This window comes from Cebus imitator, unplaced genomic scaffold (assembly GCF_001604975.1).
Source record: "Cebus imitator isolate Cc_AM_T3 unplaced genomic scaffold, Cebus_imitator-1.0 Scaffold105, whole genome shotgun sequence".
Classification (NCBI taxonomy): Eukaryota; Metazoa; Chordata; class Mammalia; order Primates; family Cebidae; genus Cebus; species Cebus imitator.
This window is the reverse complement of record NW_016107420.1, coordinates 3,574,551-3,646,639: the sequence shown is the minus strand read 5'-3', so window position 1 is coordinate 3,646,639 and position 72,089 is coordinate 3,574,551.

Genomic DNA, 72,089 nt, shown 5'->3' with positions numbered 1-72,089 from the left:
TCTTGAATGCATATTTTCTGAAACATTACTATGTGCTCTGGATTACTTCAGAGCTTGGCCTATATCTCAAGGTGGAAATTTAGATGTCCTTTTACATTTTCTCCTTATTTATGTCATCATATTAATGCACAAGCTTTCCAGTAGTTTTAAATGCCTCTGTATTGCTGCATTGTTATTTTGTATTGAGTCAAATTAATCACACTTGAACAACTTTTAAAAACTTTGCTTCAAGAGGTGTCGAACTATTAAATATTTTCTATTATAAGGACTGAGAATTGTTCACTGAAGAGAATAAAGTACCACTTTTGCATATATTACACAAACATTTTATGCTTCGTAAAACCACAATAAATTTTCTTGCTGATTACTTGTGTAATCTAAGAATCTCCTGCTGTTTTATAGAGAGTCTTATTAATTTCATTCAAGTAGTAAAATTAGCACCTGTAGAGAACTCCTTATGATTTCTTAACTTTTATCATATTAGTGATAACCTACTTCATTTATCATGGAACAGCTGCTTTTCTTTGTCTTCTTACCTATGTAGCTTTGATGTTCTTTGCATCTAAAATGTTTTTGAAAAAGAAAATAGTATTGGATACAGAATAATATATCAAGAAACCTTAGCCCACAATTCAATCAGATTTAAGTAAATAGAGCTCTGATATTAGCTATGTATTTTAGCCATAAAAGAAGGAATTTTACCTTCACTTAAATGAATAGAATGCTTGGATGCAACTTAATGAAATTAAGGAATGATTTACTAAAGCATGTGCTATTGGCCTGAAAAAAATCAACAAAAGTTCTTTTAGCTACCATGTGAAAAAAACCAAAGCAGTAAAACACATTATTTAGTGTCTCCTTTAGAAGCATTACACTTTCAATAAATTTATATTTGTTCAGCTGTGTACATTTTGAAATGAGTTAAAATATTCTTTGAGTCACCTTTGTTCCTCATTTTGTGCTGCCTTCCAACTAAGGAACAGCCGCAGAGGCAGTGGGATGAATTCAGTGCTGTAAGCCTGAGTCTACGGGGGGTATTGAAGGAAGGTTCTGGCATCACTGAATTTGGGTAAAGATGGTTTCCAGGGTAAAGAGAAAAACACACTCCTAATAAATACCTAAAACCAGACCTTATGCCGGGAATTTTTTGTAAAATTTTTCATTCATCTTTATCCTGAATATCATGGAGTTTAAGGGAACATTCCTTAGTTTGTTTAACTTGTATTTTTCAAAGACTAGATTTAAACCTAATTTACCCTAAGCTTATGTTTTTTCTCATGCAACTGCATATTGTTTCTAGAGAAGGAAATTGCCTCAGGGAAAGCTGATAGGAAATTTCATTTTATATAGTCTTCCAAATGAAGATTTGGCTTCTTTTCTTTTCTTTTTTTCATCTTCACTTCTACTCTTCCTTCCCTTCTTATTTTTATTTTTTATTTGATTTCAGTCAAACTGCCTCATTTCTTTATCTTGGAATGGTAAATAGTATGTAGATAGAATATATCCAAAAGTTTTGTTAAAAAGAAAATAATTATTCTGACCGTTGTTAAAATGGTGAGAAAGACTTTATTCAAGACTCTCGTGATAGGTGTCAACTACACTGTAATAGGTGAGAAAGAGCTCAAGTCCAAAAACAACAAGGATGAGTCGTGATTTACAACCAAGGAGGAGAGAGAGAGAGAGAGAGAGAGAGAGTGTGTGTGTGTGTGTGTGTGTGTATGTGAAAGAGAGAGAAAGAGACAGAGCCAGAGAAAGACAGAGACAGAGAGAGTGGTGAGGTTGGAGGGATTGGTGAATGGAAAACTGTTAAGAGGAGACTTCAGCCTGGTATGGTGGCTCACACCTGTAATCCCCACATTTTGGGAGGCTGAGGTTTGCAGATCACCTGAGGCCAGGAGTTCGAGACCAGCCTGGAAAACATGGCAAAACCCTGTCTTTACTAAAAATACAAAAATTAGCTGAGCATAATAGTGCATGCCTATAATCCCAGCTACTTGGAGGCTGAGGCAGGAGACTTCAAGGTTGAGAGGATTTTTGCTAAACCTGTTTAACAGGATTCTTGCTGAAGACAGGCCAGAGTGAACAGATATCAAAAGTGGGGAATGGGAAATTTAATCAGATATGAAGGGTGATCAAGTATCAAGGGTGAGGAACTCTGTCCAAACTGACTTAACAGGATTCTTGCTACAACTTGTTATGCAGGTGTAGCAAGGACAGAAGCCCAAGTCAAGACCTAGTTGAAAACAGGGCTCAGAGGAGCCTGACTAAAGTTTGATTAAGAAGACAGTCTTTGTCAGTTGCTCCTTTTGTTCATGAAAAGAAGAGACATTGATTTTCTTTATTTGACTGCCTTTTGCTCATTAAAGACCAGCTGAGCCATCAAGTGAGTCTAAGTAGAAGGGCAGCCAGATGGGAAGAATTCTAGATATTGGTCTTAAAGAATCCTAAGTGGCCCACACAACAGTCGCTCCAAACAAAAGTTTGCCTATTACTCAGCTTCAGCTTGCAAGGCTTCTTTAGATCACGTGGGGAAAGTCAGCTATAGATAATAGCATTCCAATAAGGATCTGGACATTCAGGTTTTAGTTCTCGACCACACCAAGACAGGAAAGTAGGGGAAAATTAAAAGTGTTAATTTCGAGAGTTTTAGCGAGATATTGGAGAAAGCTAGAATAGTTTAGAATTTGGTAAGAAATCATAAAACACGTAAGATGTCAGGATCAAGTCCAACTTACAGGTAGGTGACAAAACCTCCAAAACAATAAATAGCACTGGAATCCAATAACTAAGGTTATGCTATAGTTTTCTACTGAAACCTAAAATTTCTCCCTCCAGTTACCCCCCCAATTGATAATATGTTTTAAAACATAAGTATGATCTTATTAGAGTTGGCCTGATTATTTTAAGTGATGCAAAAATGATAATTGACCATATAAGCCATTAAGTTTGCTTTGCTTGAATATGTTTTAGTTTGCTCTTGTGAAAGCCTCTTGAGAGACTAGGAAACCAAGCCAAGATCTCGCCATCAGACTTCACCCGCAATCCTTATAGATTTGAGTGAATTCTTCTCTTCATGAGTGCCTCAAACTATCCTAAGTTTCTCAGGCTTGCTGGGAAGACCATCCTTATTCACATGTAAGGCTAGTAAGCTTGTATCCTAAGTAACAGACCAGTTTTTCCAAGAGGGCTTTGTAAGCATTGTCTTCATAAAGTTGACCTTAGTTCCACAAAACGGCCTGATTATATCTGATTCTATGCACATCATTCTCAAATATGACATTCCAGTCTAAGCCTTGGTTATGTAACTAATGTTTCCAAATATGTACTGTTACTAGCTAGGAAGATTCTTACTAAATTTAGGCAAATAATTATGTTCCCATAAAATAGGAATACTTAATAAGGGTTTCTGAATTCTGGAGGGATCAAACAGGGAGAAAAGATAAATGTTTTATTTATGCTTACGAAAGTATACTTTAATAAATTTAGATAAATTATAGATAACTTAAAAATAGAAAGAGGTCCCTTCAACATAGAACACAGAACATTAAAGAACCAGAAATACTCCAAATACAAGTCATAAAAAGTAATAATCACTCTTCATAAGTTTATTCACTTCTGTGTAATAAATTATTATGCCGCTTGATTTTGAGTTTGCAGTTTTATGAACCTGTCATCTACTCCACTATAGTGGATATAGTCTCAAAGTTACATAAGCAATTCCATCAAAATTCCATACCTCAGATACTTGCCATAGTACTTTTCATGGATCTTTGAAACAGTTCCTTATACTGAAGGTGAAGCACTCTGGCCTACAGTTAATTGAAAATGCTTTCAGAGATAAATTAGAGTAAAACAAAAATTACCTGTGAATGACAAAAACTTAAAATGGCTGTGATTAAAGATACGATAAAAGTTCATTTGCCAAGAATGTAATTTCTGGGGCATAAAATATTTTATAACTAGATTATGACTGAAAACATTAACACAGGAGATGATAACACTTAATCATGGACAGCAAGAGTATTGTCAAATTTCAAAGAAGTTTATAAAAATTTACAAAATACCTATATGGGTGATTTTTAACTATATTTGTAAACTATGAAAGATTAAAGTATCTCTTATTTGACACTTTTATGTGATCGAAGATACCAAACAAACCTAATAACTTTTTCACATTTCTCTTTTAAAAAAGTGGAAAAAAATTCCTTGAAAATTTCCATGAGCACTATGGAAAGTCTTAAAGTAAGTTCAATGTTAAGATTTCATTTATGCTTTGACTTTAGGAAGACAAAATTGTCAAAATTGTCAAAAATTTTGAATATTTGACTAAAGAAAATCCTGAGTTACTGTGAAACAATACTCTATACCTTTGTACCTATTTAGCCAAAGTGGCAATAAAATAATTCAAAAGTAACTATATGAGGTCTCATAAATATAAAAAAACTTTAGCTCTTTTGAAAACTAAAAGATTAATTTCTCTTGAATAATCAAATTCATAAAAGTTAACATAAATGTAGGAAAATATTCTGATAAGACACATTATCTTTTTTTGTTTTAGGCGTGTTACTTAAAAGGTAAAGAAAGACTTTTAATGTCTCTTCAGAGCAAACAAATAATCCAAGAAAAATTTGTCATTGTAACCAAGATAAAACCAAGCTCTAGTTTTATATGTGTGTATTTTTATGTTAAAGTTGATTTAAAAAATTATAAATAAATTCATTCGATGCTGGCCATCTTTGGACACACAAGGTAAAATACCTTTTCCAAGATATCTTTTTCACAAAGCTTTAAAAACTTTTATTTACTTTTTCTTTATTTTCCTCTTTCTTTTCTGGAGAAATCAGTCATTTGACTTTAGGACAAAATCATTTTCATTTAACAAAAACAAATCCTTATGTTTTTCATACAAAATGGTTTACCTTATATCCCTATTACCTTTAGTATTTTCATTTACATATATTAATTACAATTTTTAATCATTAGTAAACTTTCTTCTATAGAAAAAAACAGAAAGAAGACAATTGTGAATTGTCTGGTATATATTAGAATTCTACGGCAGGCTAGCTAGGAAATTTAATGAATATAACATCTAACAATTTTGATTGTTTTATGTGTCCTCTTAGTGCAACTTTTCAATGTAGCAAAAATAACCTACTAATTAACATACTCAAATATATTTAGCCTCTCTGTACTATTTAAAAATAAGAATGCAAAAGCATACAAAGTAAAACTCATTCTTTGTAATCAGTAGTTCATCTTAGAAATGATTTAAATATTTAATGAATATCTATTATTTAAGTTAGCTTAACTGTAAAGTTGTAAGTTACCAAAATATTTGGGAGGCTATTTTCATATTGAGGCATTATAACATTTTTAACTGCACCTTAATTTGTACATTTGTTCTTAAGTTGAATTTATAATTTTTATAATCTTAAACATCCCATAGATATCTACCCAATACACATGAGCTTAGAAAGCATTTAGGTCAGTTTCTATATTTTTTGAAATTTTCTGAATATTAAGTTTATATAAAGGCTTACTTACTGCTAAGGCAATTTGAATAGTGCTTCTGAATAGGATTTTACAAGTTAATTTGGTAATATTATATGGAAGTAGAAAAATTCACTGTATGTACATAAACATACAAATAGATGGAAACAAAGACCTTATAGCTTCCATTCTAAAATCTTAGCCATGAGTCAGGTAAACAAAATAACACAAACTTACTGGTTTATATAAAACAGTTGTCTCTTATTTTGGCTCAATTTTACATTTTTATATGAACAGTGTTTCTGACATGGAACAAGTTTATGTTACCTGTTCAATATGAGGACTAATGCATTTTGCCAATATTTGTGGAGGAGCCTTTTAAGATTTTCTTTTAACCTGATATGTAGTTGTTTTCAGAGCCTCTGGATCCTTTGAGAGGTCCCAGTGGGAGATCAAGGGTCCTAAACTTTCAGTTACTATATGGAGTTGAAAGGCGTGAGTGAAAGGAAAAAGTCTGGCCGGGGTGAACAGAGGGTTTGAAGACATAGGAGTTTGAAGGTCAACTTATCAAAGGATTCAAGGAAACTGGAGAGAAAATTGAAGGTGGCAAAATGAGGAAGGAGGAGTGTGAGCTATGAGGAGAGAGAAGTTTTAGAAGAGCCTATTTTGGGGAGCCTCTGAAGTTTAAAATTGCTATTGCCTAAATGTATTTGTCTCGCCCAAATTTGTATTCTGATATTCTAATTACCAAGGTGATGATATTAAGGGACAGAACTTTGGGGTGATCAGCAGATCATGAGTGTGGTGCCCCCCTAAATGGGATAGGTGCTTATAAAAGAGATATGAGGTAGCTTTTTTGCCACTTCTTTCATGTGAGAATACAGTTCAAAAGTACTATCTGTGAGGAATTGTCCCTCACCTGGCATTGAATCTGCCTATAACTTGATTTGGACTTTCCAATCTCCAGAACTGTGAGAAATACATTTCCTTTGTTTACAAGATATTCAATCTGTATTACTGGTAAAGCAAACTGAACAGGCTAAGATATATTTTCCTTAATATAATTATTCCAACAATAGAAGAACCCGGCAGAACTGGTAGAGCATATATTTAGTGGGGGTTCAGCAACCCTAAGAATCAAAGTCCATCCTTACTGTACTTCAATGGATTATCACCTGGAACACTGGCTCAAGAGTCAAATCACCAATAAATCCCTTATCAATCAGGAGCGAAGACAAAGATTTCAAAAGTCAACACTTGGGATCCGGGCTGAGAAGTTCAGAAATCCAATGATTAATCTGATCTTATTCAAATTATGGCTTCATAACTGTTAAGGAAAATTTATTCTCATATTTATTAAAAGAGTAAGGAAGACTTTATTATTGGTATTTAACTTTTAAAATATTCATTATATTTTCATATCTTGAAAGTTAAACGTGTTCACTGCAAACAAATATGTACATATAAAGCACATAAAGGTAGCAATCACCCATTATTCAATTACCATTATGTGGTCACTACTGACATTTTGATCTCTTCATTTCCTCTTAAAAAATAGCATAATACCATAGACATTTTTCATATATTAATAACTTAAAGATCTTTTATGACAGTCCATGATTCCCACAAATGTATCTATAATGTTAAACATTTAAGTTCTCTCTGGTGAAACACAACAAAATTTGCCAATATATATGAACTGCTCTAAAATTACTAGTATGTTTATCTATTTATTTTAAAAAATAACTTCAACTTATATTTTAGATTCAGGGGGTACATGTGCAAGTCCGTCAAATGGGAACACTGCATGATGGTTAGATTTGGGGTATGGATGATCCCATCATCCAGACAATGAGCATAGCACCCAATAGACAGCCCCTCACCCCTTTCTTCCCTCCTGCTTCCAGCAGTCCTTAGTGTCTATTGCTCTCATGTTTATGTCCACGTGGACTCAGGGTTTAGCTTCTACTTATAAGTGAGAACATACTGTACTTGGTTTTCTGTTTCTGCATTAAGTCACTTAGGATAACAGCCTCAAACTGCATTCATGTTACTGTAAAGGGTGTAATATCCTTACTTCTTATGGCTACATAGTATTCCATGGTGTACCACATTTTATTTATCCAGTTAACCATTGATGAGCACCTAGGTTGACTCCATGTCTTTGCTATTGTTAATAGTACTGCAGTTAATATATGAGTGCATGTGTCTTTTTGGTAGAATTAGTGGTTTTATTTGAGATGTATAAACAATAATGGGATGTTTATATATCTAAAATAAAATAATGGGATTGTTTGACCAAATTGTAGTTCTGTGTTAAGTTCTTTGAGAAATCTCCAAACTGCTTTCCACAGTGGCTAAACTAATTTACATTTCCACCAACATTGTATAAGCACCTCCTTTCTCCACAGCTTTGCTGGCATATTATTTTTTTATCATTTGTTAATACCTCTTCTGACTGTTAAGAGATGGTATCTTGTTGTGGGTTTGATGTGCATTTCTTTGATGACTGCTGCTGATGCTGAGTACTTTTTTATATCTATGTTGGCTACCTGTACATCTTCTTTTGAGATGTGTTTGTTCATGGTTTTTGTCCATTTTTAAAATGGGGTTGTTTGTTTTATGCTTGTTGATTTAAGTTTCTTGCAGAGTCTGTATATTAAACCTTTGTCAGATGCATAGTTTATGAATATATTCTCCCATTCTGTAGGTTGTTGGTATACTCCATTGATAGTTTTCGTGCAAAACTTTTTCATTCAATTAGATCCCACTTGTCGATTTTTGTTTTTTTTTTTGTAATTGCTTTTGAAGACTTAACCATAAATTATTTTCCAAGTCTGATGTTAAGAAGGGTATTTTTTAGGTTTTCTTCTAGGATTTTTATAGCTTGAAGTCTTACACTTAAATATTTAATCCATCTTGAGTTACTTTTGGTTTATGGTGAAAGGCAGGGTCCAGTTTCGTTCTTTTGCACATGGCTTGCCATTTATCACAGCACCACTTATTGAACAGGGAGTCCTTTCCTCATTTCTTATGTTTGTTGACTTTGGAGATTGTTGTAGGTGTGTAGTCGTATTTATGGGATTTCTGTTTGGTTCCATTTGGTCTATGTGCCTGTTTTTGTACTAGTACCATGCTGTTTTGGTTACTGTAGACTTATAGTATAGCTTGAAATAGATGAATGTGATGTCTCTGGCTTGTTCTTTTCGCTTAGGACTGCTTTGGCTATTTGGGCTCTTTTTGGTTACATATGATTTATAGAATATATTTTTCTATTTCTGTGATAAATGACAGCAGTAGTTTTATAGGAATAGCATTCTGGATTGCTTTGAGAGAAATGATCATTTTAATGATCCACAAGCATGAAATGTTTTCCTCTCTCTACAAATTCTTATAGAGATTTTTCACCTCCTTGATTAGATATATTTCTAGGTATTTTTTGTAGCTATTATAAATTTTACTGCATTTCTGATTTGCCTTTCACCTTGAAAGCTACTGGTGTATAGAAATGCTACTGATTTTTGTACATTAATTTTGTATTCTGAAACTTTACTAAATTGTTTATTGGTTGTAAAAAATTTTTGTCAGAATCCTTAGGGTTTTTTAGGTATAGAATCATACCCTTAGTGAAGTGAGATAATCTGACTTCCTATTTTCCCATGTAATGCCTTTTATTTCTTTCTCTTGTTTGATTACTCTGGCTAAGACTCTCAGTTTTATGATGAATATGAGTTGCCAGAGTTGGCATGCTCATCTTCTTCCAGTTCTTAAGGGAAATCCTTCCAGCTTTTTCCTGTTCGGTATGATGTTTGCTGTGGATTTGTCATAGATAGTTCTTATTATTTTGAGGTATGTTCCTTCAGGGCATAGTTTGTTGAGGAGGAAGACTCTTTAGCCCTATTGCAATAGCCATCAAAGCTTTTGCAATTGGGTAGTGAAATCACTGTCAACTCTGAGTACAGCAAAGACGGTGGAAATAGAGTCAACCAGCAGAATTAAAGGAATCAATATAAAAATTACTACGAGGAAACTGCAGGGTGGAGGAATTGTTTCTAAGCAAACTTTACATATTTCTTGCTGAAGATAGGCTGGGGGATAAGCTATCAAAGTTAAGGGATTATAAATTTCCTTATATGTGAAGAATGATCAGATATCAAGGGTGGGGAATTTTTGTTAAACTGACTTAGTAGAATTTTTGCTACAACTGGTCTATGCATGCTTTGCAAGGATGGGGGCCAAGGCTGAGATCAAGTCAGGAGAACGGCTTAGAGAAATCTGACTAAAATTTGTTCAAAGAAGGGGTTATTTTTTCAGCTTTAAAACTGTGACAGATACCATAAAGCATGAACTCAAGTCAGTAAAGCTGAGACTATGTCTTACCCTTACTTCTTATTTATCTTCTTGAACTTGGGCAAGGTGTACAACTCTTCACACACCCTTTACTTGAAAGATTGGGATAATAAGAGTTTCTGCTTAAGAACACGGTTGCTAGGATAAACGAGTTAATATACTTAAAATTTTCATTATAGAGTCCAGCACTCCAACACTTAATAAATCCTATATAATAAATAATGTTGCATATAACAATTTCTTATTACCTTTTCTACTACAGAGTAAATAGGCCTCTATCACCTCTCTTAGCCTTGTTCAGCTTTTAATAGTACTACAGACATCCTGGATCCCCCTCCTTGCATAATAATCTCAGGAACTTGACCTCCCTACTTATTTCCCCCCATTTTAATTTGTTCCCTCACCAGACATAATATGCATTGTATTTACTCTATTTACATTATTGTTCTGGCACTGCAGTTCATTCTCATTTGGGAACCTTCTATGTCACATGTCATATATATCCTTTTGAATGCTCTTCCTTCTTTTTCTCTATTTTCTGATCTCTTCGCCTGTGCTAAAAACTTCTCTTCTGGTTTCATTTGCTTGTAAGACCTTAAAATATACATATTCAGGAGACAATTGATTATATATTTTTGAAACTTTGAAACTGGAGCTTCACTGAAAATATAGTTTTCTGAGATGGAAGTATATAAGTGGCAACTGAAGCTATGGGGCTGCATAGAGTAAACACAGTGGAGAAATAGGAATGCTAGAGTGAATAAAGTAATCAAAATCATAAAGCCTAAAAATTGGAGTGGTACAGGAAATTGATGGCAGTTTTTTTCATATATGTACTTTTCCCAGAGGCCCTTGGGCCAACCAGTCATGACTGGTTTTGAAATGTAAGGACATAAGATGTGGGAAGGGCCAAGTGTGGAATAATATGGTTTAGCTCTATGACCCCACTCAAATCTCACCTTGAATTGTAATAATCCCCAGATGTTGTAGGAGATACCTGGTGGGCAGCAATTGAATCATGGGGGCAGGTTTTTCCTGTGCTATTCTCATAAGAGTGAGTAAGTCTCATGAGATCTGATGGTTTTATAAAGGGGAGTTCCCCTGCAGGTTCTCTTTGTTGCCTGCCACCATGTAAGATGTCCCTTTGCTCTTTCTTCATCTCTGCCTCCCCAGCCATGTGGAACTTCGAGTCCACTTTTCTTTATCAATTTTCTAGTCTTGGGTGTGTTTTTATTAGCAGCCCAGTGGGAGGTAATTGAATCATTAGGCAGGTTTTTCCCATGCCAACCTGGTGAAAGTTAATAAGTCTTATAAGACCTGATGGCTTTATAGAGTTCCCCTGCACACGCTCTCTCTTGCCTGTTGCCATGTAAGAAGTACTTATGCTCTTCCTTCATCTTTTCTGCCATTACTGTGAGGGCCCTCAGTTATGTGGAACTGAGTCCATTAAACCTCTTTCCTTTATAAATTACCCAGTCTCAGGTAAATTTTTTTAGCAGCCTGAAAATGAATTAATACATGTAATGAAATGATAACTACAGTCAGGCAAATTATTCTCTCCATCACCTTTTATAATTACATTTTTTCCTAAAACAAGAGTGGCTAAAAATGTACTCTCTTAGTTAATTTTCAGTATTCAATAAAATATTGTTAACTATAACCCTCATGACCTGCATTAGAGCTCTAGACCTATTCATTCTACATAGCTGCAAGTTCATAACCTTTGATCCACTTCCTTCTATTTCTTTTCCCTGATTTCTCCAGTAACCACTGTTCTATTCTCTGTTTGCTACGTAGAAGTGAAATCATGAAATATTTTTCTTTCTGTGTCTGGCTTATTTCTCTTAGCCTAATGTCCTCTGGGTTACCAACATGAATGTTGTAACAACATCTATGCTGTCACAAATAAAAGTATCTTCTTCATTTACAAGGCTGAATAATGCTGTAAAAAAAAATATATATATATATAATATTGCAATATATATAATCCATTTCATATTAATATATTAAGTTTTAATCCCTTTATCTGTCAATGGACACTTAGGCTGTTTTCATATCTTGAATATTACGAGTAATGCTAAAATGAACATGGGAGTAAAGATTGTTTTACTAGGTGCTATTTTTATTTCTTTTATATCTAGAAGAAGGATTGTTGAGTCACACAGTAGCTCTATTTTTAATTTTTAGAGAAGCCTCCATAATGTTTTCCAGAATTGTAACAATTTACATTACCATCAAGAGTATACAAGGGTTCCCTTTACTCCACAGCTTCACCAACACTAGTTATCTCGTCTTTTTGATAATTGTCATCTTAACAGGTGGGAGGTAATATCCCACTGTGGTTTTGATTTGCATTCCACTGCCAATCGGTGATGTTGAACACCATCTTATATATCTGTTGGCATTTGTATGTCTTTTTTGGAAATATGTTTATTCAGGTTCTTTCCTCATTTCTTAATTGGGTTGTTTGTGTTCTTTTTTCTGCTGAGTTGTGTGAATTCCTTTTATATTTTGGATGTTAACACCTGAACAAATATATGGCTTGCAATTCTTTTTCTCCTAATCATTAGATTTTCTTCACTCTTCACTGTGTTATTTTGTGCGTATGTGTGTGTGTGTCTGTGTGTGTGTGTCTGTGTGTCTGTGTGTGTGTGTGTGTGTGTGTGTGTCTGTGTGTGTGTGCGCACAAGAGCTTTTTAGTTTTTTGTAGTCCCACTTCCTTATTTTTGCTTTAGTTTTCTGAGCTTTTGGTTTGCAGATACATACTCTCAAATGCCGCTGAAAAGTCAACCAATATGAAAGTGAAATAAAATTATTATATTTACTAACAAAATGTCTATAGAAATCTTTAAATCTATTATTGTCTGTCTCTATGGTGTAAGTTTCTACTGAGAATGTGGAAGGTGTTGAAATGTAAGGTGTAGTTGAAGGAACTGGCCTAAGACAGAAGGAGTGGTATCTCTTTTACTAAACCTGAAAAAAGAAAAAAGTGTAATAAAACAGATGAGTCTACACTATAATTGGTTTCTTGGCTTCTGTTTACACTGATGAATAAAAGGGAGCTGAAAAAAACATATGAGAATAGTGGAGAAGGCTTAAACTTTGAATTGACAAAGAAAGATTATGCTTAGGGTAAAAATAGAATTGATAACAGTGATTAAGACTTGAGGTTAATAGTAGTGACAAAGAATGAATGGTAAATCTAACCTTGGTCATGAGCATTCTCTGACAGTAGTCATAAGTCCAATTGTTGGCCAAGAGGAGGTGAACAATTTCCTCCCTCCCAGCATTAATTGTGTTAGGTTTCTGTGGCAAAGGTTAATTTAAAAAAATTGTGGTGTATTTGAGAAAAGGATCAATTTAAAATTATTAATCTTCCTATTTTTTCTTCTAATCATTTACATTAAAATAGTACTGTTAACTCATATTTCAATTCATATACCATTTCAACTATATATTGCAGTGATAATTTTTCTCAGGATAAACTGTGTTCTAAGTACTATTTCTTATAATAAAATAACCCTAAACTTAATGACATAAAAACATTTAAAATGTACATGAATTCTGTAGGCTAAAAGTTCAACCAGGAGCTATAAAAGAAAAAAAAATGTTCTGGACACTTGTTAAAAATGGCAAGGAATCTGTAGTCCCAGCTACTCCAGAGGCTGAGACAGGAGGATCACTTGAGGCCAGAGCTTGAAGTCAGCCTTGGCAACATAACAAGACCCTGTTTCTAGAAAAATTAAAAAAAAGGTAAAGAAGACTTTATTCAAGGCTCTTGAAATATGTATCAAGACTATTTCAATAAAGGAGAGTGATTATCTTCAATTTCACTGAAAGAAAAGGCTGGAGAATTTTTAAATCTCGGAATAAGCTAATGAAAAAATATTAGCAAAGACGTTATTAGCAACATTAGCAAAGAGATTGGGCAAAGTGATTAGGTCATCTATCTTTGCTTAAAGTTAGACTCCTAACCTCCCACAGAGATTCAAAATTAGGGACAATATCCCCTTACATGATTACACATTTCAAAGGGATGGTTTCCAAGACTTTAAGGAAGACATTCATTGTAAAACTGGTGAGAGATGGGAAGAAGGTTTACATCTCATAGAGGCAGAGAAAAAGTTTATAATTGCACGTTTTCTCAAATAAATGCTCTATAAAAGAAAGGTCTTGGATCTGCAGTCAGGAAGGAACCTGTCTAAGATTAGTCAAATTGAGGGGAATTTTAAAGCCTTCTTGTTCAGTACGGGGATGAGCTTAGTTGTTTTCCACAGAGTATGGGTTTCATCTGGAAATACACGAAGGTTAGAGGTGACTCGATGGCTGGTAAAAGGGATGACTTCTCATATAAGTAGGGATTGATGCTAAATGTCAGCTGGAACCTCCACTGGGATGTCAGCTGAAACCTACTCTCCGTGAGGGCTAATTTTAGTTTGCTTGCAACATAGCAACTGTATTCCAAATGGGAGCATCCTCAGAAACAAGATAGATGTGTGTGGCATTATATAATTCCACAAGAGTTATAGTCACCTTCACTATGTTTCCAGATTCAGGGAGATGATTATGTGAGTTGGAAGGCATTGTTGTGGTTACCTATGAAAAGCACACTCTCCCATAGTCAGAAATACATTGACCAAGTATAATATTTAATAGGAAAAATTAGATTCATATATCTAACAAGATGGGGTCATTGTATGCTTCATTATCATTTATTTAGAATCATAACAGAATGCTTATAGAATAAATTAGTGGGAAAAGTTATTTAGAATTTACATTATTTTCAGTATGAATTTTGGAGTAAAATTCACTTATGATTTAGTTGAATTTACAGAGGGAATAGCTTTACTCTTATTACTGTCTTGCAATTTTTAATTACAATTACAGCTTGAACTGTTGTGAAATTCTAAAAAAATTCTTAGAGAGTATTTTTCTGAAAGAGTCATAGGACAAGGGTGTTTTCCCATCCTTAATTGCAAGAAATTAAAAAGGGTCATCATCCTTGTTTAACCAAAATTATTTTGAGCTTTACCTAGGGAAAAAGTGGTATTATTTATTTATGGCCACACTATCATTCATATATATGTATTTATATAATCTCCAAACCAGACTGAGGAATCAGAATTAGTGGATAGAATACTTACCATCCTATAAACTAATATATTAAATTCACTTTTTTTCTTTGAATATTTATTGAATGTTTACTTTGTGTCAGGCATTGGATTAGGCACTGTGATAATTACTTGATGAGCCAGATATGGTACCTACTTGGAAAGCCCATAGCATCTATAAGTAAGCATGCAATAATTTTCACACATTAAGAATAAATATTGAAGCCAGACTGACCAACATAGTGAAACCCCGTCTCTACTAAAAATACAAAAAATTAGCCTGGCGTGGTGGCACATGCTTGTAATCTTAGCTACTCAGAAAGCTGAGGTAGGAGAATCACTTGAACTTGGGAGGCAGAGGTCACAGTAAGCCGAGATCGCACCACTGCACTCCAACCTGGGTGACAGAGTGAGACTCCGTCTCAAATACATAAATAACTCTGAGCTGTTTTTGAATAGTGCAAAAAAACTCATGATGTATTTTCCAAATTAGTTTTATATTTCCTTTGAGAAATAAACATATAAATAAGTGGAACTTAATTATTTGATTTGCAGAAATAATATGAATATAGTTTTTAGATATAAGCATTCATTGATACTTGCTTTGGGAAAAGCAGAAGACTGCATGCTATATACATATGAGTAGCCCTCAGTGGGCAGAAACCCCACTTCTCTTATAAACTTCTGATAAACTGGGGTTTGCTAGTTTGAAGGTTACATTAGTATACACCCAACATATATAATAATAATTCACATTTTATATATTTTGATACCTCTTTACATGTTTTTAAAATATTCTAATGTATAAGCGATGACAATTTTTATTTATTTTCAGAAATGTTGGCTCACTTATTCTTAGAAATTGATGTATGAGTTTAAATACAATTTTATTTTATTTTTTAAAATTATTTTTTTATGGACTTAAGGGTAGAAGTGCAGTTTTGGCACATGGACATATTTCATAGTGGTGAAGTTTGGGCTTTTAGTGTACCCATCACCTGAATAGTGTGCATTGAACCCAATAGGTAGGATGCTATCCCTGGCCTCCCTCCAGTGTATTTTATTCCACTGTGTATACCTATATGTACCCATTGTTTTGTTCTCACTTCTAATGGGGAACACATATTTTAACTTTTTGTTTCTTAGTCATTTAACTAAAGATACCAACTTCCAGTTCCATCCCTCTTGCTGCAAAAGACATAATTGTATTCTTTTTTATGACTGTAATATATCATATACAAAGTTGATATTATGATCAGTTTTTGAGTCAGGTTAGATTTAGTCACAGATGTTCCAATCTCCAATGCAATTATAACGTAAAGTGTGAATCACTGCACAACATGAGTGACCTGAAACCTTCATTACAATCTTCCTAGATTTTGTAGTGTCATGGTGGAATGGACGCTTATAATTGCTTTTGATAAAAGTCAATGGTTAACCAATGCATATGTCAGAAGTTGTAATAGGAAGAACAATCAATAGAAATGGAAAAATTTGGTAGATTATTATTATCTTTATTGTTGTTGTTCATTCTGTTGCATTTGAAGTTTTGCTGAGCCTACATAACCTAACAACCCACGTGTTTTGTTACTGTTGGCAAAAAGCGGAGTTCACATATAGTCTCGTAAAAACTCAAATTGAGAAAACAATAAAAGCTTTACCTATGATTCAAAAATACTTGAGTAGAAGCTTTCTCCAGAAAAATCTCAAAGATGTGGGAAGTCATGCAACAGTGACATTAGGGAAGAAAATGAATCTTGGTAATTCTTTAAGAACACAAATTATCTTCCATGTTATTTTGCAAAGTGTTCGGTTTTGTTTCTAGATTGACTCTGTGTGTTAGGTAGCCTGTCTTTATTATTCAGCAGGATGAAAACCTGTGTAAGAATCACACAGTGTCTATATATGTAAAATAATCTCATTGACTTGTTATTTGAATTGACGCTTCTCACAAATAAGTTGAAAAGTCAGAGTAATCTAAATTCTGAATAAATAATGATAAAAATGTCCATATATCAATGTAATTATACATATGCATTTATATTTTTCTAGGTGTGTACCATATATATTACTATAACATTTTATATAGGTCCTGCAAAAATATTTATATCAAGTTCTCTCTCTAGTGATGTATAGGTATGCTATTCTGTTTCCTTATGATAAGTGAATTAGGGATGAAAGCTATGAAACATTTAAAAATGATGTAGTGAAATTCAATTGTGAAAACTATTTTGGAAATAGATTAGCTTAATAATTGACTAGTTTTTCATTTCCATTGCATATACATGTATAAACTGAATCACTAAGACAGAACTTATGTATATAACCTATATATTTGCTGAACTAAAAGCAAATTGTGGCTAAATGAAATAAGCCAGTCACAGAAAGAAAAATACTGTTAATTCCACATATATAAGATATTTAGAATTGTCAAAATCATGGAGAAAGAAAGTAGAATGGTGAGTACCAGGGCCTGGGGAGGAGAGAATAAAGAGTTATTGACTCATGGGTACAGAGTTTCCACTTTACACCATGAAGAGTTATGGAGATGTGTTCAACACCACCAAGCTGTATACTTAAAAATGGGTAAGATGGCAAATTTTTTTACATTTATTTTTCCACAATAAAAAAAATGGAAAAATATTTTTAAAACCCCACAAACTAGAAAATCTTATGTGTCAAAATAGCCATTTCAGATTTGAATCCAGAACAGACTTCTATGCATAAAAATTATCTTTGTAATTCTTAATGTACAACTTAATGCCATGTTGTATAGGCTTAGTATTAGTGATGAATTGATAGCTAAGTGATCTATTTTAAACCATAACAATTCTCTCTTTCAGTTCTTTATCCTCTTTCTACTCCCCACTACCCTACCTTGACTCTTCATCCTCTCCTTCTTGCTCATCCTTTGTCCTCATTTTTCTACTCTTATTCCAAAAGTAAATATTAAAATTATGTCCATATGATAAGGAAAACTAATCATCTTAACAGTGCTCAAATCAAATACAATTAAAATTTTTAATTTTTCTTAAACTTGTCTGAGAAATGGTGAATAAATACCACTTTACTTATCGCAGCATTATGTATTCAATATTAAAGGGCATTAAAAGTGCTTAAAATAAAATTAATTTCATTTCAAGCTAAAGTAAAGGATGATTATTCTGATGATTTCTTATCATGAATAGTTTCAAATAAACCAATCAGTAAGCATTCAATTAACACATTTTTTTTTCCTGGCCGGAAATACTTCAACCTCTTTTCTAACCCCAAACAACAATATTGCATGAAAAATTTTCAGATTTTAATCAAATGTAAAAATATAAAAGTCAATATATCCCTAATTTACAAAGTTGGATTTTATATCATAGTGAGTCAGATAAGAGTTTGAGCTGATTCCAACTTGTTAATTGGAAGACCAAGAGCTTAGAAAGCTCAGAGAGTGCATTTTAATACATTGCTTATTCAGTATATTGAGTAATAAATTATCAGCTGGAAAGAATGAATACATTTCTCTGGTAGTTTATCAAGCAGTAGTAATTTCAGCCTTACATGTAATATGCCTCTAGGTTCAATCCACATATGATATATCACAGGTGGAATTAAAGTCTATTCAGTTTATGAAAGTGTTACCCTCAAAAATAAAAGCAAATCTGTATTCAGCTGAACTATCCAGAAAAATGGATGCAAGACTTTCCATTTCTGCATTATGTAGAATCCTGTGTCTCTTCCATATCAGAAGATATTTGCAAACATGGCAGTGCTGTCTAATTTTCAGCTGTATTCAAGAATATAAAAACATGTTTTCAGACTACCAAATTAGAATCTGAAATAAAATCTACATATATGGACCAGAAATTAATTATATAAGAAATAGTAATTATATATTTAAATCTTTGAATCTGATTTTCTTTCATTGTTTCCACATTAGTTATTTTGTGTTACATTCTGGGTTTTGTGAATTAGGTAATTTATTTTATTTTTTGGGAGACAGTTTCTGGTTGTCTCTGCTTTTAATACAGTTGACAATTTATGCCTCAATGAAAATATGTAAACATTATTAATACATTTATGGACCGGAATCCCTGGCTGTGCAAATTTATTCTGCAAAGTAAATTACCCCTCTACTTTATAGAATTATATGGGTAGAGAGTAAAGTAAGACCTCCATAAAATGTCTTATTTGTGGTGCTGTTTTCTGCTATAAGAGCTTTCATTTTGTGAAAAGGAGAGACTGAGGTCATTGTCCTTTACACAGTGCTAACACCCGAGTAATGAACATAATCATCAAGACATCATTTTAGAGGCTGATTTTACTCTTCTGTAAAGAAAATGGTAACCTGTTTGGATAATGTTATTGTGACTAAATTAAAAAAAAAAAAACTGCACAGGTCTTCTCTTACAGTATATGTTTCTTGTGTTTTACTAATTAATATCCTCCCCAGTGAGAAAAATGCTATTTGCACAGAGTTGGGATGTTATTTTAAATGATTGTAAATATTACAAATCATGTTTGCTTGTTGAATTAAACACAAGGCACAGCATTAAAAAATAAACCTATTAACATTTTCTTTATTATTTCTGGATATTCATTTAAATAAAATAATTTGTTTGAATACATTAAACAAAAGTCAGAATTATCAATATAGCCTTTAAGATATCACCCTCTCCTAATGAACTCATTAATAAATTTTTCTTAACATTCTTTTAAAATGGTGAAAAGTGCATAATATTAGTTTCTAAAAATATGATTCATTTATCTTAACACTATTTATTTTATCCAAAGCCATAGTACAGTGATGCATGGAAATAAATTTTCTTTATTTTTAAAATTAGTATCTAATATATATGTAAGAATATCAATTGCATCACAATTTTAAAACCATTGAAAATATATAAATTTGGGTACAAGAAATGATATGATAAAATAAAAAAACCTTCTGATAACTATCACTGACCTAATTTATTATGCTGTTAACAATGATGTAAAACAGGGTTGTCCAATCTTTTGGCCTCCCTGGTCACAGTTGAAGAATTTTCTTGGATTACATACAAAATATATTAACACTAATGATAGCTGATGAGCTAAAAAACAAAAAAGCCTGCAAAAAAAATTTCATAACGTTTTAAGAAAGTTTACAAATTTGTGTTGGATGACATTCAAAGCTGTCCTGGGGGGCATTGGGTTACAAGTTGTACAAGCTTGGTGTAAAAGAAATAAATTTTACTAATTTAAAATACTTGCCTTTTGGATCTGACCTAGTGCCTAGACTTCTCTAGCGCTATGTGAATTTTCAGTCACATTGAGAAAAATTGATTGACCCTAGAACTGTTGTTCACATTCGCGCATGTAATAGCTGTCACCTATTCTATGTTTGACTAAAAAGTGTTGGTAAGCAAGCCCTCCCCCATGTGTCTCCAAATTGCTTAGACACTAATTTAGAAAGTTCCTTTTATTCTTTCAAAAAAAAAAAATGGATCAAAATAAATACATTATTTGCCGAGCTATTTGAGAACTAAAAAGTCACTCTTGCAAAAGCCCTGGATAAATTATAGAGTCCAGACAAGTGGGATTAATATTTCAGCCAAAGTTAGAAATCAGAGTTGGGTTTTGATTTGTAATGGCATGTAGCACAGAAACACCCACAAGTTCTCTGAAAAATACACATTCCTTACAGGGCTCTTGAGGAAGATACAGGCAAGAGAGAGAAAACTAATGGGGAACAAGGTACTGTTTTATTATCTTTGAGAAATCATTATTTATGTTGGAAGAATTGTGGGATTTATAAAGCTGAGTTTAGCCTAAGACTTAAGCCAGAAGCTTAAGGAGGGTCTTAACCACAAAAGTCACAGTCTGCATTTAAAGTCAGCAGTAAAGATATCTTTTAAAATTTATTTCTCCTGCCCAGCTTTACTTTTTCCCTTTACTGGTGCTTCAGGTTAGTTGTACTAATGTTCCTAAATTTCCACTACTCCTTCTATTTATGCCCTTTGCATTATAAGTTTGCCCTTTGGATCTGACCTGGTGACCCCACTAAGAGGGGACTGTATTAAGAGGCATAGTATATTTCTTCATCTTTGAATCTGGGATGGCCTGGCTTGGCCAGTAGAATGCAGTAGATAGGACAAGCAATTTCTGAACCTAGACCCAAGAGGCTTCTGTTTTTTCCACTCTCTGCTTGAAGCCCTTTCTCCGCCATGAGAACAAGTCTACATTCTTCTGTTGGAGAATGAGATAGAATGTGAATCACAGCCAAGTCATAACAGCCAAGGTCATCTTACATAATCCAGGTCCACTCAACCCACAACAGGTAACTGCAGACATAAGAACAAGCACGGTTAAGACAGGCTGAACCAGCTAGAATCCAGCCATCAGTAGAATCATCCAGATAACTATAGACTTAACACAAATACTAAATATTCACTGTTTTAAAACAACAAGTTTTAGAATATTTCATTATGCAGAAATAGCTAAACAATACAATTCAATTGTGACACTTCATTCCTTTTATACTTTTATCTCATGTGATGTGGCTAAAGTTTCTTTCCATAATCTTTAGCAAAACGGTGAAATAAAATCTGGGCATGCTCAACTAGAATAGTCCCAACTCCAATCTGTTTGTTTCAGAAATTGACCAAAACTGGGTCAACATTTTAACAGAGACTTGTCATCAGAGTTTTTATTTTTTATTTTTGAGACAGAATCTCTCTCTGTCTCTCAGGCTGGAGTGCAGTGGCATGATCTCAGCTCACTGCAACCTCTGCCTCACAGATTCAAACTATCTTGTACTTCAGCTTTCCAAGCACCACAGTTTTTAGAAAAGTATTTATCCCTTTGATGAGCTGATAAACCAAACTGAGAATGACACTATAAGAACCTTCAGAATATTCATTGGGAATTTGGTCTTTCTATATCTGAAACCAGTATTTTTAGTTACATGTCAATAAATTATTTTTTCAAAAAAAATTAACTGAAGCAAGTACAATTTGGGATTCCATTAAAAGCAAACATTTCTAAGTAACATAGGGTTTTATTACTGTCTAGCCACAAGGGAGAAGAAATTTCAAAAGACTGTGAGAGAGATACTGTGGTCAGCAAGTTGCTCAATATCAGGTAACAGAGAACATCGAAGAGAGAGCAAAGAACATGAACATGTGTCTTTTACTACACAGCACCTCATTTCCAAATAAACATTCCCCAATGCATTGTTTTGTATATGTATTATTATATGATAAGTCCATTTTCCTTTGCTGCAGGAGGTGGGATTATTAGTAGGAGAATAAAAAGAAATTTTGTTATAACAAAATTCAGGCCAGGCATGGTGGCTCAGGCCTGTAATCCCAGCACTTTGGGAGGCTAAGGTAGGTGGATCACTTGAGGCCACCAGGAGTTTGAGAGCAGCCTGGTCAACATGGTGAAACTCTGTCTCTACCAAAAAATACAAAAAAATTAACTGGGTGTGGTGGCACATGCCTGTAAGCCTAGCTATTCAAGAGTCTGAGGCATGAGAATCCCTGGAACCTGGGAGGCAGGGGCTGCAGTGAGCTAAGATTGCACCACTGCACTTCAGTCTGGGTGACAGAGTGAGGTGAGACTCTGTGTCAAAAAACAAAATAAAATAAAAATTTTTAAAGGCTGCATGTATTACTTCCTACTACCTGCCTCAAGACCTCCCACACTTTTTACTAGGCACTGAAGTTGAAATAATTAAATTATATAAATCTTTCATTGGCAAACACTGTAACTGCTACAAATAGAGCAATTCTCTCTTCAAAGCTGAAATCAGAGTATATCTAAAGTTTTCGTTTTCAACTATAGTACCTGCTGGAATGGAATGAGAAGAAACATCAGACTGATAACTTTCTACATTGCTTGCAAGTATAAATATACTATTCTGTTTCCTATGTGCTTTTGTTTGAGTGTGTATTCATTCGGCAATAGCACCTTACATTTAAAACTGCTAGATGAATCAAGCAACCTTGTTGATTGTCGCATATCAGACTCAACAATAAATGACTCTTGACTCTTATTTTAATATTATTTGACAAACTTGCCTATGTAAAGTAGCTTTAAACATATGATGCTCAACTTATGAGTTCACAAGTGGAATATACTGTGCTTTATTTGAATTTTTGGGCAAAAATATTGTGTTAAAAGGAGTCAAGAAATAGGTAACACAGAGAAATGTTAACTTTCAAAGTGTTTTTGGCTATAACAGCTATTACAAATACAAACTCATGATTGTGACAGATGAAAAGTTTAATATGAAAAACGGTATTAGAAAAATGTGTTTTGACAATGATATAACCTGCATATTGAAAGGAAACACATAAACTATTAAACTTAGTCATGGAGAAATAGGACACAAAATTGGCTCACCACTAGTAGTGTTTGCTTTAGTGTAAATCTGGAATCCTTGCAAATCAGTCAATATAAACAAATGCTAGAAAAGTAAGCTATTTGTCCAGAAATATTTGTTATGAACAAAGAGCAAAATACTATACACTCTGGAATTCATCTATGCTGAACATAGTCTTTAAGCAAATAAATCGTGTTGAGGATAGTTGGCCTGTCAGCTTGTGTTACAAATTTAGGAGTCAGAATCTGTATTTGGCACACATTGCCTCTGCATGTCATGTACACAAAAAAAGTAGAAACCAAGAGTAGGGTAGAATTAATCAATGACTGTAATGAAGTAAATTCAATTTGGTCAACACTAAGTGAAATATTCTTAAATAGGCATTAATTTTACTTCTCTACCTCCCTTTAATGCCCAGAATATTTAGCACCCATAGTTCTTAGGAACAATTGTAAGGAATAAAAATACATGAAAATGGGTTAAATGAAGATGTACTAATTTTATACTTGTTAGTTTATCAGTTGATCTTTGTCATTGTTTTTCCTTAATTTTCAATTTAGTTTTTACTCTCTACTTCAACAATATCATTAAGACGATAAGAAACTTGTCTTTTTTTTAAGCAATGACTTATAGATTTAATTCGATGTTTTATTTCTCTTTAATTTATATTTTGTGTTACACCCTGTTTCATAATGAATGATAATGACTGTCAATTTATATTAATGACATTAAAGTTTTTTTCTTTTTTAACTTTTATTTTAGGTTTAGGGGTACACATGTAGGTTTGTTACGTAGGTAAACTTGTGCCGCAGGGATTCCTTGTACAGACTATTAGCCAATTATTGATTGTAGTGCCGATTAGTTATTTTTCCTGACCCTCTCCCTCCTCCCCTTCTCCACCTTCTAAAAGGCCCCAGTGTCTGTTGTTTCCCTTTATGTGTCCGTGAGTTCTCATCATGTAGCTCCCACTTACAAGTGAGAAGATGTGGTATTTGGTTTTCTGTTCCTGCATTAGTTTGCTAAGAATGATGGTCTCCATCTCCATCTGTGTTCCTGCTAATGGTATGATCTGGTTCTTTTTTATGACAACATAGTATTATTCCCTGGCCTATATGTACCACATTTGCTTTATCCAGTCTACAATTGATGGGTATTTAGGTTGACTCCACATCTTCACTATTGTGAATAGCGCTACAATGAACATACACCTGTATATTCCCTTATGCTAGAACAATTTATATTTCTATTTATGTTTCTTTGGGTATATCCCAGTAATGGGATTGCAAGTTCAAATGGTAGGTCTGTTTTTAAGTCTGTAAGGAATCACCACATTGTTTTCCGCAATGGTTGAACTAATTTATGCTCCCACCAACAGTGTGTAAGTGTTAACTTTTCTCCACAACCTCAGCAGCACCTGTTATTTTTCGATTTTTTAATAATGGCCATCCTGATTGGTTTGAGATGGTATCTCATTGTGGTTTTGATTTGCATTTATCTAATGATCAATGATCAGTGATGCTGAGCTTTTCTTCCTATGGTTGTTGGCTGCAAATCTCCCTCTCTCTTTTTTTTTTTTTTAATTGAGACAAAGTATCGCCCTGTCACCCAGGCTGGAGTGCAATGGTGCAGTCTTGGCTCACTACAACCTCCACTTCCAGAGTTCAAACAATTCTCCTGCCTCAGCCTCTGGAGTAGCTGGGATTACAGGTGCTCCTCACCATGCTCAGCAAATTTTTGGATTTTCAGCAGTTACAGCATTTCACCATGCTGACCAGGCTGGTCTCAAACTCCTGACTTCATGATCTACCCACCTTGACCTCTCAAAGTGTTGGGATTACAGGCATGAGCCACCATGCCTGGCCATATGTCTTCTTTTGAAAAGTGTCTGTTCATGTCCTTTGCCCACTTTCTAATGTGGTTATATGTTTTCCATTGTAAATTTGTTCAAGTTCTGAATACATGTTAGATATCAGACCTTCGTCAGATGCATAGCTTACAAAAATTTTCTTCCATTTTGTAGGTTGTCTGTTGATTGTTTCTTTTGCTGTGCAGAAGTTCTATAGTTGAATTAGATCCCATTTGTCAATTTTTGCTGTTGAAGCAATTGCTTTGGCATCTTTATCATTTCCCTATTTTTATGTCTAGAATGGTATTGCCTAGGTTCTCTTCCAGTGTTTTTACAGTTTTGGGTTTTACATTTAAGTCTTTAATCCATCTTAAGTTGATTTTTGTATATGGTGTAAGAACAGGGTCGAATTTGAATCCTCTGCTTATGGCTAGCCAGTTATCCCAGCACCATTTATTGAACAGGGAGTCCTTTCTCCATTGATTGTTTGTTAGCTTCGTTGAATATGAGATGGTTGTAAGTGTGCAGCCTTATTTCTGGGATCTCTTTTCTGCTCTGTAGGTCTACATGTCTGTGTCTGTTTTTGTACAAGCACCATCTGGTTTTTGTTACTATAGCCCTGTAATTGGCTAGCATGATGCCTCCAGCTTTGTTCTTTTTGTTTACAGTTGCCTTGGCTATTCATACTCTTTTTTGGTTCTATATGAATTTAAATTTAAAAAAAAAATTTCTGGGAGGAATCTCATTGATAGTTTGATAAGAATAACATTGAATCTATAGATTTATTTGGGTGGTACTGCCATTTTAATGGTATTGACTCTTCCTATCCATAAGCATATTATTCCATTTGTTTTTGTCATTTCTGATTTCTCTGAGCAGTGTTTTATAGGTCTTATAGTAGAAATCTTTCATCTTCTTGATTAGCCGTATTCTTAGGTATTTTATTATTCATTTGTGTGGCAGTTGTAAATTGAATTGCATTTCTGACTCTCGAGCTGACTGTTGGTATATAGGAATGCCAGTAATTTTTTACATTGATGTTATATCCTGAGACTTTGCTGAGTTGTCTATCAGCGTTAGGAGCTTTTGAGATGAGACTATGGGGTTTACTAAATATAGGATAATGTCCTCTCCAAACCAAGATAGTTTGACTTCTTCTCTTCCCATTTGGATGTTCTTTATTTATTTATCTTTCCTGATTGCTGTGGCCCGGACTTCCAATACTATGTTGAATAGCATCCTGTCTTGTATCAATTTTCAAGGGGAGTGTTTGGATGTGTTGTCCATTCAGTATGTTGGTTATGGGTTTGTCATAGATGGCTCTTATTATTTGAGATATGTTCCTTCAATAAATAGTTAATTGGAAGATTTTAACCTGAAGGTGTGTCAAATTTTATTGAAAACCATTTTCTGCATCTACTGAGATCATCACAGTATGGTTTTAACTTTAATCCTGTTTATGTAATGAATCATTTTTATTGATTTGCATGTAATGAACAAACCTTGCATCCTGGAGATAAAGCATACTTGATAGTGGTGAATAAACTTTTTGACGTGCTGTTGGTTTTGTTTTGCCAGTGTTCTGTTGTGGATTTTTACATCAATGTTCATCAAAGACATTGGCCTGAAGTCTCCTTTTTTTGTTGTGTCTCTGGCAGGTTTTGGTATCAGGATGGTAATAGCCTCATAGAACCAGTTACTCCTGAATTGTTTCAGTAGAAATGGTACCAGCTCTTCTTTGTACATCTGGTAGAATTCAGCTGTGTAACTCTCTGGTTCTGGGCCTTTTGTTGTTATTGTTGTTAGTAGGCTGTTTATTACTGATTCAACTTTGGTGCTTATTATTGGTCAGTTCAGGGATTCACTTTCTTCGTAGTTCAGTCTTGGGAAAGTGTATGTGTTTGCAAATTTATCCATTGTTTTCCTAGATTTTCTAGTTTGTGTGCACAGGGGTATTCATATTATCTGATGGTTTTGTATATTTCTGTGGGATCAGTGGTTATATTTCTTTTGTTGTTTCTAATTGTGTTTATTTGAATCATCTTCTTTTCTTCCTTATTAGTTTAGCTACCAGTCTATTTATTTTACTAATTAAAAAAAGTCCTGGATTTGTCAATCTTTTGAATGGTCTTTTGTCTTAATTTCTTTCAGTTTGGCTCTGCTTTTGGCTATTTCTTATCTCCTACTAGCTTTGGTTTGGTTTCCACTTAGTTTTCTACATCTTTTAGTTGTGATGTTAGGTTGTTGATTTGAAATCTTTCTCACTTTTTGATGTGAGAATTTAGTGCTATACAGATCTCTCTTAACACTGCCTTCCCTGTGTCCAAGAGATTCTGGTATGTTGTATCTTTGTTCTCATCGTTTTAAATAATTTATTGATTTTCCTTTAGTTTCATTATTTACCCAAAAGTTACTCAGGTGCAGGTTATTCAGTTTCTCTGTAAATGTATAGTTTTGAATGATTTTTGTAGTTTCGATTGCTAATTTTATTGTGCAGTGGCCCAAAAGAGTGGTTGTTATGATTTCAGTCCTTTTGCATTTGCTGAGGAGTGTTTGTCTGATTACATGGTTGATTTCAGAATATATGCCATGTGGTGATGAGAAGAACGTATATACATTTGTTTGTTGGTAGAGATTTCTGTAGATGTCTATCAGCCCTATTTGTTCCAATGTTGAGTTTAGGTACTTCATATCCTTGTTAATCTTCCTCCTCAGTGAGCTGTCTAATACTGTCAGTGCAGAGGTGAAGTCTCCTAACAGTATTTTTGGGAATCTATGTCTTTTTGAAGGTCTCTAAGAACTTGCTTCATGAATCTGAGTGATCCTGTGTTAGATACATATATATTCAGAATAATTAGATCTTCTTGTTGAATTGAACCCTTCCTTTAACATAATGTAACATCCTTTTTCTTTTTCAATTGTTGATTTAAAGTCATTTTGTCCAAAATTAGGGTTGCAATCCTTGCTTTTTTTCTGTTTGCTGTTTGCTTGATAGATTTTCCTCAATCCTACTATTTTGAGACTAGGGATGTCATTGCATGTGAGATGTGTCTCTTAAAGGCAGCATACCAGTGGGTCTTGGTTCTTTATCCAGCCTGTCACTCTGTACCTTTTAATTGGGAGCATTTAGCCCATTTAAATTCAAGGTGAGTATTAGTTTGAGTGGATTTGATCCTGTCATCATGCTGTTAACTGGTTATTATGCAGACTTGTTTTGTGTGGTTGCTTTATAGTGTCACTGGTCTGTGTACTTATGTGTGTTTCTTTGATGGCTGGTAATGACCCTTCCTGTTCATTCAGTGCTTCCTTCAGGAGCTCCTGTGAGGCACTTCCGCTGGTAATGAATTCCTCAGATTTGCTTGTCTGAAAAGCATCTTATTTCTCCTTCATTTATGAAGATTAGTTTGGCTGGATATGAAATTCTGTGTTAGAATTTCTTTTCTTTGACCTGTTTTCATTTAGAAAAAGAAAGTACAGCTCACTGCCACCCCTCGTTTAATTTTGCATGAACATCCTCTCTGAGGCTAAAGAAAATTTGATTTTCAATTTGAAAATAAAAAAATAAAGTATAAAAACTTTTCTTGGAGTTATTTCTAAACATAACTAACATCAAAATTGTATGATTCATCAGAATCATCTATTTTGGAAAAATCAGATTCATCAAATGAATCTTTGACCAACTGTTTTTAAACAGTGTTAACATTGCATGTAAGAATGCTATGTTTCCTAGGATTTAAAATTTTCAGCCATCAAGAATTATCATATTTTGTAAATGGAGACACCACTACTAAAAATAGAATCTATAAATAGAATAAGATCTTTTGTTTCCAAATAGATGTACTAGACACAGATTTTGTCTTTTTACATAATTCCGTATTTCTGTTTCTGTTCATTTCTTTTCATTTTTTCCCTATTCTTGTCTGTCTTATTTCAGAAAGCCAGTATCTAAACTCTGAGATTCTTTCCTCTGCTTGCTCTAGTCTGCTATTAATATTTGTGATGGCATTATTAAATTCTTGTAGTGTGTTTTTCAGCTCTATCAGGTCAGTTACATTTTTTTCTATACTGGCTATTTTGTCTGTCAGCTTCTCTATTGTTTTGTTGTGATTCTTAGCTTCCTTGGATTGGATTTCAATGTACTTCTGCATCTCAATGATCATCATTCCTATCCATATTCTGAATTCTATTTCAGTCTTTTGAGCCATCTCAGCCCAGTTCAGAACCCTTTCTGGAGAGGTATTGTGGTTGTTTGGAAGAAAAAGGCACTCTGGCTTTTGGAGTTGTCAGAGTTCTTGCACTGGTTCTTTCTCATCTTTGTGGGTTAATATTTCTTTAATTTTTGTAGTTGCTGACCTTTGGATGGGTTTTTTTTCTTTTTTCCTATTTGATGACCTTGATGATTTGATTGTGGTATAAGGTGGAATCAGTCAACTGGCTTTACTTCTGAAAGATTTAAGGGGGCCAATATTCAGCTCCCAACTTGTGGACTGCACACTGTAACTCTGTGAGACTTGAATTGGCCTCCAACTTTGTTCTCTGACTCTTCAAGGTTAGGAATCCACTGCTTTAAGTGACCCAAGGTGTTTCTAGACCACTGATCACTACATTGTGATAGGTGGTGCCAGCCAGAGCATTTCATAGTGTGGTAGTAGAGGAATACATCCTCATTTGCACATGCCAGCTGAAGTGGCAGTGGCAGCGCTACATGATCATGGGTGCTGGGGTGCCTGCCTCTGTGCAGATCTTCACAACAATGGCAGATGCAGCACAGCTCAGGGATTTGGGAGGCCCCAAGGCACAATTGCGTTGGTGGTGGTGGTAGCACGGGGACAGGGCGTGGGTGGGTACAGGTCTGTGTGTGCTTTCTGTGCACCACAGGCAGGAGTGGTCATTCAGAGCAGAGGATGGTCTATTGTTCTCTGTGCCTAGTTTCACTCCCACTGGCAGGTTGGGGCTGTCTTGCTCTGTATTAGTACCTTCTCACACTGCTATAAATAACTACCTGGGACTTGGTAATTTACAAAGAAATGAGGTTTAATTGACTCACTGTTCCACATGGCTGGGGAAGCCTCAAGAAACTTACAATCATGGAGAAAGGTAAAGGGGAAGCAAGGCACATTTTACATGGCAGCAGGCAAGAGAGAACACAAGGAAAACTGCCACTGTTACCTAACAGATCTCCTGAGAACGCCCTCACTATCAGGAGAACAGCATGGGAGAAACTATCCCCATGATCCAATCACTTTCCACAAGGCCCTTCTCTTCACACAAGTAGACTAAAATTTGAAATGATATTTGGGTGGGGACACAGAGCCAAACAATACCAGGCTCTGCACCTGCCAAAGCTCTGACTGCTACATTGGTACAGCAGGAGGCAGGATGTACTCATTCTAGATTAATAACATGGCAGGATGCACACACAAATCCATGCAGGTATAAAAGGGAAGACAAAATCCATCCATGTGCACACACACCCATAAAGCAATGATGGTGGAGGGGAGAGGTTGTGGGCCCAGGAAAAGCTTCAGTATGGGAAGGTAGCAGGCACACTGGTACATGACTAAGGGGGTTGCCTTGTTAGTGTCCCCTACCTGCCAGTCAGACAAGGTTCACCAGCACAGGAGCTATGATTCAGGACCTGAGTTCACCCTAGGTGACACTGCAAGTAGACACAGCCAGGCTGGAGCCCTGTGAAAGGCCAGCAAACTAAGGGACACTCAGGTCAGACTAGCCCCATTGGTTGGGTAAGACTGCCCTGCAAATTTCAGATGTTCCCATAGGAACAAATTCAATAGTTCAAATTCAATAGTTCCCATAGGTCTTAAGTCTCCTATGGGAGCATGTGAGCCTAGAGGGATGGGCATCTTTGGTCAGCTTCCACTAGAAATGCTCCTGCACTGAACCCTCTGGGCTCCACATCAGCTGGTGTGCTGCTCCTACCACTTCTCTAAGCCGCTCTTCTTGCCAGTTCAGTGTCTGAGTGTCCATAGTGGTTGAAGGATCTCTTCCTGCTGGGACTCCAGAGGCCTGTGGTGAGAATATGTTGCTCCTGGCCAGCTCAACTCACCTGTTCCCCCAGAGTTACTGGGGGCCAGGATGAGTCCTGGTGTTTGGTAGCCATATGCAGTGTTCCCAACTTCTTGCTTCTTCAGCCCAGGTCTCATATCTTCCCTCCACGCCCCCTGAGTAACTTCCCTTTGAAGATTTAGGAGTGCACTAGTAGTCCCAGCCCCTTGGTGGAAGCTCTTTCGTCTGGCTGCACGAAGTTAGCCATCTTCCCCACCCCTCCCAGAAACTTGTCTTTCTTAAAGTCAAACGGGAAGGGATTAATTCAAAATAAAAATTAAACTGGTATTTAGCTTATTTCTGCTTCCATTTCAATGTTAATTATTGATACAGATACTTGTTAGAGGTCAACAGTGAACAATAGGCTACAATAGATTATTGAAATTAAAATTGGCAGAAAAAATGGAATGAAAATACAACCTCCACAAAAAGAAAAAATGAGAGAAAGAAAGAAAGACAAAGGAAGGAAGGAAGGAAGGAAGGAAGGAAGGAAGGAATGAAGGAAGGAAGGAAGGAAGGAAGGAAAGAAAGAAAAAGAAAGAAAAGAAAAAAAAAAGAAAGAAAGAGAGAGAAAGGAGACAGGGAGGAAAGATGTGGAGATAATCCAGACAGATACTCTTTTTTGGTTATGTGAGTATTCTCTGAAAATAAGTAATGGGACAAATTATTTTCTGGATTAAAATTATATTGCAACAAATTTAGGATTTTCTTCAATATGTACTTTTTTTCTATTGTTTTGAGCTGGTATGTCTCATGTATGTTAAATGTGGAAATATTTGACTTTAATATGACAACATTGCTTAACTTTTAAAAGTACTTTAATATTTCCAAAATGTCTGTTTTTAGTTTATTTGTTTTACTATATCATAATAACAATTTTATGTAGTATGAATTTTCAATAGGCTTTACAGAAGCAAAATGATGGTTTTAAGAAATCTAATAGAAGTAGAAAACTTTCTTTTTCCTTCATTAGTGCAGAATTTATAATATCTCATACCCTTCCTAGCAGTTGTCTAGCTAATATTCTCACAGAGCTTGGCAGAATTTTAAAAAATTGGACCAATGAATGTTCAAAGCAAGATATTCAAATTATTAAAATTTAGTTAAAAAATTTGGAATTGAAAGCAATTTACTGTAATACCATCTTTGCTAGTTTATGAATTATCTCCAAAATTATCAGATAATTTTGGGTAAACAGTACACAGAATAGTGTTGGGTACAATTACCTCAGCTTTGATAAAGCTTGTATAATCTTAGTGATAAGTATACAATGTGGTGTGATTAAATCAAGCTAATTAACATATCCTTCATCTTACTTACAATTATTTATGGTGAGGCATTTGAAATCTATTCTTATAGTTATTTTAAAATATACAATACATTATTGTTGACTATATTCACCCTGCTGTGCACTAGATCTGAAAGCCTATTTCCTCCATCTATGGAAAACACATACCTTCTGACCAACAACTTTCCATTCATTTCCTCCCTGACCCGCAGTCTCTGGTAACCATCATTCGACTCTCTACTTCTATCAGTTCAACTTTAATAGAAACCACTTATTAGTGAGATTTTGTAATATTTGTCTTTCTGTTCTTGGTTTATTTTATTTAGCATAATGTTCTGAAGATTATATTCATGTCACAAATGACAGGATGTTCCCCTTTATGAAAGGCTGAATAGTATTCCATTGCCTATGTATACCACATCTCCTTTATCCATTCATCTCTTGGCAGACACTTAGCTTGTTTGCATATCTTGGCTGTGGTAGGTAGTTCAGCAATAAACAAAGGAATGCAGATAAGCTTTCCATGTATTGATTGCAGTTTCTTTGGACACATACACAGAATTGGAATTAATAAATGGTATGGTAGTTCTATTTTTAGTTTTTGAGGAATTGTCATATTGTTTTTCCTAATGTTTGTACTAAGTTACATGGCTAACAACAATATATGTAAGATTTTCCTTTTCTCCTCATCCTCTCCAACACATGTTATTTTTGATCTTTTAGATAAAAATCATTCTAATAGGTGTGAGGTAATATCCCTTTGTGGTTTTAATTCTATCTTCCTGATGATTATTGATGCTAAGCATTTAACATGTATCTTTTGGGTATATGTATGTCTCCTTTTGAGAAATATCTGTTCAGCTCCCTGGCCAATTTTAAAACCAAGTTATTTGTTGTATTTTTTTTCTTGTTGCTATCAAATTGAGTTTTTTGTATATTTTGGATAATAACCGATTTTCAAATGAATGCTTTGCAAATATTTTCTCCCATTTTGTGGGTTATCCCTTCATTGTGTTAATTGTTTCCATTGTGTGTCAAAGCATTTTAGCTTGATGTGATCCTATTTGTTATTGCTTTTGTTGCTGTGCTTTTGGGGTCATATCCAAAATATCATTTCTCAAATCAATGTTGTAGAGCATTTCCCCTAAGTTTTCTTCTAGTACTTTTACAGCATCAGACCTTCTATTTAAGTATTTAATCTCTTTTAAGTTAATTTTTATACATATGTAAGACAAAGTTCCATTTTCATTCTTCTGTATGTGGATTCACAGTTTTCCCAGCACCATTTATTGAAAATACTATCCTTACCCCAGTGTGTGTTCTCAGCATCCTTGTCAAAAATCAATTGACTAAAAATTTATGGGTTTATTTTGGCCTTTTCTATCTTGTTCCATTGCTCAATGTGTCTTTTTCTTATACATGCATCATGCTGTTTGGAATACAATTGCTTTGGAATACATTTTGAAATCAGGGAGGCACATCCAACCTGTGTTCTTTTTGCTCAGCTCTGCCCACTCAGGGTCTTTTGTGATTCTCTAAGAATGTAAGGATTTTTTTCTTTATTTCTATAAGAAATGAATTTGAAATTTTGAAAGGGAAATCTTTTCATGTTTGTTGGCGACATAAATGTCTTCTTTTGAAAAGTACCTGTTCATATCCTTTGCCCACTTTTTGATGGGATTGTTGGTATTTTTCCTGTAAATTTGTTTTAGTTCTTTGTAGATTCTGGATATTGGCACCTTGTCAGATGGGTAGCATGCAAAAATTATTTCCCATTCTTTTGGTTGCTGGTTCACTCTAATGATTGTTTCTTTTGCTGTGCAGAGGTTCTTAAATTTAATTAGATCCCATTTGTCTATTTTGGCTTTTGCTGCCATTGCTTTTGGTGTTTTAGTCATGAAGTCCTTGCCTATGGCTATGTCCTGAATGGTATTACCTATGTTTTCTTCTAGGGTTTTTATGGTGTTAGATCTTATGTTTACATATTTAATCCATCTGGAGTTAATTTTTGTGTAAGGTGTAAGGAATAGGTCCAGTTTCATCATTTGGCACATGGTTAGCCATTTTTCCAACACCATTTATTAAACAGGGAATCCTTTCCCCATTGCTTATTTTTGTCAGGTTTGCCAAAGATCAGATGGTTGTAGGTGTGCAGCATTATTTCTGGGACCTCTGTTCTGTTTCATTGGTATATATCTCTGTTTTGGTACCAGTACCAGGCTGTTTGATTAATGTAGCCTTATATTATTGTTTGAAGTCAGGTAGTGTGATGTCTCCAGCTTTGTTCTTTTTGCTTCGGATTGTCTTGGCTATGCAGGCTCTTTTTTGGTTCCATATGAATTTTAAGGTGTTTTATTCCAGTTCTGGGAAGAAGGTAAATGGTAGCTTAATGGGGATAGCATTGAATCCATAAATTACTTTGGGCTGTATGGCCATTTTCACGATATTGATTCTTTCTAACCATGAGCATGGAATGTTTTTCCATCTAGTTGTACCCTCTTACTTTCCTGAGCAGTGGTTTGTAGTTCTCCTGGAAGAGGCCCTTCACATCCTTTGCTAGTTGTATTCCTAGGTATTTTATTCTCTTTGTAGCTATTGTGAATGGGAGCTTGCTCATGATTTGGCTGTTTGTCTGTTATTGGTTTACAGAAATGCTTATGATGTTTGCACATTGATTTTGTATCCTGAGACTTTGCTGAAATTACTTATCATCTTAAGGAGATTTGGGGCTGAGATGATGGGGTCTTCTAAATATACAATCGTGTCATCTGCAAATAGAGACAATTTGTCTTTCTCTATTCCTGATTGAATATCTTTTATTTCCTTTTCTAGCCTGATTGCTCTGCCTAGAACTTCCAATACTATGTTGAATAGGAATGGTGAGAAAGGGCACACTTGTCTAGTGCCAGTTTTCAAAGAGAATGCTTCCAGTTTTTGCCCGTTCAGTATGATATTGGCTGTGGGTTTGTCATAGATAGCTTTTTTTTAAACATTTTATTTATTTATTTATTTATTGTAAATAAGAGTGATATTATTATACAGATTTTTTTTTGTTGTTTATTGTACTTTTAAGTCTTGGGTACATGTGCACATCCTGCAATGTTGTTGCATGGGTACTCACATACCATGGTTTTTTGCAGTCTCCACCCCCCTGTTGCCTGTATCAGGCATTTCTCCCAGTGTGTTCCCTCCCCAGCCTCCCCCAACCACTGTCCCTCCCCTAGCCCTGCACCCCCCAACCTACCCCAGTGTGTGATGTTCCCTTCCCTATGCCCACGTGTTCTCATTGTTCAACACCTGCCTGTGAGTGAGAACATGTTGTGTTTGGTTTTCTGTTCTTGGAAACCATCATTCTCAGCAAACTGACTCATCATGATCAAGTAGGCTTCATCCTGGGGATGCAAGGCTGGTTCAACATATGCAAATCTATAAACGTAATCCATCACATAAACAGAACCAAAGACAAAAACTACATGATTGTCTCAATAGATGCAGAGAAGGCCTTTGACAAAATTCAACAGCCCTTTATGCTAAAAACCCTCAATAAACTAGGTATTGATGGAATGTATCTCAAAATAATAAGAGCTATTTACAACAAACACACAGCCAATATCATATTGACTGAACAAAAACCAGAAGCATTCCTTTTGAAAATTGGCACTAAACAAGGATGCCTTCTCTCACCACTCCTATTCGTTATAGTATTGGAATTTCTAGGCAAAGCAATTAGGCAAGAAAAAAAAAAATAAAGGATGTTCAATTAGGAAAAGAGGAAGTCAAATTGTTTCTATTTGCAGATGACATGATCATATATTTAGAAGACCCCATCGTCTCAGCCCAAAAGCTTCTTAAGTGATAAGCGACTTCAGCAAAGCCTCAAGGTATAAAATCAATGTGCAGAAGTCACAAGCATTCCTATACAGGAATAACAAACAAAAAGATAGCCAAGTGATGAGATAGCTTTTATTATTTTGAGATACATTATATCAATACCTAGTTTATTAAGCATTTTTAGCATAAAGGGCTGTTGAATTTTGTCAAAGGCCTTGTCTGCATCTATTGAGATAATCATGTGGTTTTTGTCTTTGTTGCTGTTTATATGATGGATTACATTTATAGATTTGTGTATGTTGAACCAGGCTTTTATCTCTGGGATAAAGCCTACTTGATCATGGTGGATAAGCTTTTTGATGTACTATTGCAATCAGTTTGCCAGTATTTTGTTGAAGATTTTTGCATCGACATTCATCATGGACGTTGCCGTGAAATTTTCTTTTTTAGTTGTGTCTCTGCCAGGTTTTGATATCAGGATGATGTTGGGCTCATAAAATGAGTAAGGGAGTATTCCCTCATCTTGTATTGTTTGGAATAGTTTCTGAAGGAATGGTACCAGTTCCTCTTAGTATGTCTGGTAGAATTCAGGTGGGAAGCCATCCATACCTGGACTTTTTCTGGTTGGTAGTCTATTAATTGCTGCCTCAACTTCAGCTTTAGTTATTGGTCTATTCGGGGATGCAATTCTTCCTGGTTTAGCCTTAGAAGGGTGTAAGTGTCCAAGAATTCATCCATTTCTTCTAGATTTACTGGTTTATGTGTATAGAGTTGTTTGTAGAAATCTCTGATGATAATTTGTATTTCTGTGGAATTGGTGGTGATATCCCCTTTATCATTTTTTATAGCATCTATTTGATTGTTCTCTCTTTTCTATTTTATTAGTCTGGCTAGCAGTCTATTTTGTTGTTCCTTTTTTAAAAAAACAGCTCATTGATTTATTGATATTTTGAAGGGTTTTTTGTGTCTCTCTCTCCTTCAGTTCTGCTCTGATCTTAGTTATTTCTTGTCTTCTGCTAGCTTTTGAATTTGTTTGGCCTTGCTCCTCTAGTTCTTTTAATTTTGACAATAGGGTGTTGATTTTAGAACTTTCCTCATTTCTCATGTGGGTATTTAATGCTATAAATTTCCCTCTAGAAACTGTTTACATGTGTCCCAGAGATTCTAGTACGTTGTATCTTCGTTCCCATTGGTTTCAAGGAACATCTTTATTTCTTTCTTCATTTCATTATTTATCCAGTAGTCATTCAGGAGAAGGTTGTTCAGTTTCCATGTAGTTGTGTGGTTTTGTGTGAGTTTCTCAGTCCTGAATTCTAATTTCATTGCACCGTGGTCCGAGAGACTGGTTGTTATGATTTCATATTTTGCATTTGTTGAGGAGTGATCTACTTCCAATTATGTGGTCAGTTTTAGGGTAAGTGTGATGTGGTGCTGAGAAAAATGTATATTCTGTTGATTTGGGGTGGAGAGTTCTATAGATGTCTATTAGGTCCACGTGATCCAGATCAGAGTTCAAGTCCTGGATATCCTTGTTAATTTTCTGTCTTGTTAATCTGACTAATATTGACAGTGGAGTGTTAAAGTCTCCCACTGTTATTGTGTAGGAGTCTAAGTCTCTTGGTAGGTCATTAAGTACTTGCTTTATGTATCTGGGTGCTCCCGTATTGGGTGCGTATATATTTAGGAGAGTAAGCTTTTCTTCTTGCATTGATCCCTTTACCATTATATAATGCCCTTCTTTGTCTCTTTTGATCTTTGTTGGTTTAAAATTTATTTTATCAGAAGCTAGGGTTGCAACCTCTGCTATTTTTTTTTCTTCCCATTTGCTTGGTAAATCTTCCTCCATCCCTTTATTTTGAGCCTGTGTGTTTCTTTGCACATGAGATGGGTCTCTGGAGTACAGCACACTGATGGGTCTTGACTTTTTATCCAATTTCCCAGTCTGTGTCTTTTGATTGGGGCATTTAGCTCATTTACATTTAAGGTTAATATTGTTATGTGTGAATTTGATCCTACCATTTTTGATACTAGCTGGTTGTTTGCCCACTAGTTGATGCGGTTTCTTCATTGTGTCTATGATCTTTACCATTTGGTACATTTTTGCAGTGGCTGGTACTGATCATTCCTTTTCATGTTTAGTGCTTCCTTCAGGTGCTCTTGTAAGGCAGGCCTGGTGGTGATGGAATCTCTCAGCAATTGCTTGTCCATAAGGATTTTATTTCTCCTTCACTTATGAAACTTAGTTCAGCTGGATATGAAATTCTAGGTTGAAAGTTCTTTTCTTTAAGGATGTTGATTATTAGCCCCCGTTCTCTTCTGGCTTGTAAGGTTTCTACTCAGAGATCCACTGTGAGTCTGATGGGCTTCCCTTTCTCTCTGGCTGCCCTTAGCATTTTTTCCTTCATTTCAACCCTGGTGAATCTGATGATTATGTGCCTTGGGTTGCTCTTCTTGAGAAATATATTTGTGGTGTTCTCTGTATTTCCTGGATTTGAAAGTTTGCCTGCCTTGCTAGGTTGAGGAAGTTCTCCTGAATAACATCCTGAAGAGTGTTTTCCAGCTTGGTTTCATTGTCCTTGTCACGTTCAGGCATGCCGATCAAATGTAGATTTGGTCTTTTCACATAATCCCATATTTCTTGGAGGCTTTGTTCATTTCACTCCTTTTTTCTGTAATCTTGCTTTCTCATTTTAGTTCATTGAGTTGATCTTCAATGTCTGAGATCCTTTCTTCTGCTTGATCAATTCGGCTATTGAAACTTGTTTATGCTCCACAAAGTTTTCATGCTGTGATTTTCCAGCTCTATCAATTCATTTGTGTTCTTCTCTAAGCTGCTTATTCTAGTTAGCATTTCATCTAGCCTTTTTTCAAAGTTCTTAGTTTCTTTCCATTGGGTTAGAACATGTTCCTTTAGCTCAGAGAAGCTTGTGATTATCCATCTTCTGAAGCCTTCTTCTGTCAATTCGTCAAGCTCATTCTCCATCCAATTGTGTTCCATTGCTGGTGAAGAGTTGTGATCCCTTTGAGGAGGAGAGGCATTCTGGCTTCGTGTTTTCCTCCTTTTTGCATTGGTTTATTCCCATCTTCGTGGATTTATCTACCATTGGTCTTTGAAGTTGGTGACTTTTGGATGGGGTCTCTGAGTGGTCATGCTTTTTGTTGATGTTGAGGCTATTTCTTTACGTTTTTTAGTTTTCCTTCTAATAGTCAGGCTCCTCTGCTGCAGGACTTCTGGGGGTCCACTCCAGACCCTACTTTCCTGGGAATCACCTTCATGGGTGAAGAACAGCAAGGATTGCTGCCTGTTCCTTCCTCCTATCCTATCCTCCTGGAAGGATACCCACCAGGTGCCAGCCAGAGCTCTCCTGTATGAGGTGACTCTTTGGATATACAGGGGTCAGGGAGCAATTTCAGGAGGTAGTCTGTCCCTTTTCAGAGCTAAAGTGCTGTGCTGTGAGCTCCATTGCTTCCTTCAGTGCTATTGGTCAGGGACTTTTATGTTTGCTGTAGCAGAACTCATAACCACTCCTTTTCCAGGTGCTCTGTTTTGGGAAGGTGTGTCTTTACTTATAGGACTCTGACAGGTTGCTGCCTCTTTTCAGAGATGTTCTGCCCAGCAAGGAGGGATTGTAGTCAGTCTGCCTACAGAGGTGTTGTTGAGCTGCCATGGGCTTCCCTACAGCTACTGTGTAAACTTCTTTGTGCTTTTGTTTACACAGGTAAGGTTAGAACTGCCTCTATGATGTCGGACACCCCTCCCTCCATGGAGCTTGTCCGTCAAGGGTCGAGCTCAAACTGCTGTGCTGGCTGGGAAAATCCCAAGCCAGTGGAATTTAGCTTGATGATCTCCATGGGGGTGGGACCCGTGAAGCCAGATCACCTGGCTTTCCACCTTCAGCCCCCTATCTCTTAGCTGTATGGGTGACTCTGTCTCATAGGCCTCCAGGCACTAGTCAAAATGGCTGCTTGGATTTGTGCTGGGAATTCATAGTGCCGGCTGAATTGGCCACCCAGGTTTGCCCTGGAAACCCATGGTGACTCTCAGCATGCAAGATCTCCTGGTCTGTGGGCTGCAAAGATTGCAGGAGAAGCATAGCATTCTTTGGAACTGGAGCTCTGGAGTGGCTGAACATCCCTGATGGCCTCTGTTGGGTAGGAGGGAGTGCCCTCTGGCCCATTGCACTTCCTGGGTTAGGCAGTGCCCCACCGTGCCTTGGTTTGCTCTCCTTGGGCCACACCCACTGTCCAACCAGTCCCATTGAAATGACCCTGGTATCTCTGTTGGAAATGCAAAGATCACTTGCCTTCTGTGTCACTCTCACTGGGAACTGTGCTCCAGAGCTCTTCCTATTCAGCCATCTTGGCAGAAGTCAAGATGCTCTGGCTAGGACTTTCAGAACCATGTTGAAAAGAAACAGTGAGAGTGAGTATTCTTACCTTTTTCCTGATCTTGGAGGAAAAGCTTTCAACTTTTCACCATTAGTTACAGGCTTGTCATATATGGCCTTTAGGGTGTGGTAGTACCTTCCCTCTTCCCTCTATACATCATCTGATGAAAGGTTTCTTTTCTTTTCTTTTCTTTTTTTTCATGAAGGTGTTTTGAATTTTGTAAAATGCTTTTCTGCATCTGTTAAACTGGTTATATAATTTTTATTTTATTTTGTTATTATGGTATCACAGTTATTGATTTTCATATGTAAAACCATCCTTTCATCTCAAGAATAAATCTCATTTGATCCTGGGGAATTTTTTTTTAGTATATTCTCAAATTCAATTTTCTAATATTTCATTGAAAATTTTTGCATCTATGTTTATCAGAGATATTGTCATACAGTTTTCTTTTCTTGTAGGTCCTTCTGTGGCATTGGTGTTAGAGAAATACTAGTCTTATAAAACAAGTTTGAAAGTTTTCTCCCTAATTTGACTTTTTGCAAGAGTTTAAGAAGAATTGATATTAGTTTCTCTTTAAGTATTTGGTAGATTTCAGCAGTGACACCATCTGGTTCTCAGCTTTTCGTTGATGAAAGCCATTTTAAGAAGATTACAGATTCGAGCTCCTTGTTTGTTATTGGTCTATTCATATTGGCTATTTCTTCATGATTCAGTCCTGGTAGGGTGTATGTGTCTAGAAATTTATACATTTCTTCTAGATTATCCAATTGATATAATTGTCTCTGTATTTCAGAAGTATTAGTTATAATATCTCTTCTTCATATCCGACCTTATTAAGCATTCACTCTAGTTTTCCTAGTTAGTCTAGCTAAGAGTTTGTTGATTCTGTTTATATTTTCAAAAAACAAACTCAGTTTTGTGATTTTTTTTTCTCTTGCTTTTCCTAGTTTCTAATTCATTTCTCTTCTTATCTTAGTTATTTATTTCCTTCTGCCAATTTTGGGATAAGTTTGTTCTTTTTATTATTATTGGTTTTTGTTCCTTGAAGTATAACATTAGATTGTTTAGTTGTGATCTTTCTTTTATAACATAAGAGTTTATTGCTATAAATTTCCTTTTTATGATTGCTTTTGCTGCATCGTATAAGTTTTGGTATGTTGTGTTTTTATTTACATTTGTTTCAATTTTTTTAAATGTTCTTTTTTTTCTGTGATTCTCTCAAATTACGGCAAATACTTTTTACTTACATCATAAAGAAAGAATAATTCTAATTAACTATATTGTGTTTATTTGTTCCTCGATTTCTTTTTGATTTATTAGGTTTTGTTCATCTTTATCTTGATTTCAAAACACAGTTCACATATTTTGCCCTTTTTGTATATTACTAAAATTTTTGAAATATAATTTTTTTCCTGTACTTAAGTCACAACGGAACATTTACATATTATTTTTATTAGGCTTACTTCTTATTCTCTAGAACCTCAGAAATGGAAAATAGTGACAAGTAGACCAGCTACCTAGGAATCAGGGAGGAAGTGACATGTTGAGAAAAACAGCTTCTCTGCTTTCTTCCATTGCTTAACTCTTGAATGTCACATAAGAGAAAAATAGATATCTTTGGTGTTAAGCTTCTGTACTTAGAGGTCTCTTTGTTACTCAAAGTCATGCACGTATTGCTCTATTAGTTTATCTATTCAAATGCCTATCTTTACTCTCAATATATCAAAGTACTGAGGACATAAAACTGATTTAATATTCATTCTTCATCTTTTACATATTACATACAAAGTTATAATAGATTATTTTGGCTGAACATATATTCATAGTATTTTGATGAGATAAAATAAATCTATTACTGTGTGTGTAGATATTAGTCTTTAGGTATAGACATAGATATTGATATATACAGAGGTGTAGATATATAGATTTTACATTAAAAGACAAGGTAGATATTTTGAGGGCTGGTTGTATTATTTTTGAAAATAGAAAAAAACTATTAGCAGTAATGTTAAAAAATAATTATTTCTATAAACTATGTTAAGCATTATAAAATTAAAACAAATGCAGTTTAAAAATATAATTGAAAGCTGGTACACTCAACACCATGAAAAAATGTACAATTAATAGAAATTTACAATGGAAGGAACATTTAATTACTATACCATACAGAAATAAGAGATATTTTTGTAAATAACAAATTAGTAATTCCAATAGCCATTGAGATGATTTTTTAAATTAGAATATATGGCTGGCAATGGCAGCTCACACCTGTAATTCCATAACTTTGGGATGCCAAGGGGTTGGGGTATAAACTTGAGGTCAGGAATTCAACACCAGCCTGACTAATATGGTAAAACACTGTCTTTACTAAAACTACAAAAATTAGCCAGGTGTGGTGGCAGGTGCCTGCCTGTAATCTCGGCTACTTGGGAGGCTGAGATATGAGAATCGTTTGAACCCATGAGGCAGAGGCTTCAGTGAGCCAAGGCTGTACCTCTGCACTCCAGCCAGTGAGACTCCATTTCAAAAGTATATATATAGGAATATATACATTTGTCAAAATGTTTATGGGTGGTTCTGTGTATTTGGTAGCTACGTTGTCCTCTACATCACCATAATAAGACATCTCTGTAATTTGCTTAGTAAAGTAAACAAAATAGTATTAAATTATAGTAGTTTACATTCTGAAAGTGTACACTAACTTTGTTTTCATGATAGTCAATAGAAATATATGCTAATAATAATGCACTAATCATTTCATCTCTAAGAAATGAAGCTGTAAAAATATTTGAAATGACACTAAAAAAAAAGTTTCATTTGCACTGGATTTTTACTGAAAATGTGACAGTAGTAGGTATTCTAGGCAATCAATCATGGTTGTCTGCAATGGTATTAATCACTTCATGGGCCAGATTGTCTGTCTCCTCATCACCTTTGAGGCTTAGATATTTTAAAATGTTCTGCCAAAATCCCCTTCATGTAAATGAGCCATATGTTAGATGTTTACAATGTTGCCAAGGTGTTGTTAAGACTTGTTCAAAAAAAGGAGGTTTTGCTAATTATGCTTATATTTACTACTGAGGAAAAACTCACTGTAAATAAATTCTTTACAGGTCAGCCCAAATGTTCAAAGTTTGAAAAGTGAAAATGGCATTAATATTTTGTCACTACAGCTTATTTCTTATATTTTGTTTGTCAGAGCACAGATATGCCAAAGAATAATTTTTGGGGGGATTATTTTTCTAGTTTTCTCAGAAATAAGTTACACCTAATGCATACTGTCATAATTGAATTTTATTTCTGGGTAAATCTAACACCTATTCAGTATTTGTCACTAGTCAACTTACTATTTTTATTATTAAAAAGTGATTGTTTTTATTCATAACCTGTTTTTGAAGGTTTTATTATTCATTTTAATTTAAATATTATTTTCTTTGAAAATAATTGTTATCATTATTCATCTCCGGTGATATCAAACACTATAGATATTAACATATCTCCAAAAGCAAATTGACTGAAAATCAGCAATTAATCATATAGTCATTATATTTAGAATTGAGAAAATGTAAATTCAATACTGATAAAAAATCTGGTTCAGTTCATGGTAAGTGAAATTCGTACAATTTAGACCTGAATTATAAAGAATTGCAAAACAAAAGTAACTCATTAGATATAACTTCTAAGAAAGTACTACATGAAAGCCTGTTTTCAGTATTTTTAAGAAAAACAAATTCTTATGAAGAATTTTATACCTGTCCAAACTAAGTTCCATAAATGAAGGAGAAATAAAATAATTTCCAGATAAGTAATCAATAAAGGAATTTGTTAGCAATTATACAACATCTTTATAAAATATCCTTAGGTGAGTTCCAAATGTAGAAACCAAAGAACAATACCTGTTACTACAAAGACAATCTTAAGTACATAGTCCATGGACCCTATAAAGTAATCACACAATAGAAACTACAAAGCAACCAGGTAACACCTTCATAGCGGGATCAAAACACCACTTATCAGTATTAATCTGAAATGTCAATGGTCTAAATGTTTCACTTAAGAGGCACTGAGGGGCAAGTTGTATTTTTAAAAAGACTCAATTTTTGGTGTTACCAAGAGACCCATCTGATGTGTAATGACACCCACAGGTTCAAAGTAAAGGGTTGGAGAAAGACCTAACATGCATACAGAAAACAAAACAAAACAAAAAGGAAGGAAAAAAGTCTTACCCATCTGATGTGTAGTGACACCCAGAGGCTCAATGTAAAGGGTTGGAGAAAGATCTATCATGCACACATAAAACAAACCAAATGAAACAAAAACAAAAAGGAAGGGAACTTTTCTTATAATAGTCAAATAGACTTTAAACCTAAACAGTAAAACCAGGCAAAGAAGAGCACTGTATAAAGTGTTCAATGTAACAAGAAGATTTAACTATCCTAAATAAATATGCACCCAACAATAGAGTATCTGGATTAATAACACAAGTACTTCTAGACCCACAAAAAGACTTAGCCACACAATAACAATGAAGTATTAACAGAGTTAGAAAGATAAATGAGGCAGAAAATTAACAAAGAAATAATGGACTTAAATTTGACAACTGACCAACTGGGCCTAATAAGCATATACAGAGTACTCCATCCATAACTATAGGTTATATATTCTTCTCATCTACACATGGGGCATACTCTAAGATCAACCACATGCTTAGCCATCAAGCAACTCTCGATAATTTTTTTTAAAAAATTGAAATCATGCCAACCATACTCCCAGACCACAATGGAATAAAAAAAAGAAATCAACCCCAAGAAGATTTCTCAAATTCATGCAATTACATGGAAATTAAACAATTTGCTCTTCAATGGCTATTGAGTAAACAAGGATATTAGGGACAAATTTAAAAAAATTAAATGCAAACAAGCACAACATACAAAAATATCTGAGCTACAACAAAAGCAGCATAAGAGGAAATATTACAGTGCTAAACGTATACATCAAGCAGTTAAAGAAATTGTCAAATTAATGATTTAACATTATAATAAGAGGAATTAGAAAAATAGAAACAAACTAACAGAACAAACAACAGCAGAAGAACTAACAAACTAACAGCAGAAGAAAATAAATAAATCAGATCAGAACAGAACTTAATAAATTTGAAACCGAAAATCCATGCAAAGTATCTACAAAACCAAAAGTTGGTTCTATGAAATAATAAACAGGATCAATAGACCACTAACTAGATTAAACAAGAAAAAAAGAGAGAAGATCCAAATAAGCACAGTCATAAATGGTAAAGGCGGCATTACAAGGGATCCCACAGAAATATAAAAGATTTTCAGAGACTATTATGAACTCCTTTATACATACAAACAAGAAAACCTAGAGGAAATGGATAAATTCCTGGAAACATAGAACCTTCCAAGATTGAATGAGGAAGAAATTAGAACAATGTCAAGGTCTGAAAATGAATCATTAATTAAAAAAATGCAAATCAACCAAATTTGGAACCAGATGAATTCACAGCCAAATTCTACCAGATGTACAAAGAAGGGTTGGTACCAATTCACCTGGAAGTAACCCCAAAATCGAGGAGTGGGTACTTTTTTCTAACTCATTCTATGAAGCCAATATCACCTTGATACCAAAATCTGGCAAAGACACGACAGAAAAAGAAAACTGCAGGCTAATATCTCTTATGAACATGGGCATAAAAATCCTTAGCAAAATACTAGTAAACCAAATCAAACATCATACCAAAATAATAATTCATCACAATGAAGCAGGCTTTATTTTGGGTATTCGAAGTTGGTTTAATACACACAAAACAACAAATATCGAACTGAACACTAATTATCATAGGAAAAAGGAACTAATAAATATGATTTACCACATAAACAGAATTTAAAACAGAAACAATATGATTACTTTAATAGATATGGGAAAAGCTTTTGATAAGATCCAACTTCACTTCATGATAAAAACTCTCAACAAAGTGTACGTCAAAGGAACATATCTAAAAATAAGTGTCATTATGACCAACACAACACACTAAATGGGCAAAAGGTAGAAGCTTCCCCTTATGGACAGGAACAGACAAGGATGTTCACTCACACCACTACTATTCAACACTATGCTAGAAGTCCTAGCCAGAGGAATCAGGTGAGAGAAAAAAATAAAAGATATACACATAGAAAAAGAGGAAGTCAAATTCTCTTTCTTCACTGAGGATTCTATACCTAGAAATCCCTAGAGACACTGCCAAAAGTCTTTTACAACTAATAAACAATTTAGTAAAGTTTCAGGATAAAAGAATAATGTATAAAAACGTAACATTTCTATACACTAGAAGTATTCAGTCTGAGAGCTAAATCAAGAATGCAATCCCATTTACAATAGCCAGAAACAAACAAACAAAAATACCTGGGAATACATCTAACCAAGGTTTTGAAAGATCTCTACAAGGAAAACTACAAAATACTGCATGACCTTTTAACAGAGAATAAAGAGACAGGTCGGTAGATGATAGATAGATATTTAGATAAATCTATTTATAGATATATACAAATTATTTTATTTGTCTGTGTTCATTAATTTTTTGTGTGTGTTTTCCCTTGTAATGTTCTTGTATGGATTCAGAATCAAGGTAATGATGATTTTACAGAATAAGTTAAGAGTATCTGTCTCCATTCTTAGATCTGAAAGAGTTTATATAGGATTGAAATAATTTTTATCCTTAAATTTTTGATGAAACTATTCAATAAGCACATGTGGGACTGAATTTCTTTTGGAAATTTTGTAATTATAAATATTATTTTTCTAATGAATATGATGAAATTCAATTTCTATTCATTCTTTTGTAACTTTTTATAATTTTTGTGTACTAAGCAATGTAAAGTTTTCATATATATTTATGGGCATAGTGTTGTTCAACATATCTCCATATTAACTTTTTGACATCTGTGGAATCAGCAGTTATATCTCCTTTTTCATTTCTAATTTTGATAATTGCTGATTTCTCTCTTTTATCTTTATTATTCTATCCAGATGTTTATCAATTTTAAATCTCATTTTAAAACTTTATTTTACGAATCTCTAATATTAATCTGTTTCTATAGAAATTTTATTATTATTATTATTTCCATCATCCTACCTGGGAGATGAAACCATACCAAATTTGGTAAGTTTTTACTGTGATTTATCCAAAGATTTTATGCACCTCTCTCTTCTGGGACTTGTAAAATTTGCTGTTTGTAGAATGGATTAGCAGATTTTTTTAAAAGCTGCTAGTTTTCTATCACTCATAATGTAGATAGAATAAGTTGAGCTTCTCTGAGAGTCATTTCAAAGGTTAATATATAGTTCCTGATATTAAAGGACTGTTAGTGGAATTAGAGCATCGTGGTGAGGTATAGCATATGATAATGGCAGTGACTTTTTGCTTCTGCAATTGTGTAGCTTTTGATGTTGTTATGTAATTTATATTATTTCTTAAGAGAAATGGTGAAATCTTAAACTATATTTTCTTTTTAAAAATACATTTTTAATTTTTTATTACAATTTAGTTTTGGGGTACACGTGAAGAACAAGCAAGATTGTTGCATAGGTACACACATGGCAGTGTGATTTGCTGCCTTCCTCCCCATCACCTATATCTGACATTTCTCCCCATGCTATCTCTCCCAAACTCCCCACCCCCTTCCCCGCTGTCCCTCCCCTATTTCTCCCCGACAGACCCCAGTGTGTGATGCTCCCCTCCCTGTGTCTATGTGTCCTCATTGTTCAACACCCGCCTATGAGTGAGAACATGCGGTGTTTAATTATCTGTTCTTGTGTCAGTTTGCTGAGAATGTTGGTTTCCAGGTTCATCCATGTCCTTACAAAGGACATAAACTCATAGTTTTTTATGGCTGCATAATATTCCATGGTGTATATGTGCCACATTTTCCCTGTCTAGTCTACCATCGATGGGCATTTGGATTGGTTCCAGGTCTCTGCTATTGTAAACTGTGCTGCAATGAACATTCGTGTGCATGTGTCCTTATAATAGAATGATTTATAATCCTTTGGATATATACCCAGTAATGGGATTGCTGGATCAAATGGAATTTCTATTTCTAGGTCCTTGAGGAATCACCACACTGTCTTCCACAATGGTTGAACTAATTTACACTCCCACCAACAGTGTAAAAGTGTTCCTTCTTCTCCACATCCTCTCCAGCATCTTGTCTCCAGATTTTTTAATGATAACCATTCTAACTGGCATGAGATAGTATCTCAATGTGGTTTTGATTTGCATATCTCTAATGACCAGTGATGTTGAGCATTTTTTCATGTTTGTTGGCCTCATTATATCTTCTTTTGTAAAGTGTCTGTTCATATCCTTCATCCACTTTTGAATGGGCTTGTTTGATTTTTTTCTTGTAAATCTGTTTTAGTTCTTTGTAGATTCTGGATATCAGCCTTTTGTCAGATGGGTAGACTGCAAAAATTTTTTCCCATCCTGTTGGTTGCTGATTCAATCTAATGACTGTTTCTTTTGCTGGGCAGAACCTGTGGAGTTTGATTAGGTCCCATTTGTCTACTTTGGCTTTTGTTGCCAATGCTTTTGGTGTTTTAATCATGAAGTCCTTATCTATGCCTATGTCCTGAATGGTTTTGCCTAGATTTTCTTCTCGGGTTTTTATGGTGTTAGGCCTTACGTTTAAGTCTTTAATCCATCTGGAGTTAATTTTAGTGTAAGGTGTCAGGAAGGGGTTTCTGCTTTCTGCACACTGCTAACCAGTTTTCCCAACACCATTTATTAAATAGGAACTACTTTCCCCATTGCTTGTTTTGTCTGGTTTGTCAAAGATTTGATGGTTGTAAATGTGTGGTGTTGCCTCTGAGGCCTCTGTTCTGTTCCATTGGTCTATATCTCTGTTTTGGTACCAGTACCATGCTGTTTCGATTACCATAGCCTGTAGTATGGTTTGAAGTCCGGTAGTGTGATGCCTCTGGCTTTGTTCTTTTTGCTTAGAATTGACTTGGCTATGCAGGTTCTCTTTTGGTTCTATATGAAGTTTAAAGTGTTTTTTTTTTTTTTTTCCAGTTCTGTGAAGAAGGCTATCTCTGCATCAATTGAGATAATCATATGGTTTTTGTCTTTGGTACTGTTATGTGGCGAATTATGTTTATAGACTTGCGTATGTTGAACCAGCCTTGCATTCCCAGGATGAAGGCTACTTGATCATGGTGCATAAGCTTTTTGATGTGCTGTTGCAATTAGTTTGCAAGTATTTTATTGAAGATTTTTGCATCTATGTTCACCATGGATATTGGCCTGAAGCTTTCTTTCGTTGCTGAGTCTCTGCCAGGTTTTGGTATAGGATGATGGCCTCATAAAATGATTTGGAAAGGATTCCCTCATTTTGGTTTGTTTGTAATAGTTTCAGAAGGAATGGTACCAGCTCCTCTTTGCATGTCTGGTAGAATTCAGCTGTGAGCCCATCCAGACCTGGGCTTTTTTTTGGGTGGCAGGCTCTTAATTGCTGCCTCAACTTCTGCCTTTGTTATTGGTCTATTCAGGGTTTTGACTTCTTCCTGGTTTAGGCTTGGGAGGATACAAGTGTCCAGGAATGTACCTATTTCTTCCAGGTTTACTAGTTTATTTGCATAGAGTTGTTTGTAATAAACTCTGATGATGGTTTGTGTTTCTGTGGAATCTGTTGTGACATTCCCTTTATCATTTTTTATTGCACCTATTTGATTCTTCCCTCTTCTTTTTTATTAATCTAGCTAGTGGTCTGTCAATTTTGTTGATCTTTTCGAAAAACCAGCTCCTGGATTTATTGATTTTTTGAAGGGTTTTTGTGTCTCTATCTCCTTCAGTTCTGCTCTGATCTTAGTTATTTCTTTTCTTCTGCTAGGTTTTAAGGTTTTTTAATCTTGCTCCTCTAGCTCTTTCAATTTTGACAACAGGGTGTCAATTTTAGATATTTCCTTGCTTCTCATGTGGGCATTTATTGCTATATATTTTCCTCTAGACACTGCTTTAAATGTGTCCCAGAGATTCTGGTATGTAATGTCTTTATTTTCATTGGTTTCAAAGAACATCTTTATTTCTGCCTTCATTTCATCATTTATCCAGTCAACATTCAAGAGCCAGTTGTTCAGTTTCCATGAAGCTTGTGTGGTTCTGAGTTAGTTTCTGAATTCTGAATTCTCACTTGATTGCACTGTGGTCTGAGAGACTGTTTGTTATGATTTCCGTTCTTTTGCATTTGCTGAGGAGTGATTTACTTCCAATTATGTGGTCAATTTTAGAATAGGTGTGATGTGGTGCTGAGAAGAATGTATATTCTGTGGATTTGGGGTGGAGAGTTCTGTAAATGTCTATTAAGTTTGCTTCGTCCAGGTCTGAGTTCAAATCTTGAATATCCTTGTTAATTTTCTGTCTTGTTGATTTGTCTAATATTGACAATGGGGTGTTAAAGTCTCCAACTATTATTGTGTGGGCATCTAAGTCTCTTTGTAAGTCATTAAGAACTTGCTTTATGTATCTGGGTGCTCCTGTATTGGGTCTGTATATATTTAGGAACATTAGCTCTTCTTGTTGCACTGATCCTTTTACCATTATGTAATGTCCTTCTTTGTATCTTTTGATCTTTGTTGGTTTAAAGTCTATTTTATCAGAGATGAGAATTGCAACTCCTGCTCTTTTTTGCTCTCCACTTGCTTGGAAAATCTTCCTCCATCCCTTTATTTTGAGCTTTTGTGTATCCTTGCATATGAGATGGGTTTCCTGGATACAGCACACTGATGGGTTTTGGCTTTTTATCCAATTTGCCAGGCTGTGTCTTTTGATTGGGGCACTTAGCCCATTTACATTTAAGGTTAATATTGTTATTTGTGAATTTGATGCCACCATTTTGATGCTAGCTGGCTGTTTTGCCCATTAGTTGATGCAGTTTCTTCATTTTGTCGATGCTCTTTATCATTTGGTATGTTTCTGGAGAGGAGCAAGCGTCCAAAGGAACCATAACTGATTTGATGAGCCATTTGCAGTTTCACTGTACCGGCCATGCATACTTAGACATGCATGGCTTAATCTTTGAGACAAGCATATGCTACTAGCAGGGTCAACCAGGTATAAAATATATTTTCTTAATAAACTTCTCAGGAAGTAAAGTGTACATTTTAGAACCAAAAAAGTATTTAAACATGGTGGCGAAATGGATCAAAGGATTCCTGAACAGTCTGGGTCTGGCTGGTTGATGAACTTCCATCAACATTTTCTTCTTATTTTCCATTTCACTCACATGATTTGTCTTAATCTTTGCTATACCTCAGTTTGCAATCATCCTAATAGTTATATAACATTTTCCAATAATGAATAATATTTTGAACACATGATATTTGCATTACCAATATATAAAACATACTTTATGGAGATATAAGTGTAAAATCTCTTTTATTACATACATACAGTGAAGAATAAACAGGTAATACTAATCTAAAATAATAAAATACACATAAAAATTATCTACTCTCTTTGTTTTTGTTGGTTTTATTCTGTGTCTTTGTCATATTATATTTTTATCTCTACCTCTTTCTGTTTCTCTTATATACTCAAATATACTGTTTAGATTGAATACATTTGTGAAGAATTTGTTTCCAGTGAGTTTATTGCTTGGAGAAAAGTAGAGTTTTTTTTGTTTTGTTTTGTTTTTTTAAAGTAAGCTTTTTCAACCTAATTTGACAGGTCTATTATATTTTAAATTTAGAAGAAATGATTCAAAAGGTTTCTCTCATTCTCAGAACTAGAATACCTGTTTATCAGAATCAGCTGAACAGTCTCAGGGCATCAATTTGGTATTTGAATTGTTGTCTGTACAAGTAATGGGCTTTTTGTATAGCAAAATTTTAAGTTCTCAAAATAATAGGTACAACCTGCTACTGTTTATATTGCTATTACCACCTAACAATTCAACAATTAACATGTATTGATAGCTTCCTGTGTTTAATATTACATACTAAGCCAGGTTGTAACCACTCTTCATGTATTAATTCTTGTAATAATCAAATAAACAATATGAAGTAAATAATATATGCACATCTATTTTATTAATAGTGTAAGTCAGGTGCTTCAAATCTAGCTTGCCAAAAGTTATACAGTAAGTCATTGTGTTCAGGTTTCAACTCGATTTCTTGAGCTCTGAAGTTCACTTTTTACAGAAACATTATGGTCAGTTTTATTCTTCAGTGAATAAGTACCATCATTAAAGGCTTAGTGGCTGACTGAATTAATTGTGGCAGCGTTTCTATGGATAGCATTTGCTCTTTCAGATTACCTCTATATATCATGTATAAAATTCCAAGCCCATAAAATAGAAATATTCATTAATATCAGTGATAGTACTCAAAATTTCAGTCCATATTCGTAATTAATCTAATTTGAAGTGAGTTATTAACATTCACAAGGATTATTTGAACCATAGATGTCTGAATTCTTATCTACGTTCAACTGACTTCATGTGTAAAGTTTCATATAGCTTTGTACATGAGTTCTTATATAACTTCTGTACAATTGGTATAAATTGTGCAACTGACTTGTATAACTGTACATTAATAGGTTTATTTATGGTTCAGTTTGTGGAGGATATAGATTTTCTAAGGAAGCATTTTCTCATGTTTTGTGGTTACAAAACTGTTATCTGATAGCTTACTAGTAAATAATTAACATTAAATACAATCCAATTGCTTTATCCAGTAAGCGGTTGCAATAAGCAAGACATTACTTTTACATCACATCATTGTATTAAACTTGGATATCTAGGATAAAGGGCTGTAATTCATTTGCCTTAAATGAGGAAGGACATAAAATCAAGTACTCGCCTTGTTTTAAAATGTTATTTGGGCACACTTTTACATATATTTAGAAGAAAAATATTCTTGAGAAGTGCAATATTTTATATTAAAACGTTAATTGTTTCCAACATGAATATTGTTAAATAAATTGTGATTTATTCTAGGAAACCATAAAAAGATGTTAACAACATAATAAAAAAATTGTATCTTGCAAGCTCAATTTTTAGTGAGCATGAGATACGTATTATTTGCAAACAAAAAAATAAATGTGTGTTTTATATCTCTGCTGACAGGTAATGCCATTTCTGAAATATTCTATGATTTCTTTGTATCACAGAGGTTGGAAGTCTGTAAACTATGTTTCCTAGAATTCCCTATTATTTTTGTTTCAGTGAAAACTCTTCTAGTGAGTGGCCTGCATGTGAGATATGGAAAGCAGAGCAGAATTGTTTCAGACAGAGAAAAGAAGATATGAGTGCAGACCTCAGCATGGGACCTTTTTTTTTTTTTTGCACTTTAGGTTCTGGGGTACGTGTGCAGATCATTCAGGATTGCTGCATAGGTACATACATGGCAAGGTGGCTTGCTGCCTCCATCACCCATCACCTATATATGGCATTTCTCCCCATGTTATCCCTCTCCAACCTCCCCATCCCCCACTGTCCTTTCTCTAACCCCCCTGCCAACAGACCCCACTGTGTGATGCTCTCCTCCCTGTGTCCATGTGTTCCCATTGTTCAACATCTGCCTATGAGTGAGAGCATGCCGTGTTTGATTTTCTGTTCTTGTTTCAGTTTGCTGAGAATGATGGTTTCCAGGTTCATTCATATCCCTACAAAGGACACGAACTAGTTGTTTTTTATAGCTGCATAGTATTTCTTGGTGTATATGTGCCACATATTTCTTGTCCATTCTATCATCAATGGGTGCTTGGGTTGGTTCCAGGTGTTTGCTATTGTAAACAGTGCCAGTGAATATATGTGTGCATGTGTCTTTGTAATAGAACGACATATAATCCTTCGAGTATATAGCCAGTAATGGGATTGCTGGGTCATTTAATCTCTTCTGAAACTCCCTTAGAAATTTCTTAAGTCATTCCTACAGGCAGCTGTGACCACTGGCCAAAAATTCCCTGCAATACTGAAGCTAATGTCAAAAACTAAAAAAGAGTTTGAATATTCTCTGTCCATCTTTCTTTTAACACTTTGAGTGTTGTGTAAACATCTAATTTCCTGTGTTTAATATTTTCTAGATTGAAATGTAATCTGGTTTTTAATACTAGATAGAATCCTGGATAATACTGTTATTTTAGAAGTGGTTCCAAGAAAGACAACTGCACAAACATAAAGCTAGCATTTGCTAACAACTTAGTTAATTTTGAAGATGATGATTGCATCATCAGAAAAAAATTGGTTATCAGTTTCTATCATTTAGATAAAATTGGGTATGTGAATTATAATGTCTATTTCACTGGAATAAAGTGTCTATTAAAAGCTAGTATAAGAGTAATCAAGGGGCTGCTGAAATGGAGCGTAACAATAGGGGTAATGATTCTTAGTGTTAGCGGAGAATTGTCTGCTTTGTATTGCACACAAAAGTCTTATACAGAAAATGGAATGTTCAGGGCTTTACATCTGGAGCTTAAAGCAAGGCTGGAAAAATAAAAAGATTTGTGGTCTGCTATAAAATGTTTTATTTTATTTTATTTTAATCATTTCTAGCTCAGGGATTGACATATCTTACTATGACACAAATTAGATTTTTCAGATTGCAGAATGACAACTCAAGTCAGATTTATAGCTTTGCCAAGTCTTCTATGTGGATGTTATTGTATCAATAGGGAAAGAACGGCACCTGGAAAATTTTTTAAAAGGCACACTTTGATGGAATCAGAAAAAATCAACGTTCTTAAATTGCCAAATTATACAAAGTCTATCTTGTCAGCATCAATAATAATTTTCCTCTATATGAGGAAGCTAGAATCCATGTTTTAAAAGCCTCTTTAAGAATCTTAATTGGGACATCAACCTTTTTTATATGCTGCTTCTAAGCAAGAGCTAACCATACCACCATTTTTGTATGTAGACAAAGGAAGGCTAGACTAGATCCTGTCATATGCCAGGGTAATGAGTCCCACATCTGAATAGGCAGGAGGTGGTTTATATACACAGAAACCTGAAGGAAATGAATGAAAATGGCTTCTAGGATTAGATAGGAAAAAAATGGCAAGCCAAATGTACTTACCAAATATGCTAGGTTTAATACTTTAATTCACAAATCTGAGATTAACTCTAACAGTTTGCATAACTGGTAACTTATTCTTGAGTCAACAGTGGCCTACATTAAATAAAGGCTGAATGCCAGAACTTTCTTGGCATAATATACAAGCAGAAATTAGAAAAGTTAGAAAGATAAAAATTTTGACACAGATTTTTCTCTATTTAAGTTATGGTATTAATATCTAATATTTGTACATGCACATATAATGTGTAATGATCAAATCAAGCTATTTAGGATATTCACCACATTGAAGAGTTGTCATTTCTTTGTATTGGAAACATTTCAAATATTTTCTTCTAGCTATTTTGAAATGTATAATAACCTTGTTGTTAACCATATTCACTCTATTGTGTGATTGAACAATAGAGCTTATTTATCCTATTTAATTGCATGTTTGTAGCCATTAACCAACCTCTTTTCTTCATCCTTCTTCCAACACAGTACATTTTACCCAATGTCAGATAACCATGTATCTACTCTCTACCTCTATGAGATCAACTCCTTTATCTCCCACGTATGAGTGAGAATATGCAATATTTGTCTTTCTGTACCTGGCTTATTTCTCTTAACCTTATGACCTCCAGTTCCATCTATGTTGCTGCAAATAACAGAATTTTAAGCCTCTGTATGGCTAAATAGTATTTCATTGTGTTTATATACTACGTTTTAGCTTTTCATCCATTGTTGACACTCAGGTTGATTCCATATCTTGATTATTGTGAATTCTTGCCTGACTCACTTACTCTCCTTTCTATTATAAATCTTTGTCTCCAAGAAGTGGTTGGGTGATACCATTTTTATCAAGAAATGGAAACCTCCATTGGTAAAATTGATGTTAACGTGCTTAGAGAACTCTACAATAGAGGTCTTCTATAGCCTGGAAGAAGCCATCATTAAAATGAATCTCACTAATTTCATGAGGATGATAAGATCTCAGAGTAGTAGTAGTCAAATGACTCTCCCTAAATACCTGGGACATAGTTATTGTGGCAATCTTAGGCCAACAGAGCCTAAGTAATAATATTTACCAGCAGAGATTATGATGTTCCAAGGACCAAAATATTTAGCAGTTTGCTAAGATATTAATGTATATTTATAATTGAAAAGAATCAAAACAGGAAAAAAAAAAAAACAATACGAACACTTTAGGTCTGTCATACTATCTGTCTACTTTCTGTCATAGAAGGTCACCATTTCCCAGTGATTTCCCAGACATGGTTCACAGCTCCAGAGTCCCTTGAATTCTGAAACTCAGTTAAAAATATGTACTGTAATTTTTTCTCCTCTTCTTTCAAAAGAGATTTTTTCAGCTTATGATCATTGTGAATAAATACCATGAAAAGGGAAATATCTTGTTTTAAGGAATTACTGGATACTACTGCTTAGGTGACATTAATTTCGTGGGCTCCAAGTACTACTGTGTTTTTGAAAACAAAAATACTAAAATCAATAAATGCAGGTTTGAAGACCTGTTAGTGCCCTCACTTCAGACTGTCACCTTTATTTGAAAGCTAATTTGCATCAAGATTTACCTACATCATCCTTCATATTGCAAAGGGTTGTGTAGGTAAATATTTGGGGGAAGAAAAGACATATAAGTTTATCCCATCAATTTTTTTTAAAAAAACTTATGTTCAGCTAAACAAAATATTAAAAGATAGGAGGAGAATAGAAGAAGACTAAAATAATTGGAATATTAAAATAAATTATTTGCTTCAGTCAAAATAAATCAATTTGAAAACTTAGAAAAACTAAAAAAAATTCTGGAAAACTGCAATTTAATAAAATAGACCATGGAAGAAATGCCCTTTTGAGAATTATTTGCAAATATGAAGAAAGAAAGTTGGGAAAAGAGTCCCTAAAAATAAACAAAACAGATGAAGCATAAACCATTTTATAGGACTCTACTTAAGAAGAGCTCATTTAAATGCCATTTGAACTGTTCTACAAAGAGGAAGTAAAATAAATCATTTTTTAAAGGCAAGTATATTTTCAAAATTAAAACCTGACAAACATTACCCAAATAAATAGAATTACAGACAAGCTTATTGTGAATACAGTAGTGACCAAAAGATATCTGTACCAGAAAATGTGAGTGTGACCTTATTTGAACAAAGAGCCTTTGCAGATGTAATATAAGGCAAGGATCTTGCCACCATCTATATAGGTGGCCTCTATATTCTTATAAATGAAAGAAAAAAGACATTTGAGACACAGAGGCGAAGACTGAAGAGAGAAGCAGAGATGAGAGTCATGCAGCTACACGCCAAGGAGCCTCTGGGACCACCAGAGCCTGGAAGAGGCAAGGAACAGAATCGCTCCTAGATTCCTTCCCTGGATGGAGTGTGGCCAAGTCAACACTCTAATTTCAGATTTCTGGCCTTCCAAACTGTGAAAAATATTTATTTCTGTTGCTGTAAGCCACTCGCTTTGTGGTAGTTGGGTATGGCCACTTCATGTAAGTAATAAAAATATTGATGAACATATTTTAAGTAAAATATTAACAGCAGAATTAATCTGTTATTAAAAGGATAAATCATCATAACTAAGCAGTGATTTTTATATAAATACTGGGGAATTTTTAATCTTTAAGGAAAATATATAAAAACAGTAATAAGAAATATGTATGTAGTACTTTCTGGGTACCTCTCTGCTCAGAGCGCTTTACAGTTAATCATCATAATGACCTTATGAAATAGATCCGTACCATTTCTATTTTACAAAAGAAAACTAGAACCTCAAGTAAAGTGAGGCTAAGTTGCTTTTTAAGGATAGTGTATCATAGTTAAATTGGATTGTGAATATAATGTGCCTAGCTCCAAATTTCATTTATTTTAACACTATGATATGACCATCTCCATGGATGCTAAAATGGGGATTGATAGAAGGCAATAATCTATGTTGCTAAAACTCTTAATTTATTAAGATTAGACATACAGTTATTTATCGTTAGAAAATGTACAAATTTTAAATTCCTTATTAGAATAATGCTTAAAATGGAAATATCAGATTTATTTCCATTATAGGAGTAAACAAGGACGCCCACTATTCCTAATATTAACATATTATTATACTGCATGTGCAAAAGTAAAATATAATCAGGCAGGATAAAAGTTAAAAATGCAAACTATAAAAATGTTCATATATGTGTCATTTTTTCATATACTTAAAATATGAATATTTTACAAGAGGAGATGTTTCTGCCTAATTCTTATTTTTATCCTCACCCTTACCAGATAATGTTGTAAGAATATAACACATTGCAGAGTGTTTGCATTGTTCTCATTGCAAGAGTGAGATGAGACATAAACACAAGTTTTAGAGCTTAAGTGTGACTAAATAGCTAATATAAATGAGATTATACTTTTCAGGCCCTTTTCCTTGTTGCCAAGGAAGTGGAACCCCCTCATCATGTTAGTAAAATTAGAGTTAAAATAGCCACATGATAATGAGTAAAGAACAATAAGGGTTAGAAACAATAGATGGTTTAATTCCAACTTAGGGAACAAGAACTGGGGAAGCATGAGGTATTTATGTAGCAGAATAAAAGATTAAATTAAAAGAAAATAATACATTTTGGACAAATGAATTAAATAAATGAAGAAAAGGAAGTCATTTAATTTCTATGTGAAATAAAAGAGACTTTATTGAGCCAGAATGCTCTGGCGTTTTGTGGGTTTTGTAAGCCTATCGCAGAGCCCTATCTACTTCTGTTGTGTTAAGTAGACAAAAGCAAGTGCACATGGGTGCACGTTGCCTCACTTACCCCGAGTGGTAACATTACTGTATGAAAAAAAATCTCCAAAGGAAACAAAGAAGATGAGAAAAATGTGTTGCTAGTTCACAGCTTGACTGAGTACTCCATGTACATGCAGACCCCTTCTCATTAGTTGCTTACCTACTGATTATTAGGAAGTAAAGGAGTATGTGTCTCCATCACCAATTCTCACACTGAAAGTTTGTGCACACCTTAGTTTAGGCCATATTTTCAAGATGTGGTCCCTTGAAGTAGCTTACTCCAGACAGGTAATTTTGTGAGGTTGCTAGATGGTATTATTTGTTTCCAGTTCCTCATTATCATCACTAGATTTGTGCTTTCCAAGATAGGGACTTAATTTTTTAAATAATAGACCAGATTATTTTATTTCTTTATAGCTAAAATGCAATGGTTTAAAAAAATCATATTATCTTTATATATGTATTTATAATAAATATTATAAATATTTATATATATAAATATAATAAATAAATATAATAAATATATGAGTTCTTGGTTAATATTCATGAATTGACAAGCATAAGTCTGAATATTTAGGTCCCACCAAAATTTATATGTTAAAACCTACTCAACCCTGTGATAGTATTTGTAGATGGAGCCTTTAGGAGGTGATTAGTTTATTAAAGTGGAGCTTTCATGAACGGCATTAGCATCCTTATAAAAGAAGTCTTAGAGAGTTCCCTTACTCCTTTAACCATGTGAGGAACAGCTAAAAGATGCCATCTGTAAACAAGAAAGTGGACCCTCATGAGACATTGAATCTGCCATTCCTCATTCTTGGACTTCTCAGGTTACAAAACTGTGAGAAATAAGTTTGTATCCTTTCTAAGCTACTCATACTATGGTATTTTGTTATAGCAGCTTGATAGGACTAAGACAATAGATATATTAAAAATTATTTTTATTATCTGTTATATCTCAAGTTAAAAATGTTTAAAATTTGGTTGGTTCATTTATCTTCAGAATAATCATAGCAGCTTGGTTGGCAACATTGGTGCTTGCTCTACATAGACTTTCTAACCATCTAGCCTTTTCCATGGCCTAACACTGAAACTATTTAAATTGATCAATCTCATTATAATAAGTGTGTTTTTTATTATGACAGATTTTTAACCTCTGCTCTCATGAACTATCTATCTTATATTCTTTTTTTGCATGGAAAATGATCATGACTTCTTTGATAAAAATGTTTACCCTCTTTAAACATGATTTAGATTTCCCTGCAGCTAAGCTCTCTATGCTACACCTGCCCATGTCAGGCGAGGCTCCTAGATCCTAAATTTGCGGTGTGCTCTATGAGCTAGAATTTTGAGGTCCACTGTGAAGCAGGGCCTAAAGGCTATATGCCAATCTGGAGATGGATGGATAGATAGATAGGTCATTGATAAATAGATACCACTAAATATGCATATATGTATATATATTCACACATCCAAACATATACAGACATATATACTATCTGAAAATTCATTTTTCATAAAGAAGCTTTCTATTATCTGTCCAACATGCTGACCACGTTAGTTCCCTTGTCAGGTGCATCTGCTTCTCCATATTGAGCTATAATCACCTATTTCTGTTGGCACACAAAATATGAAAAGTAGAAGTTAATCTATTACATGAAAAGTGACATTGCAAGATTTAACCTATTCATATATTTCAGAAAAATAGTGATAATTTATCAGTTATCCTTATGTTTATTCCTTGTAATAGGCTATAAAAAGTGAATACTTTAACTGTAATAGTAATATCTTTTATTTGTTATATAGAGTACATAAAGAGTATGTTCTATATTATATTGCAGTATAGAATAGGATTTTATCATATACCAAGGTACAGTAAAGTATGGTATAGTTTAGTTCAGCATAGCAGAGTACTGTAATGTGACTTTCCATTAGTTAACTTATTGAGGCCATATGTCTTCAGGGTCATAAATATGACTGTGCAAGTACACTGCTCAGCCAATAAGGTGAGCAGAAATAAATTTTAAGCCATGGTTCTTTTGCTTAGCTTCATATTCTGGTTTAATGATATTTCTCCTTCACCCAAAGACATTATATTTGTTAGAAAAAGTCTTACAGAGTAGTGATATATTAAGAATATATGTTTTATGCTGACATATTTTATTGATCACCTGTCAAAATTGAAGGCAGCACAGGATGGTGTTAGAATAATGAGGAACATGAATTTTGGATTTATGTCTTTGTAGTTTTTGTTTATTTGGTTGGTTGATTTTTTTTTTTTTTTTTTTTTTTTTTTTTTTTGGTGTTTTTTTTTTTTTTTTTTTTGTGATGGAGTCTCACTTTGTCGCCCAGACTGAGTGCGGTGTGCGATTTCTGCTCACTGCAAACCTCCAGGTTCAAGCGATTCTCCCTCCTCAGCTTCCCTAGTGGTTGGGACTACAGGTGCACGCCACTGCACCTCACTAATTTTTGTATTTTTAGTAGAGACAGGGTTTCACCATATTGGCTAGGATGGTCTTGAACATCTGCCCTCAAGTGATCCTCTGCCTTGGCCTCCCAAAGTGTTGAATTACAGGTGTGAGCCACTGCACCCGGCCGAGCTTGATTGGTTTTAGTTTGGAGCATATATGATGTGTGTATTTGTGTTCGTGTGTGTGTGTGTGTGTGTGTGTGTGTGTGCGTGTGTGTGTGTATCCTTCAATTAATCTTAAACTCATTCACTGGAATCATAGGAGAAGCTTATTTGAAATGCATATCCACTTGTCTTATTTCCCCCTAAATTTCTGGTTCAGTTGATTTGAATGTGGGATCTCAGAGTCTAAATTTTTATAGGCACTCCAAGGCAAATTTGATATAACGTTGTCATTTTAAGAAACACTGCAACTGATTTTTGAAGGGAAGGAAGCAGTATATCTTTTTTGGCCTACGATTCTTGAGGTTATGGTCATTAATATTAATCACTTCAAGCAGCACTAACAATAAACCTTTTCTGTAGCTTATATTGTCAATACTTTGATAAAATTTTTAAACATATGACCATAAGTGCTATTTTAAAACAGATTTCTTAGTGACTGTGTGTTTTTCCATGAAAGTTAGGCTTATGTTTTTATTTATATAGTACATAAATTCTTAGTGTTCTTTCTTTGTATATTTACTAATGATTACTAGGGAGAAATCATTAGGAGTTTTATAGAGAAACCCTATAAAACCAAATTAAAACAAATGTATACGTTGTAAGAAATGTTCTCTGTTTATTCCAGAAATGTACATATAAATCACCACCCTCATTTTCTTTCCAATACTTTAGAAATATAAAACTGAAAAGATGACTAATGTGGAGATATGAAAAATTACTTTCTAGTAGTATGCAAAATATTTGTATATTTTATTGTTTCTTAGAAAGTTATTTCCACAGACATATGCCATAGATATTCTCTTAAGTAAAGAATTGTTTTGTCTGTAATCAAGAAATTTTTACTAACAACACAAAAGTAATTGGCCCAACATCAGCATTCCAAAGTTTTCCTTTGAGACATTGAATTCCAGTTGAATTTTTTATTGGTGTATTTCCAGGTAACCCAATGATATTATGTAAGCATCTAATTTAATAGGGAGAAAATGTTGCCTGAATGTATACAATATTTTCTGTGTTCTAAGTTATTGATAACAAACACTGTTTCTAAATTACTCTTCTGAATATTTAGGTGGTAAAATAAAATATGTTGTGGTAGGCTATCATATGATAAGTGGATTTTCAGTGATTAATTTTCATCATATAACCTGATAATCATAATATATCTCTTATCTCTTTTGGTATATGCATGTGGTACTTTCTTATAAACTCCATTTAGGGAGAAAATGAAGTATATAATCAAAGATTTGGATTATGTGAACAATGTGGAATTGTATTAAATAATATGCAATATGTAATGTATAATTCTTTAAATAACACATAATTATCAGAAGATATTTTCTGCATTGTTCACAGTACATGTTAAAAGATTAGCTCTTTATTGTCTTATTTATTAATTCATGAGATGTTTGTAATCTGGGAATTTTATATATTGCATTAGGTTAGTTGTTTAATAATTTAATTATAATAAGTCACATTTTCCTAATGTAGTAAAACAAACTTATTAATATCTTTAAAACCTATGTGGCTATAAGTATCTACTTCTGTATTTTTGCCATATACATTAAAGTGCTTTTAATATGTTGATACTTGTCATTATAATATTTTAAAATAGTGAAAAACACTGTGAGAAGAAGAATAAACTATGTGGAGGGAAAATATCTGGGTGGAGACAGATGATTCATAAATATTGGAGCATCAAGAAATGGGAGTTTAGTAAAACAAGATGAATATTGAAGGCATATGACGAGAAAATTCTCAGATATTAGAAAACATTTATCATGTTTAAGGAACTAATACAAAGTTGATGGGGCTAGTAGCTACTTAGCCAGCAGACAAGACAAATGAAAACTTGAAAATTACATAAGGGTTAAATTCAAAAATTAGAATTTTGCAGTAAGTGCAATGATTAAGAATTGTGAAGGGTTTGAGGTTTTATCCTTCTTTTCAGCTAACAAGTGAGCCTTCATGGATACTTCCAGAAGATAAAAATTTCTCGGATCTGAAAAAAGACTATTACTTACAGCACAGCAGACAGCAGTTGTTTTACATTTAAATGTACTTTTTGTGTCTCCCAAGACCGACAGAAGGAATGCAGAAGCAGGCACAAGTGGATGCTGCCCGGATAAGGTGTTTGTGTCACAGCTGAGGAAGTCCAAATCAAGGAAACCCCTATTTTGTAAAGGAGGTTGCCAACGTGGCTTACCTTAACCTTAGACATTTTTTTTCTTTAATTCTGGATAGACAATAAATCTGCTCTGTTTCCAAGAGAAAGACACCATTTCATCCTCCATGGCTGTTTGAAAAGGTAATCAGGAAAAAAGCAACAGAAGACCTGTGGAAATATTATGGAGAACTGTCTCTTGACACATTTGTAAACCAGAAATAAAATTTGAAGTCCCTGTTACAGCAGTTTGCTAGTCTACTACTGTAACATAAGACATAAGCAGGGCAGGAAAGGGCTCCCTCAACCCCACAAGGAAGGTCAGGCAACCAACAGATGACGGTCAGGCAGTTTTCATGCTGTCTCTCTAAAATAATTGGTTGCAGCTGGCACCAGGGGAAAGCCGTCTCCTAATAGATAAAAACAACTGAAACTAGTGATCAGCAGCTTCCCAATAAGATCTCAGGAGTTGGGCGAGTAGGCTCAAGATGTGCACTAGGAGGCAAAATGATGGTCTGTAATAGGTATATGACACCCCTAGAGACATTTGACTGGTGTGAAACCCCAAAATTTGAGACAGGTCTTAGTTAATTTAGAAAGTTTATTTTGCCAAGGTTGAGGATGTATTCATGTGACACAGACTCAGGAGGTCCTGACAACATGTGTCCAGGGTGGTCAGAGCACAGTTTGGTTTTATAGATTTTAGGGAGACATGAAACCTCAATCGACATGTATAAGAAGAACATTGCTTTGGTCTGGAAGGGCAAGACAACTTGAAGTGGGGAGGGGGCTTCCAGGTCATAGGTAGGTAAGAGACAAATAGTTGTATTCCTTTGAGGTTATGATTAACCTCTCCAAAGGTGGCAGTCAGATATGCATTCATCTTAGTGAGCAGAGGGGTGACTTTGAATAGAATGGGAGGCAGGTTTGCTCTTAACAGTTCCTAGCTTGATTTTCCTTTTAGCTTAGTGATTTGGGGGGCTCAAGATGTTTTCCTTCACACTGGTAAGGGAAGAACAGCTCAAGTGAGTATGCATACAACTCCAATTACTGATTGCTCATGCCCCACTCCCAAGTGTTAGCAGGCCACTGTACCTGCAGACAGCCCATGCCAAAGGAAGAATCAGGGGGAAAGAAACACAAGACCCCAGGAGTATGCCAATGTATAAAACCCCAAGTCAAGAGGTCACACTGTGGACGTGGCCTCTAAAATCATCTGCTTGGCCCTCATCCAAGTGTATTTTACTTCCTTTTATTCCTGCTCTAAAGCTTCTAAATAAACTTTCACTCCTACTCTAAAACTTTCCTTGATTTTTCCTTCTGCCCTGTGGCCCTCAGTCCAATTCTTTCTTCTGAGGAAGCAAGAATTGAGCTTGCTGCAGACCCAGATTCACCATGGCTAACACTCTTTGGTGCCATGTAACTCAGATACATTTCACTGGTAACAACCCCCACTGATTGAATAGGCATCCCTGTTGGCCACAGTCATTCCAAGGTACGCCTGAAAAACTAGTTCAGGCCATGATGGGTAGGAAGAGTCGGACATGTGGCGTTGTACCTTCCTCCCTTTGGAATTCAGGCAAAGCTGACTGACATTAACATTGAAACAGAGATCTTAATACTCACTAAACAGACTCATTGTAACAATGACATCAAGTGACAGATAGCAAGCCTTGAAAGAAATCAAAGTATTTTACACCCAAATATATTTCTCTGATGTACTTCAAAATGGGCCTACAAAGATGTCTCTTGTGGGGAAATCTGCATTCTGTATAGAATCCCTTGCTTTTCCAGGTCTTTTCCTCATCCAGGAGAGATTAACTTAGAGTCTGGCACCTTTTAAAGTTTAATAGAAAATATCTACCATTTAGTCTCTCTGAAGACTGCTACCTAAAGGCTTCATCTGCATAATAAATATTTGGTTTCCACAATGTCTTCTCTCTCTCTCTCTCTTTTTTTTTTTTTTTTTTTTTTTGAGACAGAGTTTTGCTATTGTTGTCCAGGCTGGAGTGCCATGGCAGGATCTCTGCCCACGGCAATCTCCTCCTCCTAGGTTCAAGCAATTCTGTCTCAGCCTCCCGGATAGCTGGGATTACAGGCATACACCACCAGGACTGGCTGATTTTGTATTTTGTGTTAGAGACGGGATTTTGCCCTGTTAGTCAGGCTGGTCTCAGACTCCTGACCTCAGGTGATCTGCCCATCTTGGCCTACCAAAATGCTGGGATTACAGGCGTGAGCCACTGCGTCCAGCCCACAATGTCCTCTCTTAATCCAAACATTCCTTTCTATTGATTTTAGCACTTTAGAAAATAACTTAACTCATTCAACCAATTGCCAGTCAGAAAACCTTTGACTCCACCGATGATTTGGAAGCCCCCACTTTAAATGGTCCTGCCTTTCCAGAGCAAAACAATGTATAACTTCCACGTGTTGATTAATGTCTGCCTGTAATTTCTGTCTCCCTAAATATGTATAAAATCAATCTGTAAACTAACAACCTTGGGCAAATGTTCTCAGAAACTCCTGAGGCTATGTCATAGGCATGTTCTTAACCTTGTCAAAATAAACTTCTAAACTTATTGAGACTTTCTCAGATACTTTTTGGTTTACATATCATCAGCTATTTTAATTAATACAGTTGTGAGACAAAATGTATTTCTGAAATAAGCACTCGGTGTTCTGTGTGAAGGAGTTATGTTGTTGGTGTCAAAATTGTGAAGGAAATAGCAGTTTGGAGGTTACATAGTTTTCTATGCATAGCGATTATAACTGTTGCAATATAACGTGGAGAAAGGATGATAGCGGTTTACCAAAGAAAGTAAAAATTATAGCAGTATACCAAAGAAAGTGACAGTGAGGATTTAGAATTAGTAATACATGCACAGGTTTCTGATCTGAAGAAACTGAGAAGGTAGCAAAACCGACTAAGAAAAAGATCAAGGAACAAAGGCAGATTTGAAAGAGTGTTGGATGAGGAGTGAAGATTCATGAATTCAATTTTAAAAGTAAAATAATGAAAGTTTTACATGATAGACTTTTCTAAATGTCACTGAGCTTGTGAAAAAATAGACATAGTAATTCTGTTTTCAACTAGACAATTTGCATGTAAAAATTATCCTTTTTGAGAATTATAATCTGATTAAAGCTCCCAAATATTCCAATGCCCTTTTCAAACTTTTTTTTTAATGTCTATGACACGTATACTAGGGAATTTTAAAAACCATATAGCTGATTTGAAATTAAAAATAGGAATACGTAACTATGTAAAACTGACTCAAATGAATGATAATTATTATTTGCTGAAGAATGTTTGTAGAGATAACATGGGTTATAATTTTCAAAACTCTGAGTTCTTATCCTATTAAGATAGTGTATTAATAGAACTTAGGGTAGATACGGCTTTTTAAAAATTTTTTACTTGAAGATAATCCATTAGATATTCCTCAGTGTTTACCTAGATAAGGACAATTCTAGTCATAATTCTAGTTACCCAATTAAATATTTAAGACCAAGTAAAGTCCCAATATCTCTAAAAGTATAGAATTAAGCTATGTCAAAAGCTTTCATATAATTTTTAGCATGGACTAGTGAGCTTGTCACATTATATTCATAATGTAGCAAGATTAAATTGTGTATTATCATCTAATGGGAAAAAAGGATGAAAAAAGAAAAAGTTTAAAATAGAATAGTCTAGGACATCTGAAGATATTTAGTTTCATTGTTCTCTGAGTAGCCTATGAATATTTCAGCACCAAATGGTTGAATGTGCTTTTTACTAGTCCACTTAAATTGCAGTACAAATATGTTTTTTTATGTGTGTTGCTGGGAAAGTTGGTGATTTAGGGAATCTTAGGCTTTTTTTTCAACAATGAAACAACTACTTAGGGACTAAAATAGTTATTTTATTTCAGATTGTAAAAGAGTAGGTATATCACATGTTTTCTTTAATAATGAAATTGGTATTTTATTTTAATAATTATATGGAATAATAGTTCTCAAACACTGAAAGCATTAGTGCACATAAAAAGAAGTTTCAATGAAACCATTCTTTCTTCCTTCAACAGGAGATTTCTTTTGTCTCTTCACACAAGTCTTTTGAAGAGATTGAAAGACTATATGGATTGATCACTCATAATTACACTCACTTAAACTGTGAAATACATCAGATATACAGAAGGCCTCAAAGCCCTGGCTCTATGAACATAATAAAATTTGAGCTGATAGAAAATAATATGATAAATATACATAACAAATTTTATACACAGAAACCCTGATTTTCATATCCATATATTCAATTAAGATAATTCTGGATGAGTAAGTGGAAGTAGATATTAAGACCTCATGTTAATATTTTCAGAACTTTGTAGAATTAAAGTAAATCTTCTAAGAATTCCTAAAAATGCATCATCAGGGTGTACATTTCAAGCCCAGGTCCAAAGTCATGGCCACATGCATCTTATTTTTAAACATTACTTATTTTTAAATATAAGTAAGGAAAAACTAAATAGAAAAATTACATTTAAATTTGGAGTTATTAAATAAATGATACGAGTAAAACATTACAAAAGTTGAAATAAAGTATCTGGAATTGAGAAAAAATTTATTTTCTAGTGCTATAACGGTTTCCCCTGAACACAATATTTTTCTGTAATCCCTGTACATTATTGTCCACATTATCAACATGACATCTCTACCATTACTTAGGCATTAGAGAGATGATATTATATCTTTTTTTGAGGCAGAATCTCACTCTGTCACCCAAGCTGCAATGGTCCGACCTCTGCTCACTGCAACCTCTGCCTCCCGGATTTTAGTGATTCTCCTGCTTCAGCCTTCCTAAGTAGCCAGGAATACAGCCGCCTGCTATGACGCCCAGCTAATTTTTGTATTTTTGGCCATGCTGGTCTCAAACCCTGACCTCAAATAATCCTCCGTGCCCGGCCGATATCTTTTTTTATTTAAAGAAAACCATGTGGCTGGGGTGATAGCTCATGCCAGCAATTGCAGCACTTTGGGAGGCTGAGGAGGGTGGAGCACTTGAGGTCAGGAGTTTGAGACCAGCCTGGCCAATATGGCAAAACCCCATCTCTACTACAAATACAAAAGTTAGTTGGGTATGGTGGTGGGTGCCTGTAATCCCAGCTATTTGGGAGGCCGAGGCAGGAGAACAGCTTGAACCCAGGAGACCGACGTTTCAGTGAGCTGAGATTGTGCAACTGCACTCCAGACTGGATGACAGAGCAAGACTTGGCCTCAAAAAAAGAAAACCGTGTGATACCTTTAGTTTAAGCTATATGATTAAAATGAAATAAATTTATAGGAGATACAAAAGTAGATTAGGGTTTTAAAATGCTATTTCCTTTAAGAATTCAAATAACATATATTAATGATATAAATTTATAATAATTCTTAATGGACAGATAAAATTGTATGAATTTGGTTTGTAAAGCATGATGTTTTGAAGTATATATGCATTATGGAAGGATTAAATTCAGCTAATTAATATATGTGTTACTTTATATATTAATATATTTTTGTGGTGAGAAACTTTACAGCCACTGTATTAACATTTTTAAAGAATACAAAATATTGTTAACTATGGTCACATATTGATATACGATAGATCTTTTCAATTTATTCCTCATAAGTGAAATTTTATATACTTTGACCTGGATCATATATGGCTTTTATTGTGCTACAGCACATTCATTCTCTTCCTAATTATTGATTTTTTAATGTTAAAAAAATGTTGGCGGGCACAGTGGCACAGGCATATAAATCCCAGAACTTTGGGAGGCCAAGGCGGGCAGATCATGAGGTAAGCAGATTGAGACCATCCTGGCTAACACAGTGAAACCCCCTATCTAGTAAAAATGCAAAAAAGTAGCCGTGTGTGGCGGCACATGTCTGTAGTCCCAGCTACTCAGGAGGCTGAGGCAGGAGAATCACTTGAATCCAGGAGGCAGAGGTTGCAGTGAGCTGAGATCACACCACTGCACTACAACCTGGGTGACAGAGTGAGACTCCATCTCAAAAAAAAAAAGAAAAAGTTCATTTTTTTTCTATTTTTTTGAATCTATTAAGAATATTATATGATTTTTATTCTTCATTTGGTTAATGTGGTATTTTACATTTATTGATTTGTGTCTGCTGTACCATCATTGCCTCCCAGGAATATATTCTACTTGGTCATGATGAATGATCTTTTTCATGTGCTGGTAAATGTGGTTTGCAATATTTTGTTGAAGATTTTTTAATCTACTTTCATTATGAATTATTAGTCTTTTTTGTTTGCTTGTTTCACTTGGGGTATCTTTGTCTGGCTTTGGCTAATGGATGATTTTGTTGCATATAACATTTTCAGTTGGTAGCTTTTTCTTTTCTCTCCATTACCGCTTGGAATATAATACTCTAGTCTCTCCTGGCCTGCTAGGTTTCTGCTAAGATGTCTGTTGCTAGCCTTAAAAAAAAACCTTTCTATGTTGTTTGCTTCTTTTCTCTTGCTACTTTCAGGATCTTCTCTTTTGCTTTGGTTTTTTACAGTTTGATTTTAATGTGTCTCAGTGTAGTCTTGTTTGTATTGAATCTGATTGGAGATATTTGACTTTATTCGGGCATTTACATTTTTTTTTCTAATTTGTAAAGCATTCTGCTACTATTTTTAAAATAAGATTTATACTCCTTTATGTTGTTTTCTTATTTTTAAATTTCTATGTCTTCAAAATATGCTCTTTTGATGCAATCTCATGAATCTCATATGCTTTTTAAATTTATTTTTATTCTTTATTTTTCTGCCCTGGGTTTATATTTTCAAATAATTCATCTTTGAGTTTATGTATTCTTTCCTCTTCTTTAATTCTGCTATCGATGCTCTCCATGACATTTTTTGTTTTTGCCCTTTTATTTAGTTCATTGTATTTTTAAGCTCCATTTTTAAAAGTCATTATTTCAACTATTAAAATTTCTTATTCTGCTCACTTTTTTTTCTTTTTTTCGAATTTTTCTCTGTATTTTCTTAACACTTACTGAGCTTCCTTAGAACCTTTATTTTAGATACTTTGTTACACAATTTATACATCTCCATTTTTTAGGATAATTCACCAGCACTTTATTTTGTACATTTAGTGATGCTGTTTTTCCCAGAGTGTCCTTAATCCTTGTGAATATGCATCAATGTCTGTATATTTGAAGACAAAGGTGCTTATTGCAGTCATCACAAACTGACTTTGCCTGGGCAAATCCCTTAGCAGTCAACTTGCCCAAAGATTCTGGGCAGGCTCTTTTGCCTAGTTCTTAGCTTGGGGCCCATTGTGGCTGGTGTGGCACTAGTGTGCCCTTGATGCTCAGGGTTGCTATAGGCTGCCTGACACTGAGGGCTGTCTGGAACTTGGGGCCTCTGACATTGGCTCAGTGGTGGTATGGAAGAGAGATCAAGTCTGCCATGCAAGCCAGAAGAAGCCTGGGGTTGTGTTGTCCTACTTGGCCCTGCAGCAGATCTAGAAGCCCTGTCTAGAGAGGTACTGGCCTGAAATCTGAGGCCATCAGGTTTTTCCAGTTCTGGATTTTATTGTGTCAGGTCTGATGTCGTGGGATCTAACAGTTCTGTGCTTATTTCCTGCTCTTGACCCCAAGCAAACAATAACTCTCTGCACTGTGCAGCCTTGGTGTCAGGGAATAGTGACATAAGTATACT